This window comes from Periplaneta americana, chromosome 6, assembly GCF_040183065.1.
Source record: "Periplaneta americana isolate PAMFEO1 chromosome 6, P.americana_PAMFEO1_priV1, whole genome shotgun sequence".
Lineage (NCBI taxonomy): Eukaryota > Metazoa > Arthropoda > Insecta > Blattodea > Blattidae > Periplaneta > Periplaneta americana.
The window spans coordinates 27,137,326-27,209,414 of NC_091122.1; the positions used below are offsets into that span (position 1 = coordinate 27,137,326).

At 34.8% G+C, this 72,089-nt stretch overlaps 1 protein-coding gene and 1 long non-coding RNA gene across 2 annotated transcripts in view; one reads left to right on the top strand and one right to left on the bottom strand.

Moving 5' to 3' along the window:
- Positions 1-15,145: 15,145 nt before the first annotated feature.
- On the bottom strand, positions 15,146-45,037 carry LOC138702189 (putative odorant receptor 92a). The gene is made up of 7 exons (XM_069829795.1): positions 44,780-45,037; positions 40,651-40,930; positions 27,105-27,340; positions 22,458-22,557; positions 22,283-22,387; positions 17,947-18,102; positions 15,146-17,310 (listed from the first exon to the last, which is right to left on the bottom strand). Exons 1-7 carry the CDS (start codon positions 45,028-45,030, stop codon positions 17,236-17,238), a joined length of 1,203 nt encoding a protein of 400 aa, XP_069685896.1. The 5' UTR covers positions 45,031-45,037; the 3' UTR covers positions 15,146-17,235.
- A 19,863-nt stretch (positions 45,038-64,900) lies between these two features.
- LOC138701161 (uncharacterized) overlaps positions 64,901-72,089 on the top strand; it is a 10,659-nt gene continuing 3,470 nt past the window's right edge. Inside the window, exon 1 of the long non-coding RNA XR_011332468.1 lies at positions 64,901-65,093. This is a non-coding gene — a long non-coding RNA (uncharacterized lncRNA). The remainder of the gene's footprint in view (positions 65,094-72,089) is intronic.

Below are 72,089 nucleotides of genomic sequence, written 5' to 3' on the forward strand. Positions count from 1 at the left end.
TCAACTCATGTAAATATATCATCACACAACACTTACTGCCATTCCTTGCATCTGTTGTATGTTATTCGGTTGCTGCATCATATTGTATCATTCATTTGCAACTTTAAAGTGTTCTCTTGTCACACGTAAGTAGAAATGAGATTTATTTAGTTAATCTATTTTAATGTCATATTATAGAGTGCTTACCTGGCTTTTAATTCCGAAACCTTCTTAAATTTCGTGCGTTATTTTTCATGCCAATACCTCATAACATAGAAATTGTGACTGTGGGGCAAAACGGGGTGGGGCATAACAGGTCAGTACCCCGTCCTGCCCCACGTCATATTTAATTAAATTTCACCTCACCCCATACATGGGGCAGAACGGGGCAAAAAAACACATTTCGAAAAACTAATTTATGCATATTTTTTACTTGTTTACAGTGTAATAAAAGCATATATGTCATAAAACCCTTACATTTACATTATTTGATACCAAATAAAAGCATTCAAAGATTAACTACCCCGTCCTGCCCCATGTTCCCCTAAATATACCCTTATTGTCAATTAGTTAAAAACACAAACGTGTGATTACAATGCATAGAGGTGAAGGTGTAAATATGGGCTACCATTTTGTTTTCCTCATAATAATGGAAAATGGTGTGCCATATTGCTTGGAAATATTTATTGACATACAGAGTAATTATTCATATACAATTTTTCCAGTCTTATAGGTCAATAGTTGTAATAGATATTTGCATGTAATTACTTTTTGAAAGGAAGACGATCTGGTCCTCTATAGGTAGTGGGGTCTAAATATGGGCTACCACAAAAAATTGAAAATAAAATTGGAAAAAACAAAGAAACATAAGTAGGCACATCAATGGCAATTTTCTGTAACAAATAACGCAAATAACGATAGTGAAAATATGGGACGTGTTAACGTGCTAGTAATATGGGCTACCAGAAAAATTTGAAAATAAAATTGGAAAAAACAAAGAAACATAAGTAGGAAACCTGTGTAACATCAATGGCAATATTCTGTAACAAATAACGCAAATCACGATAGTGAAAATATGGGACGTGTTAACGTGCTAGTAATATGGGCTACCACAAAATTTTGAAAATAAAATTGGAAAAAACAAAGAAACATGAGTAGGCACGTCAATGGCAATTTTCTGTAACAAATAACGCAAATCACGATAGTGAAAATATGTGACGTGTTAACGTGCTGGCAATATGGGCTACCACAAAAATTTGAAAATAATATTGGAAAAAACAAAGAAACATAAGTAGGAGACCTGTGTAACATCAATGGCACTATTCTGTAACAAATAACGCAAATCACGATAGTGAAAATACGAGACGTGTTAACGTGCTGGCAATATGGCCTACCTATCCCATATTTGACACATAGCGGTAGCCCATATTAGCAGCACCGCTCATAAAGGTTTCTAAGATTATGTATGGCAATTGTTGTTATAAATAAATATTACTCTCATGCCATGTGATAGAGCTATTCTTAATCAGTGCAACACATCAAGCTTGAATTTTAAATGCGAAATATATTTATTTCAATATAATTGAAACTACATACCTGCAAAAACTTTGAAATTGATGAAAAATACAAAGGACACACCACATCCACACCACAAAGACAACTGGTTTGTGTCTTTGTGCACACAGACTGATGGACACGAGATGTACTTTTAGAGCTTTTTCGCTAGATTACAATATCATATATAGTAAGAAAAGAGATAGCCCATATTCCACCTTCTCCTCTATACATATATATAATTGCAGATCTTCACTATATAAAAATAAAACTGAAAAATCCATGTAAAATACTATGTGAAGAGATGCTTACAATCTTTACAGAACTGAAAAATCCATGTAAAATACTATGTGAAGAGATGCTTACAATCTTTATAGAACTGAAAAATCCATGTAAAATACTATGTGAAGAGATGCTTACAATCTTTATAGAACTGAAAATTCCATGTAAAATACTATGTGAAGAGATGCTTACAATCTTTATAGAACTGAAAAATCCATGTAAAATACTATGTGAAGAGATGCTTACAATCTTTATAGAACTGAAAAATCCATGTAAAATATTATGTGACGAGATGCTTACAATCTTTATAGAACTGAAAAATCCATGTAAAATACTATGTGAAGAGATGCTTACAATCTTTATAGAACTGAAAATTCCATGTAAAATACTATGTGAAGAGATGCTTACAATCTTTATAGAACTGAAAAATCCATGTAAAATACTATGTGAAGAGATGCTTACAATCTTTATAGAACTGAAAAATCCATGTAAAATACTATGTGAAGAGATGCTTACAATCTTTATAGAACTGAAAATTCCATGTAAAATACTATGTGAAGAGATGCTTACAATCTTTATAGAACTGAAAAATCCATGTAAAATACTATGTGAAGAGATGCTTACAATCTTTATAGAACTGAAAAATCCATGTAAAATACTATGTGAAGAGATGCTTACAGTCTTTATAGAACTGAAAAATCCATGTAAAATACTATGTGAAGAGATGCTTACAATCTTTATAGAACTGAAAATTCCATGTAAAATACTATGTGAAGAGATGCTTACAATCTTTATAGAACTGAAAAATCCATGTAAAATACTATGTGAAGAGATGCTTACAATCTTTATAGAACTGAAAAATCCATGTAAAATACTATGTGAAGAGATGCTTACAATCTTTATAGAACTGAAAATTCCATGTAAAATACTATGTGAAGAGATGCTTACAATCTTTATAGAACTGAAAAATCCATGTAAAATACTATGTGAAGAGATGCTTACAATCTTTATAGAACTGAAAAATCCATGTAAAATACTATGTGAAGAGATGCTTACAGTCTTTATAGAACTGAAAAATCCATGTAAAATATTATGTGACGAGATGCTTACAATCTTTATAGAACTGAAAAATCCATGTAAAATACTATGTGAAGAGATGCTTACAATCTTTATAGAATTGAAAAATCCATGTAAAATACTATGTGAAGAGATGCTTACAATCTTTATAGAACTGAAAAATCCATGTAAAATACTATGTGAAGAGATGCTTACAGTCTTTATAGAACTGAAAAATCCATGTAAAATACTATGTCAGGCATGTCAAAACCCTGCACATTGTGCACTGGTCTGCGTGCAACGTGCGGTTCCTATTCCCCTACCTGGAGGGAGTGAATCGGCTTGGAGGGGAACGCGACAGGGCTGTACAGTACCTACAGTAGCAGATCAGCTTTTGTTTCAGTAACACAGATCAGTACGGGTGCTCATTGAGCTGTGATTGTGAATGCGTTATGGAAAATAAAGTGAGGAGTCCACAGATATAACGAAGAAGAGAAATCACGAATCATATAACATAACTGTTATGATGTTTTTCTCAGCCAACAGTAATTATTTTAAAATGAAAGGCTTTCATCATATCATGTGGACCTAATAGTGATATGAGAATTTAAATCATATTAGTAAAGTTCTCAAAATATGATATTCGCCTGCTCTTATTTCTTAATTAGTACTCTCACGGCAAGACAAACATGAGAGTGATGTTGTTTTGGAGTCTGTACTAACACAGCCATCAATGGTTAGACGACTTACAACTTTTATTTGATAAGCTGATAAGTGATGAGAATATAGTGAGTAATACATGTGAGGCTCTTGAGGTTGTAAGGGAAGGAAGAAAGCAACTATTTGTAAGATGGAAAAATTTTCTGGAAAAATAATACATAATAGCGAATTTTCCACCTCACGTTACTATATTATCTAATATACTTACGTTAATAAATCTTTAAACCTGACATAAAGAAAATGTCCTCGCTTCACAGCTTGTGAAGTACTCTTTTAACTCAATTCAGTAACGCTCCCAACTTGCTGATACTTGCTCTCAACGTTTTCCAAATAAAGTATATATAAATTTAAATTCAAGCTTAATTTATCCAATTTATTATTAATAATGTGAATTTATATTAATATACAGGAAGGAAATGATTCCAGTGTAAAAGCCTCACAATGTCCTATTGCATGTAATTGGGAGTAAAATATTTTCTTTCTTAGCATTTGTGCACCAATGGTCCCAATAATGCTTGAGGAACAATGAAAGAGTATTACTTTGAAATAATCAGTACCTACTACGTAAAATGAAATATTGTGTTCGTGTTTTGTTGTTTCGAAATTACTGCAATATTTATATTTTCTTCAAATGCTGTATACAAATCATGTAAATAAATTATTCTTTACAAACGACTGCATTGTGAATTATAACTGAGTAAGTCTATTCAAATTTCAAATTTCAAATTTATTTACAATTTACATTTGAATTTACATTTGGATAGATACCCGAAATGAGCATATGCTCGTGCTCGGGTACAGTCCAGTAGTCTACATAAATTTTACAGGCTTCAAATAATAATGCTGATGATATAAAATAATAGTAACAATAATAATAATAATAATAATAATAATAATAATAATAATAATAATAATGGAATAATCGTGACAGAAATGATACAAAGATTGTTATACAAAATAATTCATTAATAATAATAATAATAATAATAATAATAATAATAATAATAATAATAATAGTGATAAAACAAAAATATTTACAATAATAAAATAAATACTAAGACGGATAAAATAAAATATAAAACCACTAGCGAGAGTTAACACAACTTAAATAAGCATATAATAACCGGAAAAAATGACGAACTCGAAAATCAACAGAAAAGTTCGTTGTGTCGCAGACGACAGCAACCGCCGTATTGACATTGTGTTGTGCATTAATGATAGTAGGGGGAGCCGAAAGTCTACGTAACTGCCGTTCTCTTCGAATCTTCTCGTACAATCATGGGAAGTTAATGCTGTAAAAACAAAATGTCTACGAGTCAAACTGTTCATTATTACCAGGATAAATACAAATAATAGTGAAATATATTAATCGAGTTTCAGTTATAGATCTCTCCTTTTGTGCAAGAGGTATCATATCAAAATATTTTTTGAATGGCGGGGAAAATATAAATTTCAATAACTTTATAGTGACAAGTACAATCAAGTGTATCTGTGGCGATGCTAAGGAATCATTTATTGGAGATATAGGGGAAAGTCGGGTAGTATCGGACATCGGGTAATATCGGACAGTGAGTTTCTTTCATCTACAACACGGTGATAGTACCTGATTGACATGGTTACGTTTCAGTAATGTCGCATAGAGAAACGTAACCATGTCATTCAGGTACTACCATATGGTGGTAGATGAAAAAAACGCACTGTCCGATACTACCCGATGTCCGATACTACCCGACTCTCCCCTACACTGTTATTAATTAAGAAAATGATCTATTTATATTTATTACAATGTTTTATCTTATAGGTTACATGCATCAGATAAATACAATAAAAATTAGATGCCATATAATGCTAGTAACACTTCTTGTGTTAAAATTATTGTCAAATATAGACACTGACAATAATTGTGTTTTTTCCTTCTGCTAAGTATGTTTATAATGTCCAAATGCCAATTTAATTGAACACTAGAAGCGTAGAATAGATTCTTGTACATCCCTCCCGCTAAGAACTGGTAAGAGCAACACGTGAATGACGCAATCTGCACAGACCGGCGTTCCGCGCACATACACTGCACTTTCAGTGTCTGATGTTTGACAGTATCACGATGCTGGATAGGCCGCCGGTCCTATACATTGACCGAAATGTCTTCCCCATCGGGAATGGAATCAGTGCGCATTCCTTAACGGGAGTCCTAGGCATGCTGTCTGAGAAAACGAATCAACGACGCGGGAATTAGAACACGTACATTTTAAGAAATCGTAAAAAAAAAAATAATAATGTCGTGGTACCGGTACATATTTCTTCACGTATCTCCTGACGTTGAGCTACCAACTGATTCAACATTCCACGATGCCTGCTTTTAACCATAAATTCCATAAAAACCTGGATGAGACTCAAACCGGCGACTAGAAGCATGTGAAACGTGGATATCTAGAAGAATGGAGCGAAATGGACAGACAGAAGAAGTCAAGCTGTGCTAAAAATAGTGGGTGAAGAAAGAGTTACGCTGAAACTGATCAAGACGATAAAATGAAATTGGTTGGGTCACTGGCTGAGAAGTGACTGCCTACTGAAGGATGTACTGGAAGGAATGGTGAACGTTAGAAATGTTCGGAACAGAAGAAGATATCAGATGATAGGCAACATTAAGATATTGTCGTTATTGTGGAACCTCCAGTATGACAGTACACAACATAATTTTTCAGGAGGAAGCAAACATTAATTGAAAATCAATGGGCTTACATAAGAATATGAAGTAATTCGGTAGGAAGCATTGGTGAATATGATGAACATATATGACATCATCGAGGATCAGTGTATGCCTGATGATTTTTAATTAATTTTTTTCTTTCTTCTGAAAAATTATTTTCTGTAGTGTCACATAGGGGGTTTCATAAAATCAACGACTGTATATCGATCGTGCACGGAGCAGCGAATAGGGATTATAAAGAGTGGACACTGAGCGAATTTTCCTGTGTTTTTTTTTCTCTATGCGCCAGCGTATAGTTCCACTTTCAAGCGCTAGAGGTTAGTGTAATCGAGCATACGCTAAGATAATAATTGAGAATAGAGTTGAGACACAGGATCCAAACATCGCCTACCTTATTGCATAATCCAGTAACGCTTTGCTTCAAATAAATTCAAGTTAATAGCTTTTCCTTATTTCTGAGTGACAAACTAGTTGTAATAATAATATTTTATATTTCAGATATCATAAATTATATTATAAAATGATATAATACATTATAAAATTAAGTATCGAATTCGTTTAATATTTGTATATAATATAATATAGGTATATGGTTTTACTTCTCGTAAGAGTTTTGTTTTTCCATTTTCAGCGCTATCAAATCATTACATATTTTAATTGTTGTTGGGGTCAACGTCTCAACTCTCATTATAAAGGAACTCTAGAGTCCAGACATTAAGTTAATGACGGATTTATTATTTTATGGATCCAATTTATTTTATTTGAGTACATAATGTACCTAGATGTATTAATTGTATGTGTTATATTTCCACTGTGTGGACTGCTAGCTGGTGTGATGTCAGCGCCAACTCTAGGGAGAAAGCAGAATCTCACGCTTTAGCTGGCTTGAAGGTCATTGAAATCAGTCCGGCTGCATCAAAGGTACCGACGCGAAGTGTCCATTCTTTATAATCCCTTTTCGCTGCGGAGACTGAAAGTAAAGCGGAAAATAGGTCATATTGGAGAATGCTGAGTTTGCAGTGAAGGACCTGTCCTTGAGCAGAAAACTATGAATGACTGAATCACTGACCATATTACAAATTTTTGTCGTAGACTACTTTGAAATAATATTCCCAAAAGTTGTAACTTATGTAAACAGAAAATTGCACCCTAAAATTTCTGAACTCGTCATGGTCTTACGTTAGTGTTACATCATAATTTGTGTTTTAAAATTTATTGAAGTCACGTGGGTCTCAGTAACTCATCCTCAACCATGTGCCTCCTTCGTGATTAATTCATACGCCAGACGCGAATTGCATTTTTTCTGTAGTTTTATAGCGTACAATTTCCCATACAAATATTTAAATTTATTTTCTTTTCAATCGCCTTCGGAGAATAAGAAGAACAAGACGGCGAATAAATCAAGGAATGCAAGAAGAAGAAGAAGAAGAAGAAGAAGAAGAAGAAGAAGAATGAACATTTACAAGCAGGCCTAAATTAATATCGACGTTGTGTACAGTATATTGTTAGGTTTTTATAACGCAACTGCAGTGCAAACTTTCCATAGTAGGCTTGTCTCAGTCCCCCGCAAATGGAATTCTCTACCACAGAAGATCAGGGGCTGCCAGACAATAACCACTTCCAAGAAAAGACTAAACGATTTCTTACGGGCGCAGTCAAATTGAAGTTACAATTATGATCGAGTTTAATAATTTAATGTAATTTAAAAGAATTATCACTGCATTATATTAATTATGTATTATATTGTATTGTATTGTATTGTATTGTATTGTATTGTATTGTATTGTATTGTATTGTATTAGTTGTGTTATACTCATAGCAATGTAGTAATTTCTATCATACTGGTTGAGTGGAAGAGAAGGCCGAATGACCTTAACTCTGCCAGTTAAAATAAACCATTATTATTATTATTATTATTATTATTATTATTATTATTATTATTATTATTATTATTATTACGGTACATAATTATTTTATTGGTGTTGTGAAGATAAAAAGAATTATCTTTGTATTATATTAATTATGTATTATATTGTATTGTTTTGTATTGTATTGTATTGTATTGTATTAATTGTGTTGTATTCATAGCAATGTAGTAATTTTCTATCATACTGGTGGAGTGAAAGAGAAGGCCGAATGACCTTAACTCTGCCAGTTAAAATAAACCATTATTATTATTATTATTATTATTATTATTATTATTATTATTATTATTATTATTATTATTATTATTATTATTACATAATTATTTTATTGGTGTTGTGAAGATAAAAAGAATTGTCATTGTATTATATTAATTATGTATTATATTGTATTGCTTTCTATTGTATTGTATTGTATTGTATTAATTGTGTTATATTCATAGCAATGTAGTAATTTTCTATCATACTGGTTGAGTGGAAGAGAAGGCCGAATGACCTTAACTCTGCCAGTTAAAAAAATAAACCATTATTATTATTATTATTATTATTATTATTATTATTATTGTTATTATTACATAATTATTTTATTGATGTTGTGAAGATAAAAAGAATTGTCATTGTATTATATTAATTATGTATTATATTGTATTGCTTTGTATTGTATTGTATTGTATTGTATTGTATTGTATTGTATTGTATTAATTATGTTATATTCATAGTAATTTTCTATCATACTGGTTGAGTGGAAGAGAAGGCCGAATGGCCTTAACTCTGCCAGTTAAAATAAACCATTGTTGTTATTATTATTATTATTATTATTATTATTATTATTATTATTATTATTTAATTGGTGTTCTGAAGATAAAAAGAATTGTCATTGTATTATATTAATTATGTATTATATTGCATTGTAGTATTGTATTGTATTGCTTTGTATTGTATTGTATTAATTGTGTTATATTCATAGCAATGTAGTAATTGAATAATTTCAAGGAAGAATTGTTCCGGAGCCGGGTATCGATCCCGGGACGGTGTCGTGTATTGTTCCTGGGGTAGCTAAGCCGGTAGAGCGTTCGCTAGCTAAGCGAAGGGTCCCGGGATCGATACCCGGCTCCGGAACAATTTTTCCTTGAAATTATTCAAACCTGCTTTACAGGGAGCTACTACCTGAAAGCCAGATTTGTATAATACATTCGTTACTGGAGGTACGTTAACAGAAAACCACAATTTAAGTCACACAGTATTGTGTGCACTCATAGTTGAATTCTAGCGTCTTGTCAGCTCATTTGAGTCGTGTGGATACAAAGGAAAATTTGTGACGGTGTCGTGTATAGTTCCTGGGGTAGCTCAGTCAGTAGAGCGTTCGCGCGCTAAGCGAAGGATCCCGGGATCGATACCCGTCTCCGGAACAATTTTTCCTTGAAATTATTCAAACCTGCTTTACAGGGAGCTACTACCTGAAAGCTAGATTTGCATAATGTAGTAATTTTCTATCATACTGGTTGAGTGGAAGAGAAGGCCGAATGGCCAGTTAAAGTAAACCATTATTATTATTATTATTATTATTATTATTATTATTATTATTATTATTATTATTATTATTATTATTATTATTATACTAGCATTACCCTCCCTTTTATACGGAAGCGAGATTTGGACATTAAAGAAAAAAGACATGAACAGAATCAAAGCAACGGAAATGAGATTTTTCAGGAGGACAGCAGGATATACTCTTTTAGACCGAAAAAGGAATGAAGAAATTTTAGAACAATTAGAAGTAGAGTCAGTAGAAGAAAAAATCAGTAGATACAAATTCAATTGGCTAGATCATGTAAGAAGAATGGCAAATTCAAGACTCCCAAAAATTATGATGCAGTATAAACCTAGAGGACATCGTCGACCAGGAAGACCTTTAAGAAGATTGCTAGATGGGGCCGAAACAGATCTACAGAGGCCTAATTCGTGAAGGATGATGATGATGATGATGATTATTATTATTATTATTATTATTATTATTATTATTATAGCCATCTACCGGAAAATAATAATTATGCCGGAAAGAAATGTAAGCTTAGAAGTAGTAATGTTTTCGGCTTAAGCCTTACCTTAGGCCAATATCATACGAAGTTTGAAGGAAAAAAAGAAAAGGCAGATAGAAAATCTATTCCAACGCATAAACAAAATAAACACAGAACTACACTCCATACTGGAAATTAAGAATTACAAATCCATAAATATCTAGGGTATCACAATAACAAAAGAATATAATGCACATACATTCAAAATTAATAGGAAATACACAACCACAGTAACACACATACACAAGGCAAACAACGGATTTAGATTCATGGTAGGCTACATAGATTAATCAACATTCCAATGAACCAGCAAGGCTACTGTGATGAAAAAGGCCTACTATCAGGTATATATAGTACAAGAGAAAGGATACAACCCCTATATAGCAGACATCATAAAAAACAACACATAATCACACGAAACAAAAACAACACAAGCACAAGAACACAAAAATAAATCACACTAACATACTTACTTACTTACTTACTTACTTACTTACTTACTGGCTTTTAAGGAACCCGGAGGTTCATTGCCGCCCTCATATAAGCTCGCCATTGGTCCCTATCCTGAGCAAGATTAATCCATTCTCTATCATCATATCCCATCTCCCTCAAATTCATATTAATATTATTTACCCATCTACGTCTCGGCCTCTCTAAAGGTCTTTTTTCCTCCGGCCTCCCAATTAACACTCTATATGCATTTCTGGATTCGCCCATACGTGCTGCATGCCATGCCCATCTCAAACGTCTGGATTTAATGTTCTTAATTATGTCAGGTGAAGAATACAATGCGTGCAGTTCTGTGTTGTGTAACTTTCTCCATTCTCTTGTAACTTCATCCCTCTTAGTCCCAAATATTTTCCTAAGCACCTTATTCTCAAAATCCTTAACCTATGTTCCTCTCTCAAAGTGAGAGTGCAAGTTTCACAACCATAAAGAACAACCGGTAATATAACTGTTTTATAAATTCTAACTTTCAGATTTTTTGGACAGCAGACTAGATGACAAAAGCTTCTCAACCAAATAATAGCAGGCATTTCCCTTATTGATTCTGTGTTTAATTTCCTCTCGAGTAACATTTATATTTGTTACTGTTGCTCCCAGGTAGACTAATTGGAAGGACAATCAAAATGTGGAAATCAGAGATGTCTACATTGTCACAAATCTTCCATCTCTCGTATTGAAATAAAATATTCCTTATGCCAAAAATCACAAAATATTTGGGATTTTTGTTTAGAACGCTGAACAACTTGGTCTTAATATTTTCTCGATTTACCAAGAAAATCGTCTGTAGCTGCATTTAGACTGGCAACAGGCCATGATTGTTTGGCCAAACACCTGCATAGAATTGGAATATATCAGTACCCTAACTGCCCATTGTGCAACTCAAACCAAGAAATGGATTCGGAACACCTCAAAATCTGTACTTCAGTGGCTGACCATGATAATATATTTGAAAAATATTGGAGTGCAAGAGGTCAAATGACTTTATTGTCAAACGCCTGGCATTACAAAACAACAACAACAACATTTTCAGTAGCAGACACTGCTGGCGCTCCCTGTCTTTGCTGTAAGTGTTTTATTAATTGGAAGGTATGAATTACTTTTTCTTCGACCATTCCGTAAGTTTAATAGTTTTGATAGATCTTTGAAGTATTTGCCAAAATATTGAGTAGCATGAAATAAACGCACTGAGAACGCGATAAGGCTCCCAACGATACTGTCATACTTCACAATATTAATCAGAAACTGAATGCACTAACCCTGCAGCGTGCTATTGCCCTATACTTTCTTTCCTCCAGGGCTTCAGATGTATCTTACTAGACCTACACATACGACGGGCACATATTGGAAAATGTGAAACATTTCATATATTTAGGGGCTACTTTATCAATGAACGGGAGATGGACTAAGCATGTTTATATAACGAAACGCAAGTGGGGGTAAAGAGTGCGGAGCAGTAGCGGCTGGTGGTCAAAATAATGAGCAAGTGGGGGTAAAGAGTGCGGAGCAGTAGCGGCTGGTGGTCAAAATAATGATTGTGCTACAATCTCTATATCGGCCTACTGTATACACTTATATGTATTTATCTTAATTTGAGACTCGCCTAGTGACGAAATATGAAGTCCATACGACGTCCTCCCTACTGCAGAACTTGTCAATTACCTTGGCGTTAAACGTTAAACCCCTCAATCTTGGGCATCATACTCTTTTCTATTGATAGTAATGCAAGAGCAGTGAGACGATCCTGGGACATAATGTTCCTTAAAAACGTTTTTATGCGTTTCAAGTAAGAAAAATATCTTTCTGGCTCAGCAATGGCCATTGATGTTGTAACCAAAATATTTAACAACTTCGTTACTTCAGGGAATGGATCCTGTAAATTGTTGGAGACTATGTACTGTAACAACTGAACAGGCATCTTTATTTTGGAAGTCGGGTTTTCCGTATAGAACTCCAAGTTGTGTCTTTAACACTCTTTTGTTCAGTATAGTATAGCTGTTCACAGCAACTTCAAGTTCACGTTCACGAAAATTATACGAAAAATTCTAAAAAATTTTGCTGTTTAACAATTTTGTTGCGTCTAGGTAGCTTAAAGACTGGAAACGGTGAGTAGTTTCCTGAATTATACAGCCACATACTTCCTTGGCTTCAATTTTCTGGGATTCCATTTTCCGTCGCTTGCTAGCTGATTCAGGAGGAACCTCATAGGCCTACAGGTAGATGGCAGCAGCAGTCTGATATTTGAATTACCAAATACATTGTAAATAGTTCCGAGTTCTTCCACAAACAAGCATTCTTTCGTTACGCTTTACTTTTGCAATCTCCAAGCTGTATTGTGCTGAAGCTGACTACAGCAATTTCCCGCGTAAAAATAGCCAATCAGAGCAGTGATTTCAGCTTCGCACATGCGCATAAATGTCTACATTCTCATGTGAAGTTCAGAGTAGCACAACGAACCCCCTGAGGCACCAAAGAGCGAAGATCGCAGACTAAACACTCGATAATGCGTCATGAATATAACCAAGGGAAATTGTTAAATGACAGATCAGATACTATGGTATTACAAGTACATTATTTGAGCAAAAATTATTACTGTGCTGTAGCACTGTAGCACATAGGGACGGGCCGCCCCTGGTGCGGAGGTATTGAAATTGATCACTAAAGTGCCAGATATTCCTGCAGCAACATTGGAGCTAGTATATGGAGCTGTGGTTAGGTCATCTATGTTGTATGGGGCGTAAATTTGGGGTTGGGGAAAATGCGGGAAAACTAAATAAGGTACAAACGGACTTCCTGAAACGAATACTTGGAATTGGCAGAAGCACAGCTAGCTGCGGGGTGCTAAAGGAGTTTGGGCTTCAAAACGAAGTAATTCATATGAAAGTTAGGGTGATAAAATACTGGTTAAAAATTATATTTGGGGATCAGTCGCTTCTACGGTCGATTTGCTACAAAGTTCAACAAAGAAAGGGTTGGGAAAAGGGGTGGGTTTATAAACTGCAGAGAGGGCTGCATCATATAGGAATGGGATGGGTGTGGGAGAAAGGAGAGAATAATGGGAGGAATGTATGGCGTAATGTGAAGATGCGTTTAATTGATATCGAGAGGCAAGAGATTGAGCTCCAATATTCAGAAAAGTCCTCACTACATTTACAATCAGATCTCATGCTTAACTAGGGGAGGTGTGACTACATAAACTCTTGTAACAAAGACAGAAGAGCAGGTTTAGCGTGGCTAAGATTGGGGGCATGGAAGGGTAATAAAATTGTCAACGAAGAAGGGGAGCGTCTTTGTCCGCTTTGCAGAGAAAAGGACTCCTATAAACATATTTTATTACAGTGTGTCGAATTGGAACATGTACGGAGAAAATATCTACCACCCTCGATGCTAAGTCGGAATAGGAGTTCTCTTGCATGTCTTGACCTCATGGGGAATAGAGAATGGGAACAAAAGACTGGATTGTTCCTCTTGAAGACGAGAAAGATTAGAACTTCAGCTGTTGAAGTTTGTGACGCGTACTGAGGAAGGGATAATATTTACCCAACTGTACACTTTTATGTCTTTTAGGTTAGGATATATTATATAATGTGTTTTGTTGTGTCATTTCCATTTTAATATGTGTGTTCTTTTAGAGAGTAGTTGGATGTAATCATAGTTGGGAGGGGAACTACAAAGTAGGACTTGTTTTGGGTACTAAGCACGTATGGTCAGAAGACCCGTGCATTGGATTTTAGAGAAAATTATGATAATATAAAATCTGTATGTATAATATTACTCAATAAATCCATCTCTTTATCTTTATCTTTACTAGGCCTAGGCAAGGGACAATAACGAACACAAATAAGGTTAGAAGTGTGTTTTATTCACATTTATTTGACAGAACTTTTCAGATTACATTGGAGTTCAAAGTATATGTGATAGTGCATTTATTTATTTAAGAAAATAATTCTATCAACTGTGTACAACCACTGGAGACACCCTGAAAAGGAGTTGTGAAATAAAATATTTTAATATATATTCTACCACGGAGATTACCAGCATCAACAGGTGACTTGTAGTTATTTTTATTTTGAGAGGACATTTTTTTTTTTTACGAATACTCAATTCTTTTGTAATTTTCTGTAATGATTTGCTAAACTTTTCTCTGTTTTTAATGTATCTACAGTTTGAATATTATGCCAAATATTTCCTGCATATACTCATCTAATTAATAATAATAATAATAATAATAATAATAATAATAATAATAATAATAATAATGTATTTAATTCGTAAATTTTAAGTCATCTCTTAGTATAGCTATTTATTGCTTCTAAAATAATGTGTTTAATAACTATTATATATATATATATATATATATATATTTCTTCCTATAACCATTACAGGTTGCCATTGACAAAGAGTACCATGATACAGTATTAATATAGAGAAATTCCTTGAGGCTTTATGAAACATATTTTTGTTGTTACAGTGAAAAATAACAAATTGAAATAGATTGAAACACAAAAAATATACTAAGTAACGTCAAGAAGATGTGAATTAAAGTCATGGTCCATGTATATAATGCCTGAAAATAGCTATTGATCCTTTGCGTGTTTGTTCTTAAAATAATGTGTTTAACCTGTAACTACAGTCAGTGTATTGTTATTAGTATCTCTTTGTTGTTACCTATTGCTTTAAAAAGAATGTGTTTAGCTTGTAATTTTAAGTTAATTTTTCTACTATTCCTTTACTGTTTACATTTGTTTTTAAATCTTTTGTATTGCCCCTACTATTATATACTGCGTGTTCAGTTCAAAGTGTGTCATGGCTCGCTGTATGACGTCATGTGGCTAGCCGATGAGCCTAGACAATTCAATCTTCCTACACTTCCGCAGAGGAGTATTAACTGTTTGCCAGAGAAGTTGCCTATCGAGTACGGTGTTCATTACGAAGAGTACTTACCGATACGTACGGTAACTCCAGTAGTGGCAGGAATGTGAACTGTTTGGAAACACGTACTGGGGGTGAGTTTTTTTCTTACTGTCGGGATATGGGGAGATGGTTAAGACGATTACTTACGTACAGTATTTGTTGACATTAACTTCGACTGTCTACATGGACACGGAGCATTTGATTTGTGTTGTGGAATGCTGCCGTACGCAACCGATGATAACAAATACCCTGCGTACGACTTGCCCGAGCAAAACACAGTTCGAAAGAGGTTATGGTAGCACACAGACCGTACAGACCGCCATCTGTTGCTACGACGTTCAAGTTATACCGTACACGTTCTCAAGTTCAGATTGAACGCCTTGATTAATAGGCAACTTCTCTGATATAAAAGCTGAAAATAGCTTCAAATAGCTGACTCACAACAGTGACGTCATGACACACTTTGAAATGAACACCCAGTATTGCCCTTCAAGAATTTCGTTATTCGTTAGTTGTAAGTCATTACTTGTCTATTATTTTAATTATTGTACTTGTTCCTGAATTACGTATGTAACTTGTAACCGTAAATCATTGCTTGTAATATCCCTTTATTACTCTTAACTGTTCCATTATTCATGAATTAAGTATTAATTTGAAAGTGAAAGTCAAACTTTGTTATATTAATCTACTATTGATTATCTTTTTAGATCCTGTATTTACTCTGAAACAGTTAGACATTCTTGTATATCTTTTGCATTGATTATTCCTCAAACATCTCATTAATCTTTAACAGGATCCATTCTTTCATTAAGGTGCATTCTTCTACATAATTCATGTGAATTGTAACTGTGACCACTATTTTATGTTATAACTTTACTATTGTTTATTGGTTATAAAATATGTATTTTGAAGCCAACCATAACCCTAATATACCTCAGGGTGAAATAGGGTTTATTAAATTGGATAATAAAAAAATTAATAACATGACAAAATATAAAAAAATGTGCTTCTTAACGCATTTTATAGAGTTTTTATTCTATGAATAGTTTTCCATTAAATAATTCTCTGCCCAATACTATACTGAACAATTGCGTTAGAATGACCTCCGGATGGTTACGCACTGCTCCTCTCCGAAAGATTGATTCAGCTCGAACGGGATCAGATTACGTAAATACCGATAAGTTACTATAGCGATGAGCGCTGCAACCAGTCTCGAGTTATAAATGGATCTCCCTGTAGAACTAACGAAAGACGACATACACAGTGTGTCTTTCCAGAATTATGATAATTCGAATTGAAGTGCCGCTATTCTTAGTTACTAGAATGTCTTGCAAGTTTACCTTTTCTTTGGTGCTGCAATCTTGCGAATTTTATATATTGTAAAATGCTATTTTACATGTATACAATAACGCGAAATATATTTCTCGCATAAAATCATTGCATTAACATCAATTTGTTAGTAATTAAGTGTAAAGTCGTGGTGAAAAAATTAACATGTAGACTATTGCCTTCGTGTTCTTTATTTTCCTTGTTCTTCATTTCTTTCCTTCACGTTGATCAGGAACATGGTGTATGACATCACTTGGTTGGCCATCTTAAACACATAAATTATCATAATGAGTAATTACTTATGTAAACATTTTAAATAACCTTATCTCGATATATAATGTGTCCGAGAATGTTGTAAAATAATATATAAATAAATATCAAGTAAAATATATCTGAGTTACTGTTAGGCCTAAAGTGTTTACAAAACGATCACTTTCAGAACAGATCGATTGGAATTTGTGGGTTCATAGCTTGACCGACAAGGTCGCCTGACTTAACAGCTCTGAATCTTTTCAGCGGGGCTATGTGAAGAACATAGTCTATCAAAATAGAATTCCAGACATTTCATCTCTGCAATGTAGTATAAGGGAGAAAGTACCTTCAGTCATGGAATTATTGACATTTTCCTACACATGGAAAAGGATAAAAATATCGTTTCGCTAAGTGATACAGCTTCGTTACTTGTGTCAATCATCTCTAAGTTAATTTTGTGTTTGTAATGAAAATTTCACTTGATATTTTTATTAAATTGAACACCATTCTCGGACAGCCTGTGCTACAGAGGAATAGATTCGGAGAAAAAATATCTGGAATTATTTTCAAAATTTGTTGCCAATATATGGTCTCTTAAATGGATTAAGAATACAACATTCTGTCAAACAAAATATTATGAGATAATTACCACGGACATAGTGTGTCTGGACACTGGGATGAAACCTCCAGCTGTAAGACAGAATTCCTTGCTTGACACAGCCTTCATGAACAGTATAGCATGCTGCTGTTTCAAGTTGGCTCCCACCCAGTTACAAAACCAGATCGAGTCATCAAGTTCTTCAGCCTGAAATAGAGTAAATTTGATTTCTGTTGAATTGATTATTTAAAATTACTCTACATAGATGTTGAATGTCGCATCAGTAATTAAGAATAAGTAACGGGCATATCAAAAGATCGGTAACACTTTCAATATTTTATTACACAAAAAACTACTAATGATAGCACTTTCAAACACACGTCAGTTTAAAGTCAAACTCACAAAGTTATTCAGCCGCTTAATTTTCAGTGACGAAGCGACATTCCATACGAGTGGGAAAATTAACAAGCACAACTGTCGTGTTTCGGATACACAGAAACCTCACAGAATCATTGAAAATGAGCGTGATTCACCAAAGGTGAATGTTTTCTGCGCGTTGTCACAACGAAAACTGTACGGACCTTTCTTCTTCATTGAGATTACTGTGACTGGACATTCATATCTGGACATGTTGGAGCAATGGTTGGTGCCTCAACTTAGACAAGATCTCGATGACGATTTCATCTTTCAGCAAGATTGGGCTCCGCCACATTTCCACAATGCAGTTCGTGCTTACCTGAATACGGAGATGTCTGATCGTTGGATAGGAAGTGCTGGAGTAAGGAACAGATGTTTCATGACCAAGGTCACCCGATATGACTGCATGTGACTTTTTTCTATGGGGACATCTAAAGGATTGTGTGTTTGTACCGCCTTTGCCAGGTGATTTAGAGGAACTAAAAACCAGAATTCGAGAAGCTGCCGCCACGGACGCAGAGGATATGTTGAAAAGGGTATGGGAAGAGTTTGATTATCGTTTGGACATCTGCCGAGTCACTCGTGTTTCACACATTGAATCTCTGTAAGGTGTAAACAGAACTTTGAGAGTTTGGCTTTAAACTGACGTGTGTTTGAAAGTGCTATCATTAGCAGTTTTTGTGTAATAAAATATTGAAAGTGTTACCGGACTTTTGATATGCCCTGTACTGTAGAGAAAAATTATGAACGGAGAAAGTAGAGTGAGTAGAAAGACAGGAAGAAAGAGAATAGAAGTAGAAAGAAGAAAAGGAGAAAAGAAGAATGAAGATAGGGATAATGAAACGAGTAAAGATGAAAAAAATGGAAATGAAAGTAAATTAAAAACTACAAATATAAAGGAAGAAAAATACAAAAGAAAATTAGACCTAAGACAAAGGAATAGGTTAAAGGAAATAAATGAAAATAAAATGTAAAATAGAAAAGAACTTGAAAGGGAACAGAGCGCAGTAACAAAAAATATAAGAATAAGAAGAAAATGAGGCCAAATGTGGATATAGAAAAAGAAATGAGAAATATATGAAGAGTCCACTGCAAGAATGATGGATGTCACTTTCTTGTCGAAAATGAACCAAGACTGTCAATGCATAGCGTAAGACATATAGAATGTACATCAGAGTTATATGGCATTAACACTGATAGTTATTGTCCAGTAATGATCGGAAAATCACAGTTAAGATTTAAGCGCTAATCATTTCAAACTTTCAATTGCTTCTCCTGCAAAATGTATTCCAAATGACATCCATCATTCTTGCAGTGGACTCTTCAAATAATATAAAAATGAAACAAAATGAGAAAGGTGAGATTTTGAACCGAAACACTAGTGGATTAGAAGTCTTTTGAACAGTCGTTAGATATTTAACATCTAAATTAAAAGCAATAAAGTATAGTTAGAAACATCATGTATGACTATAATGATGGAGAAAAGTAGTACTTTCAGAAACTACTATAATAATCCGTGATGCTACAGCCCGTGAAGGGCCTAGACCGACCAGCCGGCTGCTGGCCTCACGCCCACATGCCGAAGCAGAGGTGGACGATCATCCAACCAGAATGGAGATATCGTGTGGTTAGCACGATGATCCCCCCAGCCGTTATAGCTGGTATTCGCAACCGTTTTTCGCTACCTATCGTAGCTTCCCAAGTGCATCACAATGCTGGGTGAGCACCGGTCTCATACACTGGCCGAAATTTCATGAGAAAATTTCTTCCTCCATGAAGACTCGAACCAGCGCGCATTCCGTAACGCGAGTCCTAAGCAGGATGCCTTAGACCACGACGCTACGGCGCGAGACTTCAGAAACTACTACTTCGTCCAAAAGTGGATAAGACGGATTTAGAAACCAGATGCCTGAATTCAAAATTGAAATTGATCACACTATTGTTAATTAAGTAATTTTTACTGATTAACTTGCAACTTCATTACTATGTTAACTTTTTAGGCTTTGGACAATGAAGGATAACACTTCGATACTAGTCAGCCAGGAAAATATCTAAAACGTTAACATTGATATAGGTGTACCTCAGGGGACGACTTTAGGTCCTGTTTTTTTTTAATATATATATATATATATATATCAGCGATTTACCTAAAATTGACATTGAGAAATACTCTGGTACTCTGTATTCTTATGCTGATGATACTGTGGTTATATTTAGCGGTTCGAGTTGGAATGAAACTTATCAAAATTCTAACAGTGGTATTAACATTATTAAAGAATGGCTGGATGCTCACTTACTTTCTTTGAACGTTTCTAAAACAAAATTAATACCATTTTCATTAACATCACATGGCCTTGAGCAACTAAAAATAAATAATAATAGAAATATAACAATACATGATTGTAACCTACCTACTTGCTCATGTAACGCTTTGAGTATATCCTCACAAGTTAAATATTTAGGCATTATTATTGACCAACATTTAAAATGGGACAAGCATGTCTCCTTCCTGTCTAACAGATTGCGTAGTACAATACACAAATTTTCCATTCTACGCTCTTATTTACCTGTTTATGTTCTGCGTACTGTGTGCTTAGCTCTGTTTCAATCAATAATTCAGTATGGTATTTTAGGTTGGGGAGGAATGGCAAAATCGACTCTCCATCCTTTAAATTTGCTCCAAAAATCAAAATTTGTCTATATAAACTTTTTGATTACTCAACAAAATTAATTTTTCAGGAATTTGGTGTATCAAATCTAGAACAAATTTATAAACAAACATTGCTGATTTACTTCCATAAAAACCACAATAAATTTAAATTTGATCCTCATGAATACCATACGAGACAAAACTATAGTTTCTTTCTAAATACTCCCAAATGCCACACAACTGCTGGATTAAAACACAGCAGAATTTTTGGACCCAAAATATATAATGCATTAATTAGAGCTTACCCTGAGCTAAGTACACTTAACACACATAGATTTAAGAAACAAATGAGATTAATTATTTAATTGTTTAAGCTAATTGAGTTAAAAATTGATACTCTAATATTCATGTACTCGTACTTTTGTATATTATATTTGTATATAGACCCTGTTATTACATGCTGTATGTATTTTACCACTTATTAATGTTATTGCGCTCAATGAACTCTCTTAATTTTGTGATATATTTTGTATAACTGATCTGAACTGCGCCCGAGCACGAGCTTCTGTAGCTCAAGTGTAATGTATTAAATAAATAAAATAAATAAAAATACAATAAAATATAAGTTGCAAGTTAATTATTGATTATATAAGTGTTAATAGTATATTATGCAACGAGTCTACAATGGTATTAATTAAGACGCAAGTATGTTTGTTTATGAAACGAGAGCAAACGAGTTTCATAATTTTCATACGAGCTTCTTAATTACCATTATATGCGCGTTTCATACGACTTTTTATGCTCGACCATATTTCTAAATTGAAATTTTTCATTTTATTTGTATCTAACTGACCTCGAGCAATACCTCGTAAATTGTGAGATGTGCGCAGACGCGAAAGTATTGATTTTTTTTCCGAGGAACAGATGTCAACATTGACTTTGATAGCGTATAAGAACCTAGAGAATAAACTAAACATTAACTTTGATATAACATTGAAATTAAATTAGAAATTGAAAAACGAGATAACAAATTGAATTTATTTGAATATTATTTACAATTAACGCTAATTATTATAGCAACAGAACATAACCTTCTGCGACAGTATTGGATTTCCAGCCTCCGTGACTTTTCGCTAATTCTCTTTCGATTGCATATCCGAGAATAATCGATACTTGCGGTTTTATAACGGTACAAAGCTGACTTGTCATTGGCTGAACACCTGTACTTTAATGACATGCATTAAAGGACTGCTACCAGGTGTATAATTACTACATTTCGGCATGGTCGAGCATAAAAGTAATTTATTGTATTAGAAGTACCTGCATAGTAAGTTCTTCTCCGAGCATACAATACAAAGTAAGATTTAAGGGCTGTGCCAGGAATACTGTTATCACCATAACCAAACTCTCCGCATCTCCCCAAGTCTGGAAAGAAAAGAAAGATGATGTAAAACTGCGATAATATTTACAGTGAAAACAATGAAGAGAGACTTACCACCACGGCCGAGAAAGAGGCCAGACAGCTTGCAGCAAATATGATAAGGAAGTGACCGAGAATTTCACCCTTAAACGTGCTCTCCATAGCTTGCATGAATCTGAAACCGACAAGATTGAAAGAGTTAAAAGTGAAGATATCCAATACAACATTCGTTTAGTTGCTCTCCATAGAGAATGTTGACCTGAATCAAGATTTTACAAATTATTGGGATGACTTGGCACACTTTTTGTCCAAGAGAAACTAATTGTTTTCTTGTCAGTTGATATAATACTTGACCGTCACTTTAGAGGCGATAAGGCTGCCATCTCTTTCTTAAACTATTTTTTCTTAAGATATCTATACTAATAATAAATCTGTAGCCGAAATTTTTCTGGTGATTTTCGATTTTCCAAAATTAATTGGTCCTAACATATATAATTAACCACCCCGAAACCGAAAATCGCTTTTTTGAAATTTTTGTTTGTATGCCTGTCTGTCTGTTTGTCTGTCTGGATGTTTGTTACCTTTTCACGCGATAATGGCTGAACGAATTTCGATGAAAATTGGAACATAAATTAAGTTCGTTGTAACTTGAATTTTAGGCTATATAGCATTCAAAATACTTTATTTATAAGGGGGCCTGAATTAAATAAACAGAAATATCTCGCTTATTATTGATTTTTGTGAAAAATGTTACATAACAAAAGTTTCTTTAAAAATGATTTCCGATAAGTTTTATTCCAGGCAAAATTTTGATAGGACTGATATTTAAGTCTGTCTGCCTGTCTGTCTCTCTGTCTGGATGTTTGTTACCTTTTCACGCGATAATGGCTGAACGGATTTCGATGAAAATTGGAATATAAATTATGTTCGTTGTAACTTAGATTTTAGGCTATATAGCATTCAAAATACTTTATTTATAAGGGGGCCTGAATTAAATAAACAGAAATATCGCGCTTATTATTGATTTTTGTGAAAAATGTTACATAACAAAAGTTTCTTTAAAAATGATTTCCGATAAGTTTTATTCCAGGCAAAATTTTGATAGGACTGATATTTAAGTCTGTCTGCCTGTCTGTCTCTCTGTCTGGATGTTTGTTACCTTTTCACGCGATAATGGCTGAACGGATTTCGATGAAAATTGGAATATAAATTATGTTCGTTGTAACTTAGATTTTAGGCTATATAGCATTCAAAATACTTTATTTATAAGGGGGCCTGAATTAAATAAACAGAAATATCGCGCTTATTATTGATTTTTGTATAAATGTTACATAACAAAAGTTTCTTTAAAAATGATTTCCGATAAGTTTTATTCCAGGCAAAATTTTGATAGGACTGATATTTAAGGATATACAAGAGTTTTAAAATAACAATATAATACATTTCCACCGCCGCCTCAGATTATAGTGTCGTTGTTCCGTAACTGCTATGTGCAAAATATTAAAATTTTTAGTAGAAAGAAAAACAGATTTATTCATTCTATGGCAGTAGTGCATAGGAGATCGTGAATTCTTACATTTTTACACAATCAACTATATTAATTTGGAGTGATTTATTAAAGGATGCATTCAAGACTAATTTAGAAAAATGTTAAACGAATTATATTTGCACCAAATGAGTGGTCTCTGGTCCAAAATGATAGCATTTTAATTATTTCAATACAATTTAAATTAAGTAGCATATTAAACTATTTATTCTTCTATCAAAGACGAATGTTTCCTGGACCCAATGTTCTATTTTAATTATGTGATTACTTTATATTTATTTCTAATAAGTGCAGTGGAGCGCACGGGTACGGCTAGTATTTAATAAGAATTTTAGGTACGTGGTACGACATGATATTATGATATATATTTTCGTCACAGCACTTCTTTACATGTAATGGTGTACCTCGCGTTTCTGTATCCGGTGCCACCATTAACATATTATTACAATAACACATTATTTGCAGTACACGTCTTCACAAATACTCCTATTTACACTATGTAGCTTTTTATTACTTGGTCTAATTTCCCCTTCAGTATTTCTCCTACATTTAATTTGCTATTCTCTATTTGTTCATTAATCCTAATATAGGCTATCTAATATTATATACTCCTTTCAAACCCCATTTTCCCTCTAACTACTATTAACTAAAATCTCAATTTCACTTTTTCTCTATAAATTATCATATTGAATTATTTGTCCTATTTGTTCTTTGACCTTTTATTCATGTACTGTTCCAACGTTCAAAAGTTAGTACTAATTTTATGCTGTCACTTGTTCACTTCTCTTAATCCTTTTTCACTATTTTTACTCATTCCTATTTGCGCTCAATTTCACTTTCTCACTATCCTACTTGCACCTAATCCTTTCTCACTATTCTCACTTCCTAACAACAACTATTTTTAACAAAATAATCTGCCCTCAATGAGGGTGACCATAAAGATCGAGAATAAAAGCACTACAGAAATAATTTAGAAAGACAAAAAGATTAAACACGGGAATTGTTTAGTAAAACATCCAGAGAAATGCAAACCCAAAAGAATCGTCAATGGCCAAGATATAAATGGTGATGCAATATTTGGATTGAATCCTTAAGAATACCCAATAAAATTTTTTGAATTTCAAAAAATCGGAGACCGAGTGCTTTTAAAATATTCCATGTGAACTTAGGAAGTGTGCCACGCGCACCAAACAAAAGACCAGAAACACTCCACTGACTAGTGGGAAGGTCATATTTCTCACTTAGGTATGGGATGCAGGACTCATAAATGGACTTCTTCTCCTCATCAACGTGTTGTGCCTGCAGGGCATCCCTCTCAAACCGGATTGTAGGATCAAGAATGATTCCCTTAGATTGAGTCCTGTGGATGGCTACAATATCTGCTCTTCTGTTCGAATCTAAGGATAAAACGCAGTGGATCTCTCCGTTTACTTCCCATCCCCGACGCTTGAGGACATCAGCAATACCGGTCTTGGCCTTATGGTGTCGATTGTTGCGCAGCAGCTCCGTTTTTCGACAGAAACCCAACACGTGAGCAAGAGTTTCCGTCTCGTTGCAGCCAGGATGGCGACAATAGCTACTTATATTTTATCTCTACACATCTGATTATACACTTCATCTCACCCCTATACTTCTCGATCTTTTCCAGTTTCACTTTACTTGCACTTTTTGATCACATCCCCACATATCTAATACCTCTGCTATATCCTCAGCTGTCGCAGGTTCTGACCTTTCTTTACTGTTCGACTGTACCTTATTTCTATCTCTGTCTTTCGTTCTATTTATTTCTCCTTCTATTCCCCTTTTATTATTTCCCCCCACGCTTTCACTTTCACATACTAGATTTCCACTTACGCTCGCACCCTTCTTTTTTCACTACTTTCTTCCCTGTCACTTCCTGACTCTTGGATTCTCTTTTTATCTCCATTCGCCTTTTTTCTAGCGCCCGTGTTTCTTGTTCCGTTATTGTCAGCATTCCTTCTGGAGTGCGCTAACCTTACCGCCATCGTATGCAGACTCGGAATCCGCTTACGCTGCATGATCGTGTTACTGTTTGTACAACATGAGGGAGTTGTGATATGCATTGCGTTGTTTATTTATTTTTAAATATTTTCTTCATTGTCAGTTTCCTTGGGAGCAACTTGATAGTGGTCACAGAATATCTACGAGCCTGACGATAATTGTGATAAAGATTCGATTCCTGACAGCGGACTTTCGGAAGGAAAGGAATGTTGTGGCGACATTATCTGTATGAAAACGAATCCTTCACACTGAAATTAAAAACATCCGCTCATTGTCACGTCACACTAATTTATTTCGCTTTGATAGAGGAGCAACATAGAGAGTGGTGAGTAGTCCATGTTACAGATTTGAAATACAGGCATAAAAAACTGCGTTACAGCACCACTTGTTTTGTTCCTCCATATCTCGCACATCTTCCTCTGTGACAGTCATGTCGACATAAGCTAGCCATGAGTACGTCGCCCGCCGTGTAAACAGTCCAGCTCGAGGGCACCTGTACTCTTTCTCTCTAAATTATAATTTATCAACTGAGCCGTATTATGAAGTACATTTTTTGCATTACATCTCTATTTAACTATGCAAATTTCAGGTTCGTGTTCATTATTTTCCATACTTAACAAATGCAGTATTTTGATTTCACTCTCGCTCGGGAGCATTCGGCACGGTTCGGAAATGTCCGGTGACAGGTTACATCAAACAAGTAAATAAAATCGTGGGTTACTTTACCATGTCAATTCGTTACTATTCTTTTGAACGACGATTCGTTACGATTCTTTTGAACGACGATTCGTTGATACCACGAATCGATTCTTACGATTCTTTATTATTAGTCGTTCGAATGAACGATTCGTTCACGAATCGACCCAACTCTACTTAGTTTGTCAGAGGCACTCCAGAGTGCACCACAGACGATGAATCTACATTACACTCGTAATAAATTAATGAATGGATGAAGATGTTAATGGTGGTGGAGAGTTGTTAGGATGTTGTATAGGAACTGGAGAAACTGTTGTGTCCAAGACACTTACTTGGCCAACATAAGTTACAAATTCAGGATTAAGCGGGATTTGAACATGAATCTCCTTGTGTTAGCACTCACCTACTCATTCGATGATTATAATAATCAGAAATAATGTAATTATTTTTAAGCATACTCCAAAGTTTTCTGGTGCAGTTTAATGCAGTTGGCCAGTCTTTGATCTTCTTCGTCCTCGTATTTCTCGTCGAATTCCATGGAGCCTTCCTCCTCATCATCTTCTTCCATTTCTTGTCGGTAACTATCCAGCTGCATTCCCACCTTTTGCAGCTGGGTACACGCAATACTAATGAATACTATATACAGAGTCATATAGCCATAAAAATTTGCTGAGTTGAAAATTATGGAGTACATCTAAAAAGAGAAAAGAATCACGAAATACATTATGTTAGAGGAATCCGGCGGATTCGTCTTAAATTACACATTGCACACTCGTCACAAAACGATTCGCCATACATTACACACTCGTCACAAAGCGATTCGCCATACATTACACACTCGTCACAAAACGATTCGTCATACATTACATACTCGTCACAATACATTTGGTCATACATTACATTTTCGTCTCCGCTAAATTAGTCATTTAAAAGCATAATCTGCCCAACAAAATACAAGAGTGTTATATTAATTAATATGACTTTTTCATACTTGCAACATAGGCCTATCTTTCGATTCAAAATTTCTTGTGTGTGAACTTTAAAAAAATCGGTGTATAAGGGTACAGTACATCAGTTATTCATAGATTTCAAAAACGCGTATGACTCGGTTAAGAGAGAAGTTTTATGTAATATTCTTATTGAATTTGGTATTCCTAAGAAACTAGTTCGATTAATTAAAATGTGTCTTAGTGAAACTTACAGCAGAGTCCGTATAGGTCAGTTTCTATCTGATACTTTTCCAATTCAATGCGGGCTAAAACAGGGAGATGCACTATCACCTTTACTTTTTAACTTCGCTCTAGAATATGCCATTAGGAAATTTCAGGATAATACAGAGGGTTTGGAATTGAACGGGTTACATCAGCTTCTTGTCTATGCGGATGACGTGAATATATTAGGAGAAAATCCACAAACGATTAGGGAAAACACGGAAATTCTACTTGAAGCAAGTAAAGAGATAGGGTTGGAAGTAAATCCCGAAAAGACTAAGTATATGATTATGTCTCGTGATCAGAATATTGTACGAAATGGAAATATAAAAGTTGGAGATTTATCCTTCGAAGAGGTGGAAAAATTCAAATATCTTGTAGCAACAGTAAAAAATATTTTTCAGTAGGTTATTTTACGACGCTTTATCAACAGCTTAGGTTATTTAGCGTCTGAATGAGATGAAGGTGATAATGCCGGTGAAATGAGTCCGGGGTCCAGCACCGAAAGTTACCCAGCATTTGCTCATATTGGGTTGAGGGAAAACCCCGGAAAAAACCTCAACCAGGTAACTTGCCCCGACCGGGAATCGAACCCGGGCCACCCAGTAACAAATATAAATGACACTCTTGAGGAAATTAAACGCAGAATAAATATGGGAAATGCCTGTTATTATTCGGTTGAGAAGCTTTTGTCATCTAGTCTGCTGTCAAAAAATCTGAAAGTTAGAATTTATATAAAACAGTTATATTGCTGGTTGTTCTGTATGGCTGTGAAACTTTGACTCTCACTTTGAGAGAGGAACAGAGATTGAGGGTTTTTGAGAATAAGGTTCTTAGGAAAATATTTGGGGCTAAGAGGGATGAAGTTATAGGAGAATGGAGAAAGTTACACAACGCAGAACTGCACGCATTGTATCCTTTACCTGATATAATTAGGAACATTAAATCCAGACGTTTGAGATGGGCAGGGCATGAAGCACGTATGGGCGAATCCAGAATTGCATATAGAGTGTTAGTTGGGAGACCAGAGGGGAAAAGACCTTTGCGGAGGCCGAGACGTAGATGGGAAGATAATATTAAAATGGATTTGAGGGAGGTGGGATATGATGATAGAGACTGGATTAATCTTGCTCAGGATAGGGACCAATGGCGGGCTTATGTGAGGGCGGCAATGAACCTCCGGGTTCCTTAAAAGCCAGTAAGCAAGTAAGTGAACTCTCAAATAAATGGAGAGGAGTTTAGATTTAATAAAACGGAACGCAGAAGAGATAAATCAATTTATCTTGGATGTACATACAATAAGCATATAAGGCAAAGAAACGGAAAAGTTTGACGTTGTGATTTTCGTGGGAAGTGCATTTCATTAATCACAATATCGCATAATGAACAAGAAATTAAACCATCCTCCGGACTGGGGCAGGGTCCAGGCTAAAGAATATATGCAGAACATGAAAGAAGCTGCTCAAACTTCAAGGGAATCGACATCGTCTGCAGTGTCCAGCCGATCAGTCCTAGTGAAATGGAGGAGTACACGAGAGCGGAATAAGCAGACCTGATTTTCGAATACGGATGAGCCAGTGGGAACAGTAGACAAGCTCACAGATTGTATCGGGACAAGTACCAACGTAGGAGACATCCGGCCCATATCATTTTTCCACGAAGAGACTTGGGAAGAAGGGCACGTGGTGCCAAATTACAATTCCATTTTCACACAACTATTTTTGCTTATAACTTTCGACTCAGTCATTTTTGGACCATGGTTCCTGGTCTCAAATTGATACATGTGCCCTTCGCCATCATCCCTGAAAGTTTGTAACACCATCTCGGAAACATAGTTATTGCATTCATTATATAATTTACAATTTTATAAGTTGTAATTTTGTATATATATAATATGTGTGTATGTGTGTATGTATGTATATATATATATATATATATATATATATATATATATATACAGGGTGATTCAGACCACCTATAACAGTCATTTATTTCGGAAACTAATGCATTAAAATTTTCGAGAAAAAAATATTTATTACTAAACCATATGTGAACTTTCACTTGAGCTCAGTTTCATCAATCAGCTCTAACAGGAAGTAGGGTCAGTGGCGTATCACTTTAAAATTTCTAATGGGAGTATGAGTCAAATAGGGTACCATTTAATAGAGCTCTTCAAAACAAACAACTTTCATAGGAAACGTTTTTATTAATTCCTATTCTTTCAATGACAAAACGTACGAAAAGATAATGGGTGATTCGGACCACACATAAGTCATTTATTCGGAATCTAGTGCATTAAAATATTCGATACAAAAATATTTATTACTAAACCACATGTGAACTTTCACTTCCGCTTGATTTCATTAATCAGCTCTAACAGGAAGTAGGGTCAGTGGCGTATCACTTTAAAATTTCAAATGGGAGTCCAGGTCAAATAAGGTAATATTTGATAGAGCTCTTCAAAACAAACAACTTTCATAGGAAAAGTTTTTACCAATTCCTACTCTTTCAATGAGAAAACGTACAAAAATATAATTCCATCAATATTGAGAAATTTTAAAAGACGAAAATGTAAACAAGACAATTAATGTTGACATTTTACTGAAAGACTGGACAATTCCATTAATTTTTATAAATGTTGAAACTGTCTGCCGTTCTGAGCAACACACACCCGTACCTTTCTTCTAACACTGCCAGTGACTCGTAACACTTCGGCGTGGTCAAATGACTGGCAGGTCTCCCGGATTCCCTGTTTTATGTCATCTCTTATTGTGGGACAGTCTTGATAAACGATGTTTTCAACTTGGACTCCCATTAGAAATTTTAAAGTGATACGTCACTGACCCTACTTCCTGTTAGAGCTGATTAATGAAATCAAGCTCAAGTGAAAGTTCACATGTGGTTTAGTAATAAATATTTTTGTCTCGAAAATTTTAATGCACTAGATGCCGAAATAAATGACTTAAATGTGGTCCGAATCACCCATTGCGTTTTCGTACGTTTTCTCATTGAAAGAATAGGAATTAATAAAAACGTTTCCTATGAAAGTTGTTTGTTTTGAAGACCTCTATCAAACGGTACCTTATTTGACCCATACTCCCATTTGAAATTTTGAAGTGATACGCCACTGATCCTACTTCCTGTTAGAATAAAAATACGGGGCATAATTTCAGGTATGTATTTCCCACATGTAGACAATGAACATAGTTCATTACAACATGTGTCCGGAAATGTTTCATTTCACAACATTGAATTTCACCGGAACGTTTTTCTTTCCGCAGGTCGTTGTCATTACAGAAGATGTTCAAAATGTCCACCTCCTGCTTGAATACAGACCTCACATCGATGTCTCATTGACCTGCGAACATGATCCCAAACTCCAGGAGTATTGCGTATGTCCTCAGAACATGCCACAATTCGATTCCGAAGGGATTCCAAATCAGGCACCGGAGACGAATAAACCAATGATTTTAAATGGCCCCACAAGTAGAAATCGAGAGGGTTCAGATCAGGTGAGCTTGGAGGCCACGCAATTGGGCCACATCTACCTATCCATCGATCAGGAAACCTTCGATCCAAGTACCGGCGAGCCGTACGACTGAAGTGTGCAGGAGCGCCATCATGCAAGAAGTGAATGTGTTGACGATTGATCAGTGGAGTGTCTTGAGGTATGGTGTTTTCCAGGAAGTTTGTGTACGCCTGCCCCGTAAGTCTGTTTACAAGTACATGGGGTCCAACCAATCGATCACCAATGATACCGGCCCACATGTTGAGGGAGAACCGCACCTGCTGATGAGATGGAACAGTTGCACGTGGGTTTTCATACGCCCATACATGCTGATTGTGGAAATTTGTTATGCCATCTCGTGTGAACTGTGCTTCATCTGTAAATAATACTAAGGCAGGAAAGTTCGGATTTACACCACACTGCTGCAAGAACCACTGACAGAACCTAACTTAACTCGTGCAGGGTAATCTGCTGGTGACAGGGCCTGTACACGTTGCAAATGATAAGGATACAATTGATACTCTTTCAACAGTCTCCGGACAGTCGTATGAGGAACATTGACTTGCAACGTTACCCTTCGTGTGCTGATAGAAGGAGTCATGTTCACAGCCTCCAGAATCTCCTCCTGTACTTCTGGAGTTGTAGATCTTGGTCGTCCCCTTCCCAAACCAGGAGAGTTAAATTTTCCATACTCGTACAGACGGTAATGGAGACGTACAAATGTCTTCCGATCTGGACATTGTCGCTGTGGGTACCTCTCCTGGTACAAACGACGAGCCAGCGCAGCATTGCCGTCCGCCTTACCGTACATGAAGTGTATCTCTGCCAGCTCTTGATTTGAATACATGTCGCACAGTCTAACGCCTACACAACACTGAATGTAACCTTCGCCTCTGAATGAACTATCAAAGTGCCCTCTTAATGTCTCCTTTGACGGCAACGACCTGAGGAAAGAAAAACGTTCCGGTGAATTTCAATGTTGTGAAGGCCATAACTCGGAAATAAAGCATTTCCGGACACATGTTGTAATTAATTATTTTGATTGTCTACATGTGGGAAATGCATACCTGAAATTATGCCCCGTATTTTTAAACACCCTGTATGTATATATATATATATATATATATATATATATATATATACACTATATATGTATATATTTGTCATAGTTATTGCATTCATTATAATATAATTTAGAATTTTATAATTTGTAATTTTGTATTGTCTGTCTCCAGTAACCCTTATCGAAAACCCATCTGTTTGTGCTCCTGCTCAGGCGCTGATTTCCAGGACTTTCTAAAATTCCCTTTTAATGTTATTTATTTATTTATTTATTTATTCAGAAAGTAAAAAAACTGAGGAATATATAGGGTTTGAAGTATCTCCCTTCTGCATAGCACTCAGACACACGAACCATCTGAGCTATTGAGGCTTGTTTCTGCGCGGAGGTTCAAATTTCGATGTTTCTGTACGAATTTGTGAACAATTTATGTTTAATTACAATACATCAGTGGCGGCTGATTGACTGAGGCAAGTGAGGCCCGGCCTCAGACACTTGTCTTAACTGAAATGAAATTTTGTGTTTTTATATAATGTATTACAGGGTTGGGAAGATAAAACCGGCCCCATCTCATGTCATATGATTTGGAAAATAAATTATGTAGGGTATTGTTTTCTTTTCTTTCTTTTTTCTTGAAAATGTAATTATGTTGGCTGTACTGTATCTTCCGCGTGTTTTGTGTCATCGTTGTTGCGCCATTGTTGCTTATAACCTCTTCTGGTTGCTGTTTAAAAGTCAGACGTTCTAAACACATGTAAAGAGTTGTTTTTTAAATAAGCATGACTTATTCAATACCAGAGCGAATATTCATTGTGGAGGCGTACGTACAGACCAGCTCTATTAAGGAAACACAACAATTATTCAGAGACAAATATCCGCTTCGCTCAGTACCAGCGAAAAGCAGCATTCAAGATCTGGTGTGAAAATGGCGTACGAATGGATCCATCAAAAATGGAACAGGAATGGAATGTAACAAAATGGAATGTAACAAGGAACAGAACTCCTTCCGTCCGGACTCCTCAACTTACAGCGCGAATTAATGAATTTATCACCCATGAGGAATTGACACGTGTTTTCATGAACCTGTTAAAACGTGCACATAAGTGTGTAGATGCAGATGGAGGGCACTTCCAACATTTATTATGAAGGTAAATGCATTTTATTTTCATTCCATTTGAAGTTTGTTTCAAATCATTAGTACCTATCAATGTCATAACACGGGCCGGTTTTATCTGCCCAACTCTGTAGTTATTTGAATGAAGCATATATCGCTGTAGAAGCATTTGAAAACTTTGTGATGTATATAGACCTATTTTGCACTAAAATTTGTTCCTGAGGCCAGGATCGCTCGTGCCGGGTCTGGCTTGTGATGTATATAGACCCGTTTTGCAGTAAAATTTGTTCCTGAGGCCAGGATCGCTCGTGCCGTGTCTGGCTTAAGCATTTCCAGTCTTTTCGCGGGCTTTGATTTTACGCTTAAAACGTTGTAGCTGAGGCACAATTCGTCTGGCCTGGTCAGGTTTCACTTCTCCCATCCATGGGCCGGCCTCAAGAATAGAGTGGGGTGGGAATAGCAATGGTGACTTGTCTTCCTAAATAGGCCATAAATAAGAAAATTCCAGCTCTTTGGCAGGCAGAGACCCACTCTATTCTCTCCCCTTATGTCTCAGTTTATGACTTAAGCTAGGGTGTAATACTATTGTACTTCGTAGTACAGTAGTGAATCTGGGCTATTGTTGTTATATAATTCGGGAAAATATAAACAGAAACAAATGAGATAAATAATGCTGGTGCAGTTAATTCATTGTTAGAGTGTCCTTTTTCGAGAAGAAATAATGCTGAAAGAAAGGAAGTTTTAAATAAAGAGAGACACTATCGAGATACCTACGACAACTCTGACAATTTTTCTGACAGATAATCTTAAAACGCGAGTTTCTATTGCATCCTGGTATGGGCAACATAAATTGTTAAGTGTTAATGTGGTGCAAAATAAACTTCTCTTAGCCTTGTTTGTTGCTGTCAAAGAAAAAAAAAAAGAAAAGAAAGAAAGGGGAATTTCAACACATAATATGGGTTGCTTCATCACACTGAAACAATCATTGAAACTCACAGCATAACAGCTTATTTGGTGAGTGAAATTATTTTTCATTAATGGTAATAATAATAATAATAATACGGTAATAATGATATTAATAATATAATAACAATAATAATTAATATCATAAATAAACATTTCCTATCGGAGGCACTTAAACTAGTTGCATCTGGCCTCACCGAGGATTTCGATCACCGGCCGCTACTGCAATACATTAACATTGATCTTTCAGTTTCCAAGAGGGTTTCGAAACTAGTTCCAACTACAAATCAAATAGAATTAATTTAAATAACTCAATACGCGTTATCTTGTGAATACGTGCTCTGGACCTGGGATCATGCGGAGTATCTTGTATCTGGAACTTAGAATATTCCAGCGTCTCATTCTTTTTTCAGGGGATTGTACACCAAAATCTATATTAATGAAACAATGTTATCAGCCTATCGAATCAGCCAGCGAGTCTAAAAATTCTGGTGAAATGCTAATACAAGAGATGGGAAAGGGGAACAAGGGGAATGCAAGGAGAGCAAGGGTAATAAAAAAGAAAAGGGGAGGATTGTGAAAACGAGTGGAATACAGGGACAGGAGGAGGAATATAACAAGGACAAGGATAACAAGGGTAAAACTAGATCAAGGAGAAGACTGTCTCTTCTGTTTAGAATCATGCATACTTCTACTCCGAGTTATCTGTTATCGCGCTTTCAATTTCTTACAACTCTTCGAAACCGACATCAAGCACTTCTTTCTATCCCTCATCATAGAACGTCTTTATACTCATCTTCCTATACCGTAGAACTACCTCGCCTCTGGAATTCGTTACCTAATGACGTCAGGAACTGCCGGACTTTATCACAATTCAAAATTAAATTGGAAAATTTTGTCTTAGTTAATGTTTTTAGGTATTGCTAGAAGTATTGATTTGTGTTTCTTTTTTCTTTTTCTTTTTTAATCTAGATTAAAATTTCAAGTTTCTTGTTTATGTTAGTTAATTAGTTAGAATACAATTAATTAATCATTTAAAGTTTGTGTGACTGCAACCTGTGTATATTTTTGTGTGGCTTTACTTTGTTTATATTGTTTTTCTCTCTCTCTCTTTATTTCTTGTGTAGCTTTATTTTGTATATACTGTAGTGTTTTTTTCTGTTTATTTCTGTTATTGTATTTGTATTCCTGGTGTTGTGGAAGAGAAGGCCTGATGGCCTTAACTACACCAGAATAAATAAATAAAGACACTGAGAGGAAGGGCAGACAATGGGAACAGGGGAAAGACGAGGAAGATAGGCAATAGAAAAGAAGAACAAGGAAAGACAAGGAGAACAAGGAGAATAGACGGAGAATGAGAGAAAGAGGGAAAAGCAAGAAGAATGAGAAAAATACAAGCAGAGGAAGGGAAATACAAAGAGGGTAAGGGGAATATAAGGAGGAGATGGGGAATAGAAGGAGAACGAGGAGAATACAAGGATATCAAGGGGAATATATAAAGGACAATGAGAATACAAGGAGACAATGAAAATAATAGAAGATCAAGAGAAGCACAAGGAGAGCAAGGGGAATACAATGAGAACATGATGGTATACAAGAATGTAATTTAATTTCCAAGTCATCCTTCCGATGCTAGTGAGGGAAATACCTATAATACTATGTCAAAAATGCGTCCTTGTCCGCCATTGACTTTTCAACAGTAATCTCACTAGAGGTTTTGATTTATTTAGAGAAAATAAAAACTCGAGTGGGATTTAATTGACTATTCCACGATTACAAGAAAGTATATAAAGATTAGAAGTAACGAAGTACTCCAATACAATAAAATATTAATTGACTTAATACAACTGTCTTCAAATGTATTATTGTACCATCTCAACATTACAAATATTACGCTAGATGCATGCTGGATGGCAGGGGTGTGTTATGATTATGTGATGTTATCAGGTGTGCCAACTATGGAATCATCATTGAACTCTGTAGACGGTTACTAGTCAAGAAGGCTTTGTTGATTCAATTTCATTTTTATTAAAACAGTTTCATTCCACTTCAATTATCCGGATCCCAGTAATCAACGTCACTTTACAGATGATTTCGAATAAATCTTAGTATTAAACAATCTCTGATAAGTGACTATCCATAATATCATATAGCAGAAGCTATAACATAACCTAAATAATGCAAACAAGTGTTAGATAACTTTTAATTAGGGATGATGAAATAAACAAGAAAAGTTTTAATTAACGGTGATGACATAAAAAATAAACATGAATAATTTTAAAAGAAACAATTATTGAAAGTACAATTTTCAAATTTGAATGTTTTAGTGGTTAGTGGTTCAGTTGATGTTATATTGGAAGCATGCGTAAAAGAAGTGAACTCGTTGATGTACATGGTGTATTCCTCAACTTATTCAGGATTTCCGAATGGTGCTCTTCATTTATTTGTAAATAGGGGTTCAGGGAAGATGCATAGGTATGACCAATGATCTATTTTAATTCTTGTTCTTGAATGCCAATGCGAGTCATATTTGAAAGTGCTGTGCTTCGACTCAAGTGGTTTGTAATTTTCTGTTTTTTTTTTTTTTTTTTTTTTTTTTGACGCCCAGACCAGCACAGTTTGAAATGTTGGCAAACAAAGAAACAAATGCTATACTTATTTTTTTTATAAGATGGGACATGACAGTTAAGTGGCCGAGCTTGGAACTACAGTCCTATGTTGCAAATATGGACTACCACGCTGCCAACTGATGGAAGCTAAAGTCGACGGCAATTCGGAAGGCGGGTTGTCTGCTAGCGTTTGCGTCGAGAGAGACAGATAGAGAGAGCAAGGCAGCGTACAACATTGCCACATCGTACTTCACGCACGTGCAATACAAATAGCGCAGGAGAGAATTTAAATTATCAAAAGACAATAATGACCTTAGCCGTTGATTACTGTAAGCATGACACCAAACAAACCCTCTTTCCTTCACTAACAATATTCTTTGCACGTTTCTCAATCCTACACCACATGCTTCTGCAGTCGTTTCTTGCACGTTGGCAACGTTGCTGCCAGCATCAAGATGGCCGGCAGCGTTCTGCTCGTTAACGTTTTTATAATAATTATACACCTTAAACACTATTTTCCGCGCCTGCTTGTGTAATACTTCTGTTTTTACAGTCTCTTCTTCCATTTATTTACCTTACATACACACAGTAAATGTTAGTTTTACTTATTCAATGTATTGAAACACTCGCACGTGAACAAACGAACTCAGGAAGTGCTTGTTATAGACTGATTCTGATTGGTTCTACTGTACAAGCTTGTGACGTCACATACCAGAAATGCTACGGCGCATATAGAAGCTAACCGCCTTCCGAAATGACGTCTAGTCTAGCAATTAACGTTAAGATGACGTAATGTTAAAACATACATCGACAATTGACGCGAAGGTAAGAAAACAATACAAAATTCGACAGAGAATCAAACACGAAACGTACCAATGCTAACATTGTGTGCACAATAAATGTCGCCAAGAAAGCTATTAAGCTAATTAAGCAGTCACCTCGTAGGAACGGTAAGTTTGGCAACTCGACCGTTGTTACCATAGCAACAGACCTACCACGCTATGTGGCATTCAGTTGTTTTTCCGATCGCAACGCTCCTGTCATGTCCCATCTTAAAAAAAAAAAACAAGTATAGGGACGCGATAAAATTAAACAAATGCTAGGGACGCGATAAAATTGTGCGATAAGCAGCCATGATGGTTTGAAATACGTCCTTTCGTACCGTTTTATTTGCCAAAAATAGTATGACGTAGTAAAAGTGTAATAGTCAACAGTAATCTCACTAGATGTTTTGATTTATTTAGAGAAAATAAAAAATTCGAGTGGGATTTAATTGACTATTACACGATTAGAAGAAAGTATATAAAGATTAGAAGTAACGAACTACTCCAATACAATAAAATATTAATTGACTTACGAAAATAAAACTGTCTTCAAATGTATTATTGTACCATCTCAACATTACAAATATTACGCTAGATGCATGCTAGATGGCAGTAGTGAGTTATGATTACTAGCAATGCCTTCTCGTCGAGAAGTTCTCGATCTATACACGATGGCAATGTTACTAGTCAAGAAAGCTTTGTTGATTCAGTTTCATTTTTATTAAAACAGTTTCATTCCACTTCAATTATCCGAATCCCAGTAATCAACGTCACTTGACAGATGATTTTCAATAAATCTTAATATTAAACAATCTCTGATACGTGACTATCCATAATATCATATAGCAGAAGCTATAACATAGCCTAAATAATATACACAAGTGTTAGAAAAGTTTTAATTAACGACGATGACATAAAAAATAAACATGAATAATTTTAAAAGGAATAATTATTAAATGTACAATTTTCAAATTTGAATGTGGTTGGTGGTTCAATTGATGTTATATTGGACGTGTGCGTAATAGAAGTGGAACTCGTTGATTTAGGCCTACATGGTGTATTCAACTTATTCAGGATTTCCGAATGGTATTCTTCATTTATCTGTAAATAGGATTTCAGAAGATGCATAGGTATGATCAGTGATTTTTATTAATTCTTATTCTTGAATGCCAATGCGAGTCATATTTGAAACTGCTGTGCATCAACTGGAGTGGTTTGTAATTTTATATATATATATATATATATATATATATATATTTTTTTTTTTTTTTTGACGTCCAGACCAGCGCAGTTTCAAATGTTGGCAAACAAAGAAACAAATGCTAGGGACGCGATGAAATTAAACAAATGCTAGGGACGCGATAAAATTGTGCGATAAGCAGCCATGATTGGTTGAAATACGTCCTTTCGTACCGTTTTATTGGTCAAAAGTAGTATGACGTAGTAGGAGTGTAATAGATTTCGTGGAATTGCCACGAGAATCGCAAGGTTTACTGCGCACGCGGTATAGACTGTATGAGACGGGACGTGCAAAGGATGGAGTATGCCTCTGATGTAAACACTGAGCAGTATACTGCGGTTACAATAAAACCTGTATCCTGCATTCAAGAAATATAATGAATGATCATTGAAGTAGGAAATGTCTAAACATGTAAATACACAATTATTTTATAGTGAGATATATTAACTCTTAAAATTTAATGTAAGATACTCACATCATCCTTGAATATGTGCATTGGAGTGAAGATGGTCACTTAAACAGTTTTTATTTTGGGAAAATGTACGTTCAACATCACACGATGTAATACGTGCATATTTGAAGAACGGGAAGTCACTACTTTTTAGTACACCAAGTTCAGACGTCTTGTCGTGACCTCATGGTACATCGTTTATAATACGAAGTTGTGAATAGGCAGAATTTTTAGCAATAACGTTTCTCAACTTACATTTCACTTTTTCTGAAATTAGTGAATTCTTATTTTGGATCATGGTTTGTGTTACTTTAAACACTATATTACGAGCTTCTGAGAATTGTAGTTTAGACGATTCTAACAGGGTGATGCTTTTGGACACGACTTTAAAATTAGAATCAATGAACAGAATATCTTCCAATAGCTCTTCAGAAGGCAATGATTTTACAGCTGCAACAGCGGAACTGTCTGTGCTATCCAATGCATCAATTACCTCCATTATTTTGCCGTAATGTTCTGCATAATAATTAACAGCATCCCACCACGTTCCCCAACGGGTCAAGACTGGCTGCGGGGGTAAGGGTATTCCAGGAGAAAATATTATTTGGAACAGCAACACTCTTATTGTAGCATGTTTGATTGAATGTTTGTCTGCACTGAACAAATGTTAAGCTTTGACTGTTCCAACCACAGTAATGCAAAAACAAGTGCTTACATAGGTATACATTAGCTGCAGCTGCTCTATCTATTTGGATCGGTCACAACTCTTAACATGAACTGCTTATACTACGAGACCGGACGGTCGCTCACCTCCTCTATACTACCGTACATCGGCAACCTGATTGCATGCTGCGTGTGGCAATTCAACGAAGTCTAGTAATAGTCAATGAAAAATGCGAGGCCTGTTCCAAACAACAAGCAGAATTCGCCTGCTTGACAGTTCCATGGTCAAAATCACTCATCTACCGCAAGGTAAAATAAAAGCTATTGCTGTAACGAATAGGAATGGAAAATATCAACTTACCTGATAAAACATCACGATCTCATGAGTCGGACTGTCTGATACATCAAACGGTAACCAGACGTTGAATCCAAGTCTTTCTGGAGACTGATAGCTCCGGTAAATGATGTAAGCCCATGCAAGTATCGTACAGGTTAGAGCTGTAAAGTTTACATACTTTGCAGCAAATGCGATGAAACCTGCCTTGGTAGGCAAGCCAGTCTGAGGGTTCCATTTTGGAAGATGTTCCCAAACGAACTGGTCAGCAATAAGAATCAACTCTTGGAAGGACTTCCTTTTGATCCTGTAACATGTATAAAAATTAAATTCCGTTTTTGGAAATCTGGATAAACGCAAATAAACTTTCTACATCAATATGTTGAGACGAAGTCTACGTAATGCGATTAATGTGTGTAGAGGACATCAAACTTAGAAATTTGTTTTTCACTTCACGTTAGGTTCTCGTTCATTTAAAGCAGGCATGTCAATTGATGCCCACAGAAGCAAGCGCGCGCTTTAGAGCCCAGGAGAGCCTGAACGCTTTACAGCGGAAAGGAAAGAGACAGACGAAAGAGGTGGTATATGCCGCTTGGTCGAGCTATATTCAGGGATGGCCAGAATTGATTCAATAGATAAAGAGAAGAGAAGTTATTAAAACTGTATTCATGTTAATTTTTAGATTTGCCTGAGAAGTAAAAGTGCATTATAAGAATGTCAGTTTTAATTTTAATGCATACTAAATCAATACACTCTCGTTGTTCGTTAATTCTCTGAGATTAAAATGAATGTGTAACTTACATAAACATTATTTTAAGAAACTCAGGAAACGAATATACAGAATAGCCTATCAAGTTTTCTGTGCATAAGAAGCTATTTTAATCTTACCTGTCCTCAATTCACTCAGAAGTTACTGTAATAACATTATAGCATTATGTCCATCTAGAGACATTACACTTTCAAATGGTGAAACAATAATTAATTATACAAATCGGTTAATTTAGCTTCCGATATTACTTCATACAAACACAGAAACATTCTCTGTAGGCTATGTTTCGATTTCGATTGTTGTTGTCCAAGGCCCCTTATAGACTATAGTCGAAGTCATTTGTTTTTATTCAATTGAAGCGCCTTAGATGGCGTTATTTTAATTTTAAAACTCATTTATCTCATTAAATATCAGCCCTATCAAAATTTTTGAAAGAATGAAACTTATCGGAAATGATTTTTAAAGATACTTTTGTTACGTAACATTTTTCACAAAAATCAATAATAAGCGAGATATTTCGATTTATTTAATTCAGGCCAACTTATAACCCCCCTTTTAAATAACGTATTTTGAATTCCATATAGCCTAAAATCTAAGTTACAACGAACTTAATTTATATTCTAATTTTCATCGAAATCCGTTCAGCCATTATCCAGACAGACGTACAAACAAAAATTTCAAAAAAGCGATTTTCAACTTCAGGGTGGTTAATTATATATGTCAGGACCAATTATTTTTGTAAAATCGAAAATTACCAGACAAATTTCGGCTACAGATTTATTATTAGTATAGATTTCGTGAAAAAGTAATAAAATATCGTACTTACGGTTGAAAATGTGACAGTAATTTCGTGACTTTTTTCACCATGTAATGTCATGCATTCATACACTATCTTAATTAGTAGTAATCATATAGGACCAATACGGCATTACGTGAGCAACATTTATAGCGAAATAAAGACCTCGTAATAATAATAATAATAATAATAATAATAATAATAATAATAATAATAATAATAATCTCTACTAATAATAAATCTGTAGCCAAAACTTATCTGGTAATTTTCAATTTTCCAAAAATAATTGGTATTAACATGAATAATTTACCATCCTGAAACCGAAAATCGCTTTTTTTTTATTTTTGTTTGTATGTCTGTCTGTCTGCCTGGATATTTGTTACCTTTTCACGCGATAATGGCTGGACCAATTTATATGAAAATTGGAATATAAATTAAGTTCCTTGTAACTTAGATTTTAGGCTATATGGCATTCAAAATACGTTATTTAAAAGGGGGGTTATAAGGGGGCCTGAATTAAATAAATCAAAATATCTCGCTTATTATTGATTTTCATGAAAAATATTACATAACACTCGTTTCTTTAAAAATAATTTCCGATAAGTTTTATTCTATAGAAAATTTTGATAGGACTATATTTAATGAGATAAATGAGTTTTAAAATTACAATAACAACGCCATCTAAGGCGCTGTACTGAAATAAAAACAAATGACTTCGTCTATAAGGGGCCTTGGACAACAACAATCGAAAGCTATTAAACATAGCGTAAGAGAATGTTTTTGTGTTTGTATGAAGTAATATCGGAAGCTAATTAATTGTTTAATTATTATTATTTCACCATTGGAAAATGTAGTTTCTCTAGATGGACATAATTCTACAATGTTATTACACTAACTTCTGAAACGTATAGCAAGTAATATAAAGTATACACATTAAAAATAAATGATATGTCAATCTTCATAAAACTATGGTTGCATGTAATAACAATTAATAAACATGTTAAAGTAACTATCATTGCACCAAATGATTTCTCTCTGCACCAAAATGACCGCATTTTAATTTTTTTATATAATTTAAATTAAGTAACATATTAAACGACTAGCCGTACCCGTGCGCTCCGCTGCACAAGTTAGAAATAAATATAAAGAAATTAATAATTAAAATAGGACATTTTATCCAGGGAACATACGTGTTTGGTAGAAGGATAAATCATTTAATATGTTACTTAATTTAAATTGCATCCAAATAATTAAAATGCGATCCTTTTGGTCCAGAGACACTCATTGGTGCAATAACAATTCCTTTAACATGTTTCTAATTTTTATTACATGCAACCATAGTTTAATGAACATTGACATCATTTAGATTTAATGTGTATATTTTATTTTACTTGTTATAGGTTTCCATTGAATTATGGTAATAACTTAATTTTAACCCTTGTTTTCTACGTATTCAGTAAATGGCGTTTGGCCCACTATGGTTCTGAACCCTTCAAATAACTTAAATTATATTATATAATATTACATTACATATATTATATTATATTATATTATATTATATTATATTATATTATATCATATCATATTATATTATATTATATTATATTATATTATATTATATTATATTATATTATATTATATTATATTATATTATATTATATTATATCAGACGTTACTGCAATAACATTATAGCATTATTTCCATCTAGAGAAACTACACTTTCCAATGGTGAAATAATAATTAATTATACAAATCGGTTAATTTAGCTTCCGATATTACTTCATACAAACACAGAAACATTCTCCGTTGGCTATCTTTCATAATTTTCGATTGTTGCTGTCCAAGGCTCCTTATAGACGAAGTCATTTGTTTTTTAATTCATTACACGGCCTTAGATGGCAGTTATTTTAATTTTAAAACTCATTTATCTCATTAAATATCAGTCCTATCAAAATTTTTCAAGGAATAAAACTTATCGGAAATTATTTTTAAAGAAACGTTTGTTATGTAACATGTTTCACAAAAATCAATAATAAGCGAGATATTTCGATTTATTTAATTCAGGCCCCCTTATAACTCCCCTTTTAAATAATGTATTTTGAATGTCATATAGCCTAAAATCTAAGTTACAACGAACTTAATTTATATTCCAGTTTTCATCGATATCCGTTCAGCCATTATCGCGTGAAAAGGTAAGAAACATAGACAGACAGACAGACAGACATACAAACAAAAATTTCAAAAAAGCGATTTTCGGTTTTAGGGTAGTTAATTATATATGTTAGGACCAATTATTTTTGGAAAATCGAAAATTACCAGAAAAATTTCGCCTACAGATTTATTATTAGTATAGATTTATCCTTCTATCAAACACAAATGTTCCCTGGAATAAAATGTCCTATTTTAATTATGTAATTACTTTATATTTATTTCTAACAGGTGCAGGGGAGCGCACGGGTACGGCTAGTAATAATAATAATAATAATAATAATAATAATAATAATAATAATAATAATAACAATAATGTCATAAATTGAATAGATATATCAAACTGTAAAGCAACAAACGATATTAAATTATTTTTTACGTACTTAAAATAGATCGCTGACCACACACAGGCTGTGATGGGTATCATGGGGATCGCAGTCTGCAAAACCTGTTTGAAGTCTCCCCAGTGAAATATCAAGTACATGACCTGTCCAAACCAGCATCCAATTGAAGGCAATATAAAGATAATTTGATAAAGGAAGTAAAGTATGGAGAATGGTCTGTCCTCCAACTGAACCCCTCCGAACGAGATATACTTGACTAAGTACTGAAAGCGCGGGGGTGCTTTTTCCATGATGCCAACCTCATTACTGTCTTAATAGCGTTGTTCTACAGCCAACCGGCTTTCATGACTTCAAATATTCCATTAAAATTTATAACACGGTGAACACAAGTAAGAAGTCGGAACAATTCTAAATTACAGGGGTGACTTGCCACTGCATAAAGCAACCTGTACAGTCATGCTCGCCTGTTCTCTCAATTCGTAATGGATCACGAGTCAGAAATGTTGTCAACGCACCAACTTTATTTTTATTTATAATTCAATAAAAGCTATGTCAAGCCACCGGCGTAGCTCTGGAGATTGGCGCTTTTTCCTGCTGAATCGGATCTGCGCTTGGCAGTGGGTTCGATTCTCGCTTGGGCTGTTTATCCCGCTGTTCTTCAGTTGGTTCCCAAACAAAATATCAACAACGTGAGTAGGTTCCCCGTGTTCAAATATCAACAACGTGAGTAGGTTCCCCATGTTCAAATATCAACAACGTGAGTAGGTTCCCCGTGTTCAAATATCAACAACGTGAGTAGGTTCCCCATGTTCAAATATCAACAACGTGAGTAGGTTCCCCATGTTCAAATATCAACAACGTGAGTAGGTTCCCCTTGTTCAAATATCAACAACGTGAGTAGGTTCCCCATGTTCAAATATCAACAACGTGAGTAGGTTCCCCATGTTCAAATATCAACAACGTGAGTAGGTTCCCCATGTTCAAATATCAACAACGTGAGTAGGTTCCCCATGTTCAAATATCAACAACGTGAGTAGGTTCCCCGTGTTCAAATATCAACAACGTGAGTAGGTTCCCCATGTTCAAATATCAACAACGTGAGTAGGTTCCCCATGTTCAAATATCAACAACGTGAGTAGGTTCCCCATGTTCAAATATCAACAACGCGAGTAGGTTCCTCATGGTCAAATATCAACAACGTGAGTAGGTTCCCCATGTTCAAATATCAACAACGTGAGTAGGTTCCCCATGTTCAAATATCAACAACGTGAGTAGGTTCCTCATGTTCAAATATCAACAACGTGAGTAGGTTCCTCATGTTTAAATATCAACAACGTGAGTAGGTTCCTCATGTTCAAATATCAACAACGTGAGTAGGTTCCTCATGTTTAAATATCAACAACGTGAGTAGGTTCCTCATGTTCAAATATCAACAACGTGAGTAGGTTCCCCATGTTCAAATATCAACAACGTGAGTAGGTTCCCCATGTTCAAATATCAACAACGTGAGTAGGTTCCTCATGTTCAAATATCAACAACGTGAGTAGGTTCCTCATGTTCAAATATCAACAACGTGAGTAGGTTCCTCATGTTCAAATATCAACAACGTGAGTAGGTTCCCCATGTTCAAATATCAACAACGTGAGTAGATTCCCCATGTTCAAATATCAACAACGTGAGTAGGTTCCCCATGTTCAAATATAAACAACGTGAGTAGGTTCCCCATGTTCAAATATCAACAACGTGAGTAGGTTCCTCATGTTCAAATATCAACAACGTGAGTAGGTTCCTCATGTTCAAATATCAACAACGTGAGTAGATTCCAAGGCTGTGTGGGAAGAGATGTTAATCGATCATGTAGCAGCGTAGTGACAATGTCCAAATATCAACAACGGGGATGAGGTAGTTGTTATTGCCTATAACACCACTTATATTCGATCATGACCCGTGGTTTTATATACTTTAAAATATAAATACCGATCATAAGTTTCAGTGATTATCAGAGTAGTGGGAGTGGAAGTGCAGGACAGCCGTATTGCACTTAGTGATGGATTTCACTACTATGCTCGGTGAAAAGAGGAAGAAACTCTTAGTGGTGAATGATCGGTTTTCAGAAAACATTATCTGGTGGTGTGGAAAGATATATTTGTGTTAAAAGAGGATGTAAGTGCTTCGTGAAACTTTCTGATTCAGATATTAATAACATAACCACGACACTTATGATATTGCAACTTTAAATAAAATTATGAAGTCATTCGACGCAGCGTTTCCGCCAAGCACAAAAAATTTATGCTACCTACTACCGTAGACAGTAGTTGACAGTCCTAAGTTTGTATAAAATGGGAGAGGAAATGTTCTCTGGCTTAATCTAGCGCGAGAAGCAAATGCAGTACATAGATGAAATCAACCTCGAACCAATTCGGGTATAGCTCTGGGACGAACTGGGAACCGATTCACAGATTTGGGAATCAATTCCAGTACGCCCGTTTATTCGATTGAATTATTACCAAGGTTTTTTCCAACTGTACACCGAATGTCAGGTAATCACACAGAGAAAACTGTCTCATCTCGCAAATACCATTTTGACTTCATCGACACTAAATAATCTACTAAATAATATACATAACGGAGTAATATATATATATATATATATATATATATATATATATATATATATATATATATACATAGGCCTATATGTAGGCGTAGCAGAATATACAGGGACATCATTTTATTTTTACTTCAATTTTTATTGTACTTGAGTTTTTTAATGTACTTCACTTCCACCCCTTCTACTAATGAAGTTCACCCGTCCTCCACACAGATCCAAGACCGCATATACAGACATAGTAGCCTTACGGTCATAGTAAACAGTACGTTCCAAAAATATGTTCGCGTTTTCCAGTGACGAAAGAGCTTTCAATATTGAATCATTTTCGCACAGGTACTGTTGTCCATTTGCCTACGTCATATCCCGGTTTCCCCCACCAGCTTTTATTCGCCAGCTAGTGGCTGGGCTATCTTAGCTCTTTTCTGAGAACATTAATTTCTGTTAGGAATTGGACTTCTACGTAATATTATACAACTATTTAAAATAACTTAAATAAAAGGGCCTCGTTAAGTAATTAACTGTCACATGATTTCCTCCCTTTCTACAATCCTACGACGTAACCACTTGCACGGACAGTAGATAGTATGTCTGAGTAATTTTATCTTTTCGGATCGGGCAGAAGTGAAGATTGAATTTACAGTACGTGAGGTAATCTTTCATATAGTAGGTACTGAATTATTTCAACGTGAGTTACTAGTACGAAGGACGAAACTGATAATTGGGATTTGGTACAATAGTCTATAGTGCGATAATATGCACATTAGAACTGAAGTCTGTATCGAAATGAATGGCCACCATTTTAAAAAAGTGTTTAAATATCCAAATTATGATTATTTTTCAATTTAACTTCATTCTCTAAAGTTTACGCTTATGTGCTGTAGACGGTATAATATACACTGCATAATGAATACATCCGAATGAATAGCTCAGTTCGTGAGTAAAAACACTCATTGTTAATACTGAACTGTATTTTGATTAAACAAAAACCTAATGAAAATGATCAAACTCAAAATCGCGATATTTCCTAGTTTACGTAAATGGATGAACTACTTTTCTTCCCTTCTATACCTAGTAAAGTGATTTGTTTGTATATTACGCCAGTATCATCGAACTCCAGTCGTGGAAGGGGGTAGCAAACAGTGTTGATCCAAAGGTAGAGCCAGGTTAATATTAAAAATGTTAGTAAAAATAAAATGATGTCCCTGTATATGGAAAGTGATAGCGTATCACACTGGCTCGTAAATAGATGATTTTAGTTTCTGCTGAACTGATTCACCACAACAGCGAACTCGGTGGTTCCAAAAGGGGGGAGGGGTTGTGTCTTAAAAAGGGCTGAGATGTATCACGAGATGATTTACAAAATAAAACAAAAACAAATTTATTAACATATATTTATTTTGTATTTAAAAATATAAACAACGTTTAACATTAAAAAAATCGGTAATAAAGTAAAAAAAATATTATTTGATAAATGTGTCTGTTTTGCAGAAAGAATCGTTTCAAATCTGGGCTATGTATTCGATACACAACCTGTGTAATCATTTTCAAGCTCAAGGAAACTTCTCGCTTTTGTTTTGATGGTACCCATACACTTATTTTGCAAAAATACGAGGTTGCAAATGTTAGAAAAAAATTGACAGCTTCTTTTGTAAGCCAGAAGTATTTTTCATACAATATTGGCCTAAGACCTGTAAAAAAAAAGTTTAGTTTCATCATTCCAAATGTACGTACGTATTTCAATCACTTTTCCCCTCATATTTATTTATTTATTTATTTATTTATTTATTTATTTATTTATTTATTTATTTATTTATTTATTTATTTATTTATTTATTTATTTATTTATTTACTTATTTATTTATTTATCTATTTATTTATTTATTTATTTATCGGAGCTTCCTCAAATTAAAGGCTGCCATTAGACAAAGCATACAAAACAATACAAGAACTAATAGATGATGAGAGCTAAAAGAGTAAGAAAAAAGGCAAACAAATATACAAACAAACAATGACAGTTTACAGAAGAAAAAAAATTTCAAGTAAAGAATCAATGAAAGCTAAGAAGGAAAAAGAAAAATGATAATGGTGCGTCAATTTTTTCAGTACACTGAATTAGAGTCCATATAGGTGGTTCCGTAAAAGTTTGACTGACTCTCTAATTATGAGGAGGGCCAATTCATTCAGAAAAGATTTGTGCAGTCGCAGGGTCTTAAAGAATTTAGAAGAGAAGTTAGGTATCGTTCCTCTTGCTCCAAACATCAATCCCGTAACACTGATATCGTGAAGTTGGTATTTATCTTTATAATACGGGATGGTTGGAACGTAGATTGCTCGTTTCTTCGCATGTACGTCTTCGGGCTGTCCTTTGTACGTTTCAAACCTGATGGTGGGGTCGATTTCATACCCTGAGACAGGGATTCGCTAATGGCGATTATGTCAATTCGTCTGTTACTGCCATTGTCGGCGGTTCCGTGGATTTCTTCATAGACGGTGTATTTTAGTTTTCTAAGGGCATCGGCCAATTTAGTTCTAATTGCATGGTGCCTATGTATACGCAATGTTTCGCCATAAGAGCAGGCTCCCAGGACATGTCCAAGGGTTTCTATCTCTATTTATTTATTTATTTATTTATTTACTCATTTATTTATTTATTTATTTATTTATTTATTTATTTATTTATTTATTTATTTATTTATTTATTTATTTATTTATTTATTTATTTATTTACTTAAAATTATTTACTTAATTATTTAATTTTTTTATTTCAGCCAGTAGAAAGCATACTTACTTACTTACTTACTTACATGCCTACTTACAAATGGCTTTCAAGGAACCCGCAGGTTCATTGTCGGCCTCACATAAGCCTGCCATCGATCCATATCCTGAGTAAGAATAATCCAGTCCCTATCATCATATCCCACCTCCCTCAAATCCATTTTAATATTACCCTCCCAGCTACGTCTCGGCCTCCCTAAAGGTCTTTTCCCCTCCGGTCTCCCAACTAACACTCTATACTCATTTCTGGATTCGCCCATACGTGCTATATGCCCTGCCCATCTCAAATGCCTGGATTTAATGTTCCTAATTATGTCAGGTGAAGAATACAATGCGTGCAGTTTTGCGTTGTGTAACTTACTCCATTCTCCTGTAACCTCATCCATCTTAGCCCCAGGTATTTTCCTAAGAACCTTATTCTCAAACACCCTTAATCTCTGTTACTCTCTCAAAGTGAGAGGCCAAGTTTCACAACCATACAGGACAGCAGGTAATATATCTGTTTTATAAATTCTAACTTTCACATTTTTTGACAGTAGGCTAGATGGCAAAACCTTCTCAACCGAATAATAACAGGCATTTCCCATGTTTATTCTTCGTTTAATTTCCTCCCTGGTGTCATTTATATTTGTTACTGTTCTTCCAAGATATTTGAATTTTTCCACCTCTTCGAAGGATAAATCTCCAATGTTTATATTTCCATTTCTTACAATATTCTGGTTACGAGACATAATCATATACTTTGTATTTTCGGGATTTATTTCCAAACCTATCTGTTTGCTTGCTACAAGTAATATTTCCGTGTTTTCCCTAATAGTTTGTGGATTTTCTCCTAACATATTCACTCGTCTGCAGACAAGCAGCTGATGTAACCCGTTCAATTCCAAATCCTCTCTGTTACCCTGAACTTTCCTAATGGAATATTCTATTTACTTAATTATTTACTTAATTATTTAGTTTTTTTTAATTTCAGCCAGTAGAAAGCAACTGTCTAAAAACAGATTCAGTATCCATTCACAACTGTCGTAATTATTCCGAACTTCTTCCGGTAAATACTCAGAAAGCTGTTATTAAAATCCTAATTTCCGTGACGCCGACATGTTTTGAGTAAAACTGTAGTTGTTTGCAATTTTTTGTGTTTTCGATTTCAGTAGCGGTGTTGTAGTGCAGGGGTTGCAAACAAAGCTATCGTACAAAAAAAAGTTCGCGCCTTCAAAAAGTTTGGGAACAACTGATCTAATATCAACCCTTGACGTTCTTAAAATTCACTTGCATTTATATTTTAAGGAAACAAGACGAGTTGAACTTTGTTCCTAATATCGCTACGGTTAAAAGAAAAATTCCCATAATTCATTATATCTAGATATTCCATTACACTCAAGAAACTCAGTTTGCTAGGAAATAGTGCATAAACATTCTAATTCCTTATCAACAAGAAATCTACTATTTATCAGGCAGTACATCTCACTTGACGATAAGTGTCAGAAGACGAACAATTGTTTGTATGCATCTGAAGTCTGACTAGTGTAATAAGTAGCTATAAAAAAGTTCCGTCGCTCTAATTTCCGGCAGCCAATCGCGTTGCAGGTCGGCTACATTTAAACGTGTGCGTCTTGTGATTCGCTGAGGAAGACGTTATTCATTTCTTAAGGCTCGATAAATACTTAATATAATCGCCCGCCATTTTGGCTCTTTCGTTGGCGTTCCCAGAAAGCACACGAGGACGTTATTTGCCGCTCAATTATTTGTTGAATTACAGTGCGTTTGATTTATTATCATAGGAGCTACGACATGATAATGTTTAACGGTGTGGCAAAAAGATTCCTCGTATAGTAGCTCGGCAACGAAAGAACAGAAATGGCGAACGATACTTCCTACCTAGACTTTATACAGCCTTCACTTCCTAAGACGTAAGCAAAGAGGAGGAGTCACGCCGGGAATAACAGCGTCGCGACTATAGTCGGCGATGTATGCAATGGAGGAGGAAAGGAACTTGCCACCCTACCCCATTATCTTCTGGCCTAGTTGTCTCATAAGTGGTGCCTTGTTGATATCACGTGAGGTTCAGACCTGTCTTCGGACAGTTGATTAAATAACAACAATCAACAAGAAAGATTAAAGTCAAATCATCGAAGAAAATTTACACATCGTTCCAGCGAATGGCAAGATGTTGAATGAAGTACGGAGATGGATTAAAAGGAATCAAAGATGATTTTTCTAAAAGGAATAAAGGAAGGCCCTGGTCGCTGGCACAAATGCATCAATAATCTGAGGCACTACTTTGCAAAATAATCAATTTGATTTTCTTCTCTTATATTAGTCTATGTTCAAAAATAAATAAAATCCTTGTCAAAATTTAGACCAATTAAGTAGTAGGCTACTTTGAAGAAGTAAGATACGTGTTTTCTACTGACTTGTGTGAAATATTATTATTGATTTCGTTAGGTTTTAGATTAATTTATTGAGTTTCTTCAAATTACTTTTAAAGAATTACAAACACAGATATTCTCTTTGACAAACTGCTGAGCCATTTATACCCGAACCCACACTTCTTGAAGTCGAAATTGCGATAGAAAATGTGAAAAATTATAATTCTCCAGGTATCGATCAAATTCCAGCAGAATTAATACAAGAGGGTGGAAGCGCATTATCTAACGAAATTTATAAGCTTGTACTTGCTATTTGGGAAAAGGAAATTGTACCAGAACAATGGAAGGAGTCCATAATCGTAGCTATCTTTAAGAAGGGGGACAAGACTAACTGTAGTAACTTTCGAGGAATATCACTTTTGTTGATGTCGGGTCCACACCTGTAGAGTAACGGTTAGCGCGTCTAGCCGCGAAACCAGGTGACCCGGGTTCGATTCCCAGTCGGGGCAAGTTACCTGGTTGAGGTTTTTTCCGGGGTTTTCCCTCAACCCAATATGAGCAAATGCTGGGTAACTTTCGGTGCTGGATCCCGGATTCATTTCACCGGCATTGTCACCTTCATTTCATTCAGACGCTAAATAACCTGAGATGTTGATAAAGCGTCGTAAAATAACCTACTGAAATAAAATAAAAATTGACGCCGTACAGAATTTTGTCGAATATTCTTTTGAGAAGATTAACTCCATATGTAGATGAAATTATTGGGGATCATCAGCGTGGTTTTAGGCGTAATAGATCAACTATTGACCAGACATTTTGTATTCAAATTCAAATATATTCGACAGATAATGAAGAAAAAATGGGAGTATAAGAGTACAGTACATCAGTTATTCATAGATTTCAAAAAGGCATATGACTCGGTTAAGAGAGAAGTTTTATATGATATTCTTATTGCATTTAGTATTCCCAAGAAACTAGTTCGATTAATTAAAATGTGTCTCAGTGAAAGGTATAGCAGAGTTCGTATAGGTCAGTTTCTGTCAGATGCGTTTCCTATTCACTGTGGGCTAAAGCAAGGAGATGCACTATCACCTTTACTTTTTAACTTTTCTCTAGAGTATGCCATTAGGAAAGTCCAGGATAACAGAGAGGGTTTGGAATTGAACGGGTTACATCAGCTTCTTGTCTATGCGGATGACATGAATATGTTAGGAGAAAATCCACAAAGGATTATGGAAAACACGGGAATTTTACTTGAAGCAAGTAAAGAGATAGGTTTGGAAGTAAATCCCGGAAAGACAAAGTATACGATTATGGCTTGTGACGAGAATATTGTACGAAATGGAAATATAAAAAATTGGAAATTTATCTTTTGAAGAGGTGGAGAAGTTCAAATATCTTGGAGCAACAGTAACAAATATAAGTGATATTCGGGAGGAAATTAAACACAGAATAAATGTGGGAAATGCCTGTTATTATTCGGTTGAGAAGGTTTTGTCATCTAGCTTTTAAAGAATTACAAACACAGATATTCTCTTTGAATATTATTCACTATCAGAAAATCATGTTAGTTGCCACTCTTGGCTCAAGGTGTTAATATTGTCCAAATTGTGATGCTTGGGAGTCCAGTGCTCCAGTTGTCTTCTTAGGCTGACTATACAATATGAAGTCTACTGTCATAACAAGAACAAGTGACATGTCCTTCCAGATAAGTACATTCGGCTTTGTTGTGTTATGTCTAGTTGTCACACAGCGTCATACAACTTAGCCTCAAACAAAATAAAACTCGTACTTTGTAACGGGGAAGTAACGAAAACTTAAATTTGCCTTATCATATTTTGAAAAACATAAAAGACATAGGCCCTACTGTAGAATAAGAATTTTCGATTGAGCAAATGCTGTACAATCGACTTACGTAAATGGAATATTGTAAAACTGCCGCTGAATATTATAGATGGTTCATTTATATTTAAAATAAGGTAGGTGTCCCTGATATGGCCATGCTAAGGTTTGAGAATTTTTCTAGGCGCTATTTTGAAAAAAAAAATGTAAACCACTTTCTTCTTACTCGTTCTCAGTCTAATGGACTTGCTTAAAACAATTTCCTTTCCCCATAAAAATAACTTTAATTGTCCAAAAAGTCCCAAATCCCAAAACGTCTACCTAGTGGCCATATCAGGAACACGTGCACATGATATGGCCACTCTTGTTCCATGTTCTATAAATCGTGATTATTTTCAGTTTGATAGCGCAGTTGTGCTAAAATTAAATAATTTTGGTGTAAAATGAATAAACATGACACTTAATAATCTTTTTTATAATTCAAAAATGTAGTCAAAACAGGTTTTTCCATAAAAAATTAAGTTGTTTTTCTTAAAATACAAAATTTTTGCGTAATCCCTGCTATAAGGCATGTAAATTTGTCAGGTGAAAAAATAAAAGTGAATTGAACTTGATATGGCCATGGTGCTTTTAATATGGCCATATCAGGAGCAGGTAAGCTTTCACGAAAATCGTTTGATTATGAACAACTCGTAAAAGTTACGCCATCAACTACAACACCAATCAACAGAACATTAAAAACTGAATGGAGTACTATGGTTTTCATAAACAAGCCTTTGAAAAACATGCATAAAACAAAGGAGACTTACCAGAGAAAAATAAGAAGAGGTCAAATGAAAACCGCAAAACAGGCAACTGACGCCATATTGCTCAACCTGACTGGATGGAAAACGATCAAGTGACATACCAGGTTGCCCTTTCACTGGATGCTGCTGCAATTTAGCAGATTTTTTGGTTAACTAACTCACAATAGCGGGGTGGCCATATCAGGAACATGGCCATAACAGGAGCACCCACCTTACATTGAATATACATAGCATTGTGAAAAACTGCAATAAAGGAAGAACTTTTTATGAAAAGAATTTAAGTCTAAAGGTAAATTGCGTAAGACGGACATGGAATTAATTTTTAATTAGCTACGTTTATATTTAATAATCAACGTGACCTTTTAATCTGTTATTTGACGACGCTGTGACAACTACTGTTTTGTACTGTCGATGAAATTTGTTATAGTGAGAGAAAAGGCCTACTTGGCGAGAAGGGACCGGATATAAGTCACGTGATTACCTGAGATTCTCTTTACATTTGTGTGAAACGTATGAAAAAAATTCAATCAGGTTATAACTGACTTCTTCATTGAAATATGGGTGCTATGCTCTATACCTCCCGAAAATTCCGAGGTCTAGGTATAATGAAAGGATCCTGGGAAGCCTATTTACAACAAATTAACTATTTGTATTAGCTGCTCATCTTGTTATCCACTAATTAGAGCACTGAAATATCGGCGATTAAATGGGGGAATGCAGTGGCGGCTGGTGAAGTTTGGGTATAGGTATTGCACTTTCTGTGATGAGAGGGGTAGAATTAGTAACCTTTATCAGTACATGGTCATGAACATTTTAATCCAATGCTGGTACTTAAATGATTAATATCAGTAATGTCCGTTCTTGTCCACGACTGTTCCTCATCAAACAAAATACACGGAAAACAAAGTGCGTTTTTCACTTCACAACCACAAAGCCAGTCATGATTATTGTAAATTTCCTTTCTAAAAATTCTCTTGAACTGTCTTTTCCCCGTAGTAACTGTTTGGACAATATTTAGATCAGGCAATGGTCTACCAAGTTCTTTAATTTTTTATTTTTCTTCGTCAGAAAGTACAGAGAATTTCTTGTTTTGTAAACTATTTACAGAATTCATAATGGTAAACGTACGTATATCACAAACTTGAAGAAAACATCACTGCACTATAAAAATTGTGATAACTACCACAATTCACATAAAACTCATTAAACTCCAGAAAAGTTCCTGTTTTTTAAACAACTTACAAAATTCATAACGTTATATGCCTACGTAACTATGTCACAAACTTGACGGAAATATCACATCCAATAAAAAAAATTGTATTATGCAGCACAATTCACATAAAACTACTTAAATTCCAACAAAAACTAAATATTTAAAAGAGGATTAAATGAATTTCACACGATTATAAAATGAGTGGACCACGTGCTCACCTAGCTACACGTTGGTCGGGAAACAGGAAGTCAGGAAGTGAGAAACCACGTGAGAAACAAAGACTCGGAAAAAAATCTGAAAATTTCGTCTCAAGTCACGAGTCATCCAGCGACTGTGTCCGTTCGGAATGGTCACTTCTGCAATCTACTGGCAAATACAAGAACTAATTGCTTCCGGTTGTTGCAAGAGCTTTGCCGCGACTAGCTGTGGTAACTGCTGGGATAGGGAACTCTGAACTGAGCCTACCTTCAATACCAGCAGCTACACGAATCTGGCTGTTGCTAGAGTCGCACAACGACCACTTCTGAAGTATTCACAATTTGATGAATTTTATAAATGCTGATTATTTTATACTCGAATTCTTGAATGATCTATAAATAAAAAAATGTATATATTTAAATTGGACGAGAAGGAAACTTAAAATCTGTTTAGTTATTTAATATAAACAAAATTTTAATGTGCGGGAAAAACTTGGTCGTTGTGCAACGCTGCAACATGATCAGCAGCCGCCACTGGGGGGAATGTAATTTGAAAGTTCCTGAATATCTTCACGTTTTTCTTGTGATAATGCAACAAGTTTATTGTAGGGGAAAGTACCTGAAATTGGACCGGCATGCAAATTGGACCGATCGTTTTTTCAAGTAACCTAATGCAGTACCTGCCTTCTAGTGGTAGATTTATGAACTACGTGCTTCCCTCATCTAATTTTGTAAATATTGTGCAGTTGGCTATTATGTAAACTTAGTAACACAGTTTTATTTATTTTTTTAAAGCTTCCTATGTTATTGTCGTTACCATTATCGTAAGATATTTAAGTGAGGGATTTTTTATTAATACTGTGCAGTAGTATGTAGAACAACATACCTTTTCACAAAGTTACATAAATCTGTGCCTGTTTTAAGTTTTGTTGGATGTCTAGAGAAATAAATTTACCGTTTCCTGCAAATTGAACCGAAAAGGTTTTTTAATTGGACCGTTATTAGATTTTTGTATAGTAGTAGTAGTAGTATTTATTCCATATTTATAAACCCTATTTTACATATAGTATATTAGGGTTATATTTTTAACTAATCATAACAAATTGAAACGTACAGACTACCATACAATAAATATACACTTGTAAGAGTGTAACATATATAAATTAATTAGATTAATGCCTTGAAATTACAGTCGAAAAACATAGAGAATTTAACATGAATAGCATGTTGCACTTATAGATAATATTATGACACTTCGCTAATATATACACACACACACACATACATACATACATACATACATACATACATACATACATACATACATACATGCATACTTACGTATGTAGAGACATAACATATAGATACATACGGTGAATAAACATTAATTTGATTGAAGGCTTGAAATTATAATCGAAATACCTAGAGAATTTAACATGAATAGACATGTTGAACTTGTAGATCATATTAAGACATTTCGCTAAAATATGTACATTTGTAGACATAATATAACAACATGTAGACATATATTTATAAATATACACATGCATACATACATACATACATACATACATACATACATACATACATACATACACTCACACACAGATATATATATATACACACACACAGCAAGATGTACGTCAGTAACAGATAATTGGAAAGGATGAACAATATTAAATACCTTGGACATTCATTATCACTTACACATGACTTTGATATACAAAATAAATTTACCAAATGTATAAAAACATAATGCATAATGAATACAATTTTAAAACCATAATTTATTTAGAGTTATACACGAATCGCAGTTAAAAAAAAGAACTCTTGCCCGACAGTTTTAATCGCTGCCGAGATGGACTTCATGAGACACAAAATGGAACCACGAAAGAAATAATGATATCCTGAAATAACTCTAAGTCGAATCAATATTACAATATGTTAATCATTTCAAAAGGATGGATAGAACACTGATACCGAAACAAATCCTGCAGTTTGCTCCTCGTGAAAGAAAATTCGTTGGTCGCCCTGCTAAGAGTTGGACTGACGTGAGACCTTAACAGACCATCTAGTCTAATACATGTTTTGGATTATCATGATGATGAAGATGAAATTATAACCTTGAATATATAAGATGTATGAATTTGACGAAACGTTTGTAGCAACAGTGCTTTTGAAAAACAGTGCATATTGGTTGTTCATAGGTTATTTTACAGTTTAGAGCATGGACAGTAAGGTATTGTCTTTGCATGTAAAATATAGGACATTCAAACAGTAGATGTTCAACCGACTGAATATCTCCACACGAGCACATATAATATTGTTTTTTGCTTATGTAATGAAATTATGAATCCAAATAACAATACGCGAGTGTTTCACATCAAAATTAACAACCAGCCCTGGTAAAGTGTAGTTTGAAATTCATCTCGTAAGATACAGAGCACTGGGTACAACTTTTAGCTAAGCGGCCGTAATCTCGGAAGGCGTTCGAGTGGATCTTGGAAGATGAAATTACAGATAATTAGATAAAGGAAAGGAAAATGAAGACGGAGACAATGAAGTTGAAGAAAAATTGCAACATAAGAGATAAAAATTACCACAAAGATAAAACAAAAACAATTGTGAAATAAATACCATGATGAAGACGAACATAAAGACAAAAACTTTGGTAAGATAAAGATGTACAGCAAAGGCACAGATGATGATAAAAGCAAGACAACGATGAAGAAGATTAAGACAACGACGATAAAGAGCAAGAGACAGCGATGATGCGTATGAAGGGAAAGATAAAGATGAGGATGAACTTGAAGACGATGATAAAATGGAAATAAAGGAAGATATTACGATGAATGAACACGATGATGAAGTCGAGTACCAAGACAACAATGATGTCGAAGACCAAGACAACATAGACAACACTGAAGCTGAGGACCAAGACAACAATGATGTCGAAGACCAAAATGATGATGAAGATGAAAATGTATACCAAATAGGACAATGTAATATAAGTGAACACCAGAACAACGATAAAAACGGAGACGTAGACGACGATGAAGATAAAACCAAGAACGTCAATGAAGATGGAGAAGATTAAAATGAAGACGAAAACAAAGATTGATATAAAAAGTACTTTTGTGCAAAGTGTGTTCAGTAGTTTTGTGCAAAATGTGTTAAGTGTTCAAGCATAAAATTGTTCTATAATCGTTAAAGTTAAATTCATGTAACGACTAGCTCATTAATAAACTAAACCATAAGAATGATAAAAGTGGTCCAATTTAAAAACTCCAGGTCCAATTTAGAAGACCTTTCTTGCATATTGGACCGAGTGCAGATCATTACATTTTGTTTGGTATTATTTAAACTGTTACTTATAACCTGTTATAGTTTTACATGTGTATTTTTAAAATGTCAAGGTATGTTTTGGTGATAAAGTGAAAATTTCAAATGTTTCCGTTATGGCAAAAAATTAGAAAATGTTAGAATTGGTCCAATTTGGGAGACTCTCCCCTACTTTGTTCGGAAGAAAAACTTTTGATAGATCAAATTGAATGGGATCATAAACGTTGCTTCGGCCCTTCTTCTGAGAAAACGAAAACTCTTCCCTCAGAAAATTTAGATCCCTTTATTAGTTACTTTGTTATGTGAGACTGAGACCTATTCATCATGACTACATCAAAAGGGTTTTTTTCAGCACATTTTAATGATGCAAATCTAGCTTTCAGGTAAAGCTCCCTATGAATCAGACTTGAATAATTTCAAGGGAAAAATTGTTCTGGGGTCAGGTATCGATTTTTTTAAATTTTATTGGGTTATTTTACGACGCTTTATCAACATCTAGGTTATTTAGCGTCTGAATGAAATGGAGATGATAATGCCGGTGAAATGAGTCCGGGGTCCAGCACCGAAAGTTACCCAGCATTTGCTCATATTGAGTTGAGGGAAAACCCCGGAATAAACCTCAACCAGGTAACTTGCCCCGACCGGGAATCGAACCCGGGCCACCTGGTTTCGCAGCCAGACGCGCTGACCGTTACTCCACAGGTGTGGACTCGGGTATCGATCCCGGGACCCTTCGCTTAGCGCACGAATGCTCTACCGACTGAGCTACCCAGGAACTACACCCGACACCGTCCCAATTTTTTCCTTTTATATCCGCACACCTCAAGTGGGCTAACAAGGCGCCAAAAACCCAACTTTGAGTGCACACAAACTCTGTGTGACTTGAATTGTGGTTTTCTGTTAACCTAGGCCTACCTACAGTGCCGTATATATTATGCAAATCTGGCTTTCAGGTAAATCTCTTTCTTTTAGTAATATGAGGTCAACGAACTAATGTCTGTCTCTCTAGGTCAGGCATTTCAAAATGAGCCATAAATTACATTTGCCTTAGACATAGTTCGACTTTTATACGGCGGCCGGATGGTTGACAGCTCAGCTGAGAGTTCAATTTCTCGAAAGTTAGTTGCAAGTCTCTTGTCATAGTAAACATACTAAAAGCATTGGCTGTAATCTGTTTGAGGAAATATAAAGCATTTTTGTTTTTGTTCTACTATTGATTTTTTGAAGTGTATAATTATTGTAATATTCATTCATTCAGTGTTCTGCCAAAGGACAGGTCTTTCACTGCAAACCCAGCTTTCTCCAATCTTTCCTATTTTCTGCCTTCCTCTTTGTCTCCTCATATGATCCATATATCATTCTGGGCTCGAACTCAGGAAATATAGCCGTCACTGGGTTCAAACTGTAGACTGAGATTTAAAGGGTGAGGTTCATGATGTTTATATGTTTCTAGGTTTTTACATTTTTCCAGCAATTGCATTATACCTGTAATAAAGAATAATGCAATTTGGGGTCTCGAACTCAAAATAATACCGTAACTAGGTTCAAACTAGAGACTGTAATTTGGTGGAAGAGGTGCATTGTGTATACAAGTTTTTAGATTTTTCTTGGAACTTTTTATACCTATAATGAAGAATTATACATTTTCGGAGCTCGAACTCAGGAAATAATGTCACTGGATTCAAACTGCAGACTGTAATTTGATGGAAGAGGTGCATTGCGTACACGAGTTTTTAGATTTTACCAGGAATTCCTTCATCGTTATTAAGAAGAGTAATAGATTTACTGGGCTCGAACTCAGGACGTCTACACCTGTGGAGTAACGGTTAGCGCGTCTGGCCGCGAAACCAGGTGGCCCGGATTCGATTCCCGGTCGGGGCAAGTTACCTGGTTGAGATTTTTTCCGGGGTTTTCCCTCAAATGAGCAAATGCTGGGTAACTTTCGGTGCTGGACCCCGGACTCATTTCACCGGCATTATCACTTTCACCTCATTCAGACGCTAAATAACCTAAGATATTGATAAAGCGTCGTAAAATAACCTACTAAAAAAAAAAGAAAAAAAAAAGAAGTCAGAAAATACTGTCCCAACTGACTTCGAAAACTACCATTCATTAATTAAAATTTTTCCACTCTCGAAATCGGAAAGCTGTGAAACCTAAACGATACAACATAACTGCCCCCATTTGTTACTTCAACTATTGTGAAATGTACCTGTTAAAACGGTTTAAGTACAGTTACTGTAGCGAAGTTACTAGCTTTATCTGTGGTATGCAGTGTTGCCAAGTCAGCGGTTTTGTAGCTAAATCTGGTGTTTTCAGGACTATGGCCAGCTACAGAACTTTATCGTTAGCGGCTAGCTATTTATTTGGCGTTTTTTTATGATTCCGGCAAAGGGAGACGATATTTTTTAGTTTTATTTTTCTGTAAAGATGTTGTATTGTTTTTATATGTACTTGCGGACAACATTAGTTAATCATAAACCAGAGATTAATATGGTATTATCACAGTTTTTCATTGTGCGAGTATAAAATATCAGTGTTTCATGACAACTCGATTTCGTACAACCACGTCCATTTCCTGCCTCATCCATTGTCGTACAAATAAGGTATGCCACATTCGTTAAACTCTTAGTCTAATCATGTAGGCATTGTTTTTTTGTAAATGAATTGATATGTTTAATCATAAACAGTAGATAATAAACTGAATTATTATTTTCATTTATGATAACTTATATTATGGTTCATTCATTCATAGCAGTGGCGGTTCCTGGGGGGAGGGAAGGGAGGAACGTCCTCCTCACATTTTTCTTCTTTTGAAAGTAAATACCAAATAAAATATGTGCCTTGAAATTCGAGGAAGATTCAATAATTTTTAAGTTCACAGCTATAAGAAAACCTCGGTTGATCGAGTTTTAAACTACGCGGATTCATGTGCTACTAGAAAACTGTGAGAGGGATGCGAGATTGTTTGTGTGGAGGAAAGTCAATACATTCCTCCTTTATTGCAGTTAACACACATAGACAACAGCGCGCTAGCGGCCAGAGAAAGAAGCAGAGTTTTGAAGCAAGTAAATGAACGGATAGGGAGGAGATCCTCCTCTGAATCAGCGCATGGGCGGAAAATAGAAACCGACTGGTCTTGCAGCAAGCTCGCTACCGCTGCCATCTAACGATGCTGCATTCAACCAGTCTATAACACGTCATCTAGGGGGAGACACAATTAAAACAGCTTTAACGCAAAGCTATGAAATACACCATATAAACTTTTTTTTTAAATTATAAATCAAAATATATGCATTGCACTTTATATAAGCTATGTTCAGGTTTGAAACTTCCGAGGATATCTGAAAGTTGAAGTTGGATTTATATAAAACAAATAGGAAGTAGTTCTAAGTTAGTATTGCAGATCTTTTTCTCTGAAATTCACTTCCATTCATTGTCTACTAGACAGGACAACAGCCAAGTTGTCAGTTTTGTACAAATATATTTGAAATTGAAGGTGCTGCAAACTACATTATTTTTAACATAAAAAAAATTAATCGGCCACTGGCAGCTTTGACCAATAATGGTAGTATGACTTTACAAGAACTGATATTCTTCAAAAGCATTCGATACTGAACTTTTAAAATGTACATGTGGCAACACAGACCACGTGGGTGGGTGCAGTGTTCTCGCTTTCCTAACAGATTATTTCTCATTCCCATTTCCGTAAAAACGGTCCCGGTTACGTTAGTACCTGGTCTCTTCCAACACGTGTGATGCTGTAGTGTGCGTGAAAAATGCTGCGAGGTTGTGAATTTCCTTGTAATAAAATTGTTAATTTGTGCAATTATTCAACAATGAATGGAAGTGAAAACATATTATATTTTGGAAAATTTAGGAAACTCAGTTTACAAGAACAGATTATTGCTATACAGAAGGGAAGGCCAACCCCAACACTATCTGGTCTTACATGTATGCATGTAGGCAAATTTGTAGCATGTTTCAGTCAAGAAGGTGTCATTTCGTCCTGTTAACTTCTTTCCTCCTCTTAAGAAATACGCAGGAACCGCTACTGATTCATAGTGTTCTGCCCATGGGCAGGTCTTTCACTGCAAACCCAGTATTTTCTCCAGCCTTTCCTACTTTCTGCCTTCCTCTTTGTCTCCTCATATGATCCATATATCTTAATGTCGTCTTATATTATATATTATTTAATTTATCATTCCGCATTGTAGTTTATGTAACACAGACATACTTAAAACTAAAACCAGACTCATTGTTGGTAGGCACGTCTCCAGCTCAGTGTGAAATCAGATTTCGAACCGACTGGTGTGATTATGAATGTGATTATTTCCGAAGTGTCCAGTATATTATTCTTGATCTACTTCATTCAATTTTGAAGAAATATGCCGCGTAAAACTACATACATAAGTACAAAAGTTTAGAGAGAGAGGAAAAAAAACATAATGTGTTGAATTTTTAGATGCAAGAAGTTGCCGGTGATAGTTGGAAAGCTCAATGTAAATGATGTAAGGTGATATTGAATGCAAAATATTATTCAGATTTAATTCTGCAGTGCCTGGGAAAAGTGACATAAGTCAGTTTTCACAAACCTTTTTTTGATAATTTGACAACTTACACAGTTTTATGTCGATTTGATTTTTTTCTGTATGAATTATTGTAATGGGAGAAATACCTAAGTATTTTTTCCAAGCGAACAGATGTTCCGTAAGATGTCAATAAATTATCAAAAAAGATTTGTGGAAGCTGACTTGTGTCACTTTTCCCGAGCACTACAGAATTGTCCATACGATTTTGCATAGAACATAGAGCCTACGAAGTGATACTTTCCATAATTTAGTCTACATTTTTATAAAATTCTCCAGTTCCTAGAACTGTATAGTTTGTATTTCAAATTTGGAAGTGATGTGTTAAGAAAAATTTGGAGTTTTTCAAGTACAATTTAGCGGTTTTTTTAAGCTTGTGCAGCGGTAAATGGAATTCCGAGTTGGCAACACTGGTGGTATGGTAGCTCCTTTACTTATCTGTGTCTTGCGCAAGCAGTGACATGTTACATCATTGGACTTTCAAAATTTTCCTGCGGGACACCACACCAGCTTTAGCTTAGGTGCTGTTTGTTTGATAGATTTGGGAGCGAAGAGTAAAAATAATTTTGAAGAAATCTGTACATTTATTTATTTGCGTCTTCCAAAAATGTAGGTAAATTACTCAGGAATACAGTATATGTTGATTATTATATTCCTAAGTGATATAGTGTTAAAAATTGTGTAATCAAGATGTAGCCTATAAGTATATAGTAAAATTAATGAAAACCAAATTCATTCATTAAATATCCAGCTTTAGTGTCAAATTATGAGTCCTTACAAGTTTAGAAGGTACCGGTATCATTTTATATAGGCTTAGTGTTTTGTGATTATTTGGTACCATTAATTAAAAAATATTAGAAAAAATTTGATTATATTGCTGCATTGTTGTATTGATTACATGACGCAACTAGCGCTGAGCTGGTTTCCTTCGTACTCTGCTTATACACTTTGCATGTACGAATCTGTGACAGGTTAGGTTTGGTTAGTTTAAGCTTTTGTTATGCCTTCCATATACGACCAAATTCAATTATTTTCACTCCCGAAATCATCGAAATTATCTTAGCACTGGTTTCATCCAAATTATAACAATTATAAGTAATAACTATTATTATTATTATTATTATTATTATTATTATTATTATTATTATTATTAATGTAACTTAAAATAATACTGTTTAATTATCTGCATGATTAACAATTTAAAATACATCACAAGTTCCCTACTCCAGACCTACATTCATTAACAACAACTTAATGACATAATCCTAATCCAGTTAGATCGTTGTAATGCTTTTAAAAGAACCAAATTTCACACTACTATGTTATATATGCTGAGGAACACTGGAGTAGAATGTAGAACTGAGTACGGCAATATGAAATTCTGTATCAGTTTAAAAAGAAAATAGCTGTAATATTTAAATTATGTCTTCGTTTAATTCAAAATTGTTGTATATGTTTAAATTTTTATAGAACAGTTAAAAATTATTATTATTATTATTATTATTATTATTTTACTCGCAGGCCCCCATTAGCTGCTCTGCAGACCCCTATGGGCCTGCGACCCTCTCCCCCATTGAGAATCTCTTGTGTAGGCTAGATCATGTAGAATTATTCATCTTCTTCAAACAGTACCAATGTTTGAACCTTTATAAAATCTTATGAGATTACTCGGAAGATTTTTTTTTTTTTTTCAAATTGGGAAATGTAATCTAACATACGAATTTAAGTAACTCTTTTGTGAAACATCAGCAAATGGAAAAATGCTTCGCGAATTACATTACCAGAAGAGAAGTTATGCACAGATGTTAACCAGTAGCCTCCTTTTCTATCGTAACTAGCTTACTATTAAAAAGTTGTGATCATTTTCATTACATGCCATGCTAAATTAGGCTATCTTATTTTTATAAGAAAAATTAGTTAATAGTTTGTTTTTGTATACAGGCTACCTAATGAAAGAATTCTGTTCATAATTAAGAACACATTAACCGAATGTACATTGATAAGATCAGTGGATTGCACCTTGAAGAAATGTGATGAAACTAATGTTAGATTGTAACAGTTCTTTCAGGACTATAATCTGTAAGAAAAATGATGATGGAGAATACATTTACCTTTGGTTGTCAGGTCTTGAGTTTGTCTTGCATGGTAACATTTAGTCTACTTGCCACGTCCATGATACATCGGGTCTAGATTTTTAGTTCTAAAAGTTAAAAATGACACTGAGTAAGCCTATGTAATCATGACGAGGTGGCAAATTAACTTACTGTTATGACAAGTGAATATTTCCATGTATCTGTGGTATCCTCTGCATTTAGATATTCTGGTGATTTTTATTTTATTTTAAATTTGTTTTTTGTTTCATTATTTTCCCCTACAAAACCTATCATGTGAAAACTTGTGCTACTTATTATCTTTTTTCTTTTTTGTATATCGAAAAATTGTGATTATTGTTGGGCCGACTGTATGCTCTGTATTTACCATCTCTTTATTACTACTGTTCATACTTCTATAGGGGAGAGTCGGGTAGTATCGGACATCGGGTAATATCGGACAGTGAGTTTCTTTCATCTACCACACGATGATAGGTAGTACCTGATTGACATGGTTACGTTTCTGTGATGTTGCATAGAGAAATGTAACCATGTCATTCAGGTACTACCATATGGTGGTAGATGAAAGAAATGCACTGTCCAATACTACCCGATGTCCGATATTACCCGACTCTCCCCTACATTTTGCATGTCTGACTCATTTTTACTTACTTACTTACTGGCTTTTAAGGAACCCGGAGGTTCATTGCCACCCTCACATAAGCCCGCCATTGGTCCCTATCCTGAGCAAGATGAATCCAGTCTCTACCATCATATCCCACCTCCCTCAAATCCATTTTTATATTATCTTCCCATCTACGTCTCGGCCTCCCCAAAGGTCGTTTCCCCTCTGGCCCCCCAACTAACACTCTATATGCATTTCTGGATTCGTCCATACGTGCTACATGCCCTGCCCATCTCAAATGTCTGGATTTAATGTTCCTAATTATGTCAGGTGAAGAATACAATGCGTGCAGCTCTGCGTTGTGTAACTTTCTCCGTTCTCCTGTAACTTCATCCCTCTTAGCCCCAAATATTTTCCTAAGAACCTTATTCTCAAAAACCCTCAATATCTGTTCCTCTCTCAAAGTGAGAGTCCAAGTTTCACAGCCATACAGGACAACCGGTAATATAACTGTTTTATAAATTCTAACTCTCAGATTTTTTGACAGCAGTCTAGATGACAAAAGCTTCTCAACCAAATAATAACAGGCATTTCCCACTATTTATATTTTATAAATGCTTCTTTCTTTCAGTTTTTTGTGTACTGTATTTGGTATATTTTTAATTTTTGCTTTTACTTTTGGTTGAGTGTTAGAGAAGACCCTATAGCCTTACCATACCAGGTTAAATAAGCCATTCAGAGCAAAAGTGGTGTAAATCAAAATTCTGTATAATGTATGTATGTATTTATTCACACTGCAATGGGTATATACCCGGTGGCAGTGGTAACTAATTACACTCAATAATGACAATAATAAACTTATTAATTAAAAGTACAGTTAGTAATAATACCAATAATTAATACAAATAATTAATACTAACAATAATTTATAATAATAATAATAATAATAATAATAATAATAGGGAATATTCTAAATTAAATTAAGCCCGATCACTTAAAATAACATTTAAAATAAATCTAATTTGTATCTTAAATCTAAGTTCGAACTAAAACCCACGAGTATGATATGTTCATATCTGCACAAGTACCTTTCCACATTACACTCATTTCGCTGTCAACTCACTCACTGCACTGGAACTACGACACATTTCACTGATTTCACTAACACTTCAAAAACATTTCACTGTTCAAATACTTTGCACTGCCACTATAAACCTTCCCTGACAGGAACACGTTTCACTTACACAACACACTTCACTGACACAACATAATTCCTCACTGATACAACACTTCAATAACAAAATATCATTTACATCCTTTACATACTGTGTATAATACAGCGCAAAGTATCAATCAATATGTTCTTCTTGCTATCCACTGACTACTAATAAATTAAATAAATTGAATATTAATTGCGAATTTGCACTATATTTTACAGACTGTTTACTTTAACCCTCATTACCCATTTGTGACTTACACCACTTCTGCTCTGAACGGCTGAAATAAAAGCAATTGCTGCTTCTGCTGATGATCCCCTGCTGGTTTTCTGTATGCATACACACAGTGCTCTAGGTTAGTTCTGCAGCGGTTAATATGCATTACACACGTTTGCACAAAACCACTCACAGTTCGTAATCCATTTAATATATTTAATTTTCATGCTGTGTGTGTGGTTTTTTTTTTTTTTTTTTTTTTTTAGTGTATTGATGAGATTTTTTTTTTACTGCAATATGGTTTTATTATGTTTAACCATTTGAAAAGTAGAAATATATATGTTATTTCGTCACAGCACTTCTTTATATGTAACTAGCTGAAAGCACCCGGCGTTGCCCGGGTTTTCCTTTCTGCTTCTATTTTTAATTAAACTGGTTAATAAATTTTCGGAAATCTCGGAAACCTAACTATGCACAACCAAAACGAATTGTCTTTACTAAACTTTCCTCGCCCATAAAGATGAATCTTTACTTAACGTCATTTACATGAATTAATGAACTCCTTAGCCAAATGCCTGCTAGGGTTAACTCTATTTAAAACAGTTGTAGATCAGGCACCGAAAAGAAAACATTTCATCATGTGCCTGACGTTAAACTGTTGTTTTAAATTTATTTATTTATTTATTCTGGTGTAGTTAAGGGCATTAGGCCTTCTCTTCCACACCGCCAGAAATACAAATAAAGTAATAGAAAAATCAAACTATAAACAAAGTAAAACCCAACGAAAATATAATTCCTTCTCCTCTTTCTGATCAGTTTCAGCATCGAATCAATATACAGTATACATATATAATTTAATTTATATTGGAAGATTTTTTTACCTCTTGACCGCTGTACACCCACTTATATCATACGCAGTTTTTTTAATATAACTTGAAACTATATCCCATAAATTCAGAACATATTATATTGGTTCTAATTTTATACAAAGAATACAGATACAATATATATTCGCAATAAGTCATTTTTTAACATAAAGACTAATATTCTGAGAAACGTATAGGCCTACCGGTATTTTAGAAATTAAGAGATTTTTATTACCACAATGCTTAACATACTAAATTTGCAACGTGAACAACAATATTTTTAGAATTATTACAATGTTATTTTCAGTGGGATTATGTATATTCACATACTACATTAGCAACATGACAAAAGTATCATTGAATTGCTTATTGATATGTGTAAAATCTTTTTTTTTTTCACTTCTTTGAATAAAATATAGTTGAGGATGTGAAAAAGACTCAGTTTTTAAGTTAATGTCTGCAACTTTGAGCGACTGTCCTTGAGCTTCATTTTAATATGGCTATTACAAATGCTAGTGGCATTGAAATTGCAGTTGCTTAAAATTGAATGAGTATCCTAGCAATACGTGGAATAAAAATATCTCCTTTTATTTTTGCAGTTAATATTGCCAATTCTATTACGTTTCGTATGAGTTTTTCACACCAATTCTTATTCGTGCATAATTTTGGTGGGTCAATATTTCGCAGTAGTACTATTGGTTATTCATTATTAAGTAAATTATGTGGTAGCAGTCCTTGTAGTTTCAAAGAATTCTAGAATTCAGTTGTATAAAACAGTTTTCTCACTATCTACAAAACTGCATCAAGGAATTCATAATACAGTCCTGGACTGCGTAAAGATACTTATTGCATGAATTATCTCGTTTTAGCCTTCATGATGTGTAACAACAATGTAATTTAATTTCGTGTTAAAATTTCCAAGGCCTCGTGAAAGTCGATGTTGAATACAACAGACAATAATAAAAAAACAATTGACTGTAGATGATTTTGTATTTTAATATTATACATGAAGATTTCATCTATTTATTTTTATTTTTTATAATTTTAATTAATTTAACTTCCATTTGCACAATTTTAATGTAGCCTATGTTCTTCTCCTGGTTATGAAGGTTAAATGTGCAAACTTTGGCACATATTGGTCAAAGCGTGTAGATTTGTATAGAGAACATACACACACACACATATAGACATACATACATACATACATACATACATACATACATACATACATACATACATACATACATACATACATACATACATACATACATACATACATACATACATACATACCCACATTCAATTTTATATATTAAGATGGTGTACCTCACATTTCTGTATCTGGTGATACCATTTACATATTATTACAATAACACATTAAATCCAAACTGAGCATTCCTAACACAAGAGAAAATTTACTTATAAGAGAAAATCCATTGGAATTATTGCAACCTACCTTCAGTTTGGAATTAACAGAGGAAATAAGTAAATCAGACACTCCAAAAGAAATACAAAAACTTCTAGCACTGGAAACGATCAATACTAGATACCCTACAGAAGAATGGCTACACATATATACTGATGGATCAACCACAGAAAACCTTACTGGAGCTGGAGTTACATGTACACATTTTTCCTTTTATCATTCTGTTGGCAGAGACACAACAAATTATGGTGGTGAAATAGAGGCTATACACATTGCTCTCCGACAATTATTAAATCTTCCCTTAAATAACTATAACAAGACAGTAATTCTTTCAGATTCTAAAGCTGCAATTCAGGGAATATGTTCCAATGCTACAAAGAAGTCAACAAAAATAAGAGAATGCTACAAAATGTTAACACAACTCCAAAAAGTTAATAAGATTGTCCATCTCCAATGGATTCCAGCACACTGTGGAGTCATGGGGAATGAAACCGCAGACACACTTGCCAAGAAAGGCACAACAATAAAACAAAAGTCTAAATTTAATTTCTCATATTCCTCAATAAAATGCTTGATCACTACAAAATTTTCTCATTCATACCTACAAGAAATAGAATCAAATGCTAAAGACAAAAAATGGATTACACTACTTTCCAACCCAGATATAATCCCCCAGAGACCAAGGAAAACCGCAATTGCAGCCTTCAGACTATTGACAAATCATGACTGTCTAGCAAGTCATCTCTACAGAATAGGTATCTCAGCTTCACCCATATGTGTCCTGTGTAACGATCCAGCAGAAATGAATGAAGACCACTTGAAGACCTGTGAAGCATTAAGATCAGAAGAAACTACAGTTCAAAAGTATTGGAAAGAACGACTGCTAATGGCTTCATTGCCAGATGCACGGCACTAGACAACAACAACAATAACACATTATTTGCAGTACACGTCAACACAAATACTCCCAATTACACTATGTACCTTTTATGTTACTTGGCCAATCTCCCCTTCTTTATTTATCCTACATTTCCTTTACTATTCTCTATTTGTTCATTAATCCTAATATACCTAATATTATATACACCTTTCAAACCCCCTTTTTCCTCTAACTACTATTCACTAAAATCTCAATTTCAATTATCCTCTATAAATTATCATATTG

Excerpts from the sequence above, each read along its gene's own strand:
- LOC138702189 (XM_069829795.1), bottom strand. The coding sequence starts at position 45,030 with ATGGAAAAAGCACCCCCGCGCTTTCAGTACTTAGTCAAGTATATCTCG. Across the intron at positions 27,341-40,650 it reads AGATCGTGATGTTTTATCAG|ATGTACTCCATAATTTTCAA; the intron begins GTAAGTTGATAT and ends TTCTCTTTTTAG. Across the intron at positions 17,311-17,946 it reads CCAGACACACTATGTCCGTG|ATGGCCAACCAAGTGATGTC; the intron begins GTAATTATCTCA and ends TATGTGTTTAAG.